We start from the raw sequence: 72,089 nt of genomic DNA on the forward strand, positions 1-72,089 counted from the left end.
CCACTTTGTCCTTTGCTTCACAAATTTGTTGTTGCCCTTTCTGTCCCTAATTTAGATAAATGTATACACAATACCCAAGGTAACAAAATCAAATACAGTAACAACAGGGAATATGCCATTGGTGGAAGAACATACTAAGGAAAGAAAAAAATCACATAGTACATTAAAAAGAACAACAACTGAAAACCTCTTGTGTCCATGTCTTGGAGTTCATTTTGCTTGGCATCATGTTATATGGTCATATGTCCATAGCTATTGAGCTATTCTTCCCATCTGCTAAGATTATCCTAGACATATCCTAGACATTATCCTAGACATATCCTAGACATATTATCCTAGACATATCCTAGACATATTATCCTAGACTTATTGTAAATAAAGGAAACCATGTGACCCATGATCCTTTGGGCCTGGCTTACTTCACTTAATATAATTTTTCCAAGTCTTTCCATTTCCTAACAAATGGGACAATGTCATTCTTTCTGGTGGAGGCATAGAATTCCATTGGATATATGTATACCACGTTTTCTTAATCCATTCATCTACTGAGGGGCATCTGGGTTGGTTCCTTATCTTAGATATGGTGAATATTGCTGCAACAAACCTCGTTGTGCTGGTAGCTTTAGTATGGCCTTGGGTAAATGCCCAAAAGTGGGACTGCTGGGCCATAGGGGAACTCTATATGTAGTCTTTTGAGGAACCTCCATACTTCTTTCCAGAGTTGTTGAACACGTTTACACTTCCACCAACAATGCAGTAGCGTTCCCTTTTGGCTACATCCCCTTCAGCATCTGTTATTATTAGACTTCTTGATTATAGCCATTCTAACTGGTGTGATGTGGAATTTCAATATTGTTTTCATTTGCATTACTTTTCTGGCTAGAGAATTTGAGCAGTTCTTCATGTGTCTATTAGCCATTCTTATTTCATCTTTGGAGAAGTCTCTCTTTAAGCCTTTAGCCCATTTGTTAATCAGGCAGTTGTTTATTTGAGGATTTGTTGTTGGGTGATTTGTTTTTTGATATCTAAGTATATTTTATTTATTTTTTTTTTTGGGTCCGGTCGTGGGGCCTGAACTCTGGGCCTGGGTGCTGTCCCTCAGCTCTTCAGCTCAAGGCTAGCACTCTACCACTTGAGCCACAGCGCCACTTCCGGCTTTTTTCTTATGTGGTGCTGAGGAATCGAACCCAGGGCCTCGAGCATGCAAGGCAAGTGCTCTACCACTGAGCCACCTTCCCAGCCCCCTAAGTATATTTTAGATATGAGACCCTTGTCCATTGTATAGCTATTGAAAATCTAGCAGTCTGTTGGCTTTCTATTGATCTTGCTGGCTAGATCATTTCTCATGCAGAAGCCCTGCAATTTCATGTAGTCCCTTTTACCCAACCTTTCTCTGGTTTGTTTGTTTCTGGATCTTTATTAAGAAAATTTCAGCCCATTACAAGGAGCCCTAGGGTTTCTCCTATTCCTTCCTGTAATGTTTTCAGGGTTTTTCTTTTACTTTGAGGTCTTTGATCCATTTGGAGTTGATTCTGGTGCAGGGTGATATATAAGGATCTAGCTTTAGTTTTCTACAGGTGTTTAACCAATTTTGCCAGCACCATTTACTGAAGAAGCTGTCTTTTTTCCATTCTATTCTTTTAGCTCCCTTATAGAAGATTAGGCGCCTATAGATCTGTGGGTTTATTTCTGGGTCTTCAGTTCTATTCCATTGGTCCTGAGGTCTGTTCTTGTGCCAGTACCAAGCTGTTTTAATTAGTATGGCTTTGTAGTAGAGTTTGAAGTTTGGTATCGACATTCCTTCAGCAATGTTCTCTTTGCTAAGAATTGTTTTTGTTCTTTGGGGTCTTTTATTGTTCAATATGAAATTTTGGTCTGCTTATTCTATTTTATTGAAGAATGAGGTCAGGGTATTGATGGGTATCACATTGAATTAGTAGATGGCCTTTGGCAGTATTGCCATTTTCACAATGTTAATCCTCCATTTTCACAATGTTAATCCTCCCAATCCAGGATTATGAGAAGTTTTTCCACTTTCTAAGTTGTGCTTTAATTTCTTTCTTCAGGATTTAAAGTTTTCATCATAGAGTATTTTACTTCTTTAGTTAACTTAACTCCTAGCTATTTTATTTTTTGTGGGCTATACAAAAGCAGTTGCTTTCCTGATTTAAGCAGCCTACTTGCTATTGGCATACAGAAAAGCCATTGATTTTTTACGGGTTGATTTTTTTTGGTGGGGGGGTCCGGTCGTGGGGCCTGAACTCTGGGCCCTCAGCTCTTCAGCTCAAGGCTAGTGCTCTACTACTTGAGCCACAGCACCACTTCCGGCTTTTTTCTTTTTTCTTATGTGGTGCTGCGGAATCGAACCCAGGGCCTCAGGCATGTAAGGCAAGCACTCTACCACTTAGCCACCTTCCCAGCCCCACGGGTTGATCTTATACCCCGCTACTTTGCCAAAATTTCTGATCAGCTCGAGTTACTTGGGAGTGGAGTCCATGCGATAGTTTAAATACAAGATTATGTCATTTGGAAAGAGGGAGAGTTTTACTTCATCTTTCCCTATTTGGATCCCCTTTATGTTTGCATCTTTTCTTATTGCTCTAGCTAGGCATTCTAATACTAAATTGAAGAGAAGTTGAGAGAATGGACGTCCTTGTCTCATTCCTCAGTTAAGAGTAAATGGCTTTAGTTTTTCACCATTAAGCATAATGCTGGCTGTAGGTTTGTCATATACAGCCTTCATTATATTGAGTATTGTTCTATGGATTCCTAGTTTTTCCAGAACTTTCATCATAAAGAGGTGTTGGATCTTGTTAAATGCTTTTTATGAATCTATTGACATAATCATGTGGTTCTTATCCTTGCTCTGGGTGATGTGATGAATTATATTGATTTGCATATATGGAACCAGATTTGCATCCCTGAAATGAATCCTGTTTGACCATGGTGTATGATTTTTTGGATGAATTGTTGAAGACGATTGGCCAAAATTTTGTTGAGAAGTTTTGCATCAATGTTCATCAAAGAAATGGGTACTCTTTCTTTGGTGATTCCTTCCCTGGTTTTGAGATGAGGGTTATGATGGCTTCATAGAAAGAGTTTGGTAGTGAACTTCCACATTTAATTTCATTGAAGTGTTGGAGGAGTATTGATGTGAGTTCAGCTTTGAAGGCCTTGTAGAATTCAGCTGAAAATCCATCCAGAACTGGGCTTTTTTTTAGTTGGGAGGTTTCTTATTGCTGTTTCTATTTCGATGGTTGATATGGGTCTATTAATTTGGTTTAAATCATCTTGATTTTGTTTTACATGTTGATATTTGCTCGAAATTCATCCATTTCTTCCAGATACTCAAACTTATTAGCATAAAGGTTTGAGAAGTATTTCCTTATAACGTTCTTAATCTTGAATTTTTTCTGTGGAGATATTTCCATTCTCATCTCTGAGTTTGTTTGGATTTGTTCTCTTTTTTAAAAAAGTAAGCTTTTCGAAGGGTCTGCCAATTTTGTTAGTTGTTTTTTTTTAAAAGAAACAACTCTTTGTTCCTTTGATTCTTTCTATGTCTTTTTGGATTCTAATTCATTTAATTCTGATTTAATTTTAATTATTGGTTTCCCTCTACTGGATTGAGGTTTAGCTTGCTGCTCTTTTTGATGTTTCTTCAGGTATCTCCTTGAGTTGCTAGTTTCAGATCTCTCCAATTTGTTGATATAGGAACTCAGAGGTATAAACTTGCCTCTGAGTACTGCATTTGCTGTGTCCCAGAGGAGCTGATAAGTTGTGTGTTCATTTTTGTTGAATATCATGAACATTTGAATTTCCTTTCTAATCTCTTCCATGACCCACTGCTGGTTGAATAATGTGTTGTTTAGCCTCCATGTGTTATGGGATTTCCTTTGTTGGCTTTTGGTTTTGAATTCTAATTTTATTCCCTTATGGTTTGAGAGACTGCACGTATAATTTCAATGTTTCTGAATTTGGACAAAGTTGCTTTGTGACCTAAAATGTGTTCTATTTGGAGAATATTTCATGTGCTACTGAGAAGAATGTGTGTTCTGATGCTGCGGGGTGAAATATTCAGTAGATGTCTGATAAGTCTAGTTGATCTATTCAGTTGTTTAGATCCAGGGTTTCTCTGTTGAGATTTTGCCTGGTTGATTTATCCAGCAAGGATAGTGGTGTGTTAAAGTCTCCAACAATTCATGTCTTTGAATCTATGTGAGATTTCAGGGAAAGTAGTTTTTCCTGGATAATTTGGGTGCTTCATTATTTGGTGAATAGATAATTAGGATTGTAATATCTTCCTAAAAGAGAGATCTTTAATCAGTATGTAATTACCTTCTTTATCTCTTCTTGCTAATTTTAATTTGATGTCTTTTTTATCTGATATTAGGATTGCAACTCCCACCTGTTTTTTTTTTTTCTTTTGTCTCCCAACTGTTTATGGGGGACATTTGCTTGGTAGATTTTATTCCAGCCTTTCACTTTCAGAATATGCTTGTTTTTGTGGGCAAGGTACATCTCTTGAAGGCAGTAGATAGAAGGATCTTGCTTTTTGATACGAGAAGATAGTCCATGTCACTTAATTGTAGAGTTAAAGTCCATTAATATTGAGAGTTAGGACTTAGAGATGCTTGTTAGTTCATGCCCTGTTGTCCACCTTCTTGATAGCTGTGCCAACTGGGTTCTTTCTATGATTCTTGGACTCTTTGTTTGGGGGCTGTTTCTTGGCCTTTATCATGCTCTTGCTGGTTTTCTATGTGTGGGACATCTTTGAGTATCTTTTGTAGGGCTGGTTTGGTGGAGATATGTTGTTTCAATTTTTCTTTGCTGTGGAAGGTTTTTATTTGACTTTCTGTTATGAAGGAGAGCTTAGCTGGGTACAGTATTCTTGGTTGATTGTTGTTTGTCTTTAGGGCGTGGCATACATCATTCCAGGCTATTCTTACTTTAATTGTCTCTGCTGAGAAATCTGAAGTTATTCTGATTGGTTTCCTTTTAGACGTGATCTTTTCTCCCTGATAGCTTTAAGTATTCTTTCGTTGGTCTGAATTGATCCTGTGCAGATTAAAATATGATGGTGGGATATCCTGTTCTGATCTGGTCTATTTGCGGTTCTAAAGGCTGCTTGTGTCTGAATGGGCCTATCTTTCGCATGTTTGGGAAGTTCTTTGCTAGGATCCTGTTAAATAAATTCCCTAGACCTTTAACTTCTATCTGTAGGCCCTCCTCTACACCCATTAGCCTTAAATTAGGTCTTCTGATGGTGTCTTCTAAATGTTGAATAGCTCTATCATATTTCTTAGATTTGTCTTTAATACTTGTCTTTTCTTTCTCTATAATGTCTAGGCTGTCTTCAGTCCCAGAGATTCGATCTTCTGCATGGTCTAACCTACTGTCAAGACTTTCTACTTGGTTTTTAATTTCCTTTTCTTTAATTGGTCAGATTTGATGGCTTCAAATTCTTTTTTTTTTTTTAATTTTATTTTATTTTATTTGAGAACATACTGTACAGAGGGGTTACAATTACATGGGCAGGATAATGCATACATTTCTTACCAAGCATTGCAGCCTCCTCCTTTGTTTACCCTTCACCTCCCTTCCCAGCCTCCCCCCTCCCTCCCACCCAATCATACCGCCCCCCACCGACATTGTAAAGCTGGTTTTGACATGACTTTTTGTACTTCTCATTGTTGCAACAGGTCCACCTGAATCCTTAAACGACTTGTTTGTCCCCATCTCCTCCACATGTTATACTGACATCAAATATAGTGAAAGCGGGGGTTACACTGTGGGGGAGGGACATACAAAGCAACAAAGAAATAATCTTATAAATGCGTTAGAAACACATGCATGAAAGAAACAAAAACATTAAAATACATATTTGAGGTTTCGTTTTCCTAACATCACATTATCTGACTTTTTCCGCTTGATTCATACCTATACTAGATATTCCAAATAAGGGAAACCATGGGACCTATGTTTCTTTGGGCCTGGCTTACTTCACTTAATATAATTTTTTCCAAGCCTTTCCATTTCCTAACAAATGGGGAAATGTCATTCTTTCTGATGGAGGCATAGAATTCCATTGTGTATATATACCACATCTTCTTGATCCATTCATCTACTGAGGGGCATCTGGGTTGGTTCCATGTCTTAGCTATGGTAAATAATGCTGCAATAAACATAGTTGTGCTGGTAGCTTTAGTGTGGCCTTGTTTGTGATCATTTGGGTAAATGCCCAAAAGTGGGATTGCTGGGTCATTGGGGAGCTCTAGGTGGAGTCTTTTGAGGAACCTCCATACTGCTTTCCAAAGTGGTTGAACAAGTTTACATTCCCACCAATAATGAAGTAAGGTTCCTTTCTGTCCACATCCCCTCCAGCATCTGTTGTTGTTAGAGTTCTTGATTTTTGCTGTTCTAACTGGAGTGAGGTGATATCTCAATGTTGTTTTGATTTGCATTTCTTTTATGGCTAGGGATGTTGAACATTTCTTCATGTGTCTATTGGCCATCCTTCTTTCTTCTTCAGAGAAGCTTCTCTTTAAGTCTTTCGCCCACTTACTTATTGGGCAGTTGTTTCTTTGAGGATTTGTTGTTGGGTGGTTTAATTTTTTGAGTTCCAAGTATATTTTAGATATGAGACCCTTGTCCGTTGTATGGCTAGTAAAGATCTTCTCCCAGTCCGTGGGCTTTCTATTGATCTTGCTAGCTATGTCATTTGCCCTGCAGAAGCTCTGCAACCTTATACAATCCCATTTGTCCAGCTTTTCTTTGATTTGTTGTGTTTCCGGGTCTCTATTCAGAAAATTTTGGCCTGAGCCAAGGAGACCCAGGGTTTCTCCTATTCCCTCCTGTAATGTTTTCAGAGTGTCTGCTTTGAGTTCAAGGTCTTTGATCCATTTGGAGTTGATTCTGGTGCAGGGTCATATATAAGGATCTAGCTTTAGTTTCCTACATGTAGTTAACCAGTTTTGCCAGCACCATTTACTGAAGAGGCTGTCTGTCTTCCATTCTATTGTTTTAGCTCCCTTATCGAAGATTAGATGGCTATAGGTCTGTAGGTTCATTTCTGGGTTTTCAATTCTATTCCATTGGTCCTGAGGTCTGTTCTTATGCCAATACCAAGCTGTTTTGATTACTATGGCTTTATAGTAGCGTTTGAAATTTGGTATTGATATTCCTCCAGCAGTGTTCTTTCCGTTGAGGAGCGTTTTTGTTATTCGGGGTCTTTTATTGTTCCATAGGAATTTTTGGATTGCCTCTTCTATTTCCTTGAAGAATGAGGGTGGAATTTTGATAGGTATTGCGTTGAATTTGTAGATAGCCTTGGGAAGTATTGCCATTTTCACGATGTTAATCTTTCCAATCCAGGAGCATGGGAGGTTTTGCCATTTTTTAAGTTCTGTGTTGATTTCCTTTTTCAAGATTTTAAAGTTTTCATCATAGAGGTCCTTCACTTCTTTAGTTAAGTTAATTCCTAGGTATTTTATTTTTTGTGGGGCTATTACAAATGGAGTTGCTTTCCTAATTTCAGCCACACTTTTCTCATTGTTGGCATACAGAAAAGCCATTGATTTTTGGGGGTTAATTTTATAACCTGCTACTTTGCCAAAGTTTTGAATCAGCTTGAGTAATTTGGGAGTGGAGTCTATGGGATTCTTTAAATACAAGATCATGTCATCTGCAAAGAGGGAGAGTTTTATTTCTTCTTTCCCTATTTGGATCCCCTTTATGTCTGCATCTTGTCTTATTGCTGTGGCGAGGCATTCTAATACTAGATTGAAGAGAAGTGGAGAGAGTGGGCATCCTTGTCTTGTTCCTGAGTTAAGAGGAAATGGCTTTAGTTTTTCACCATTGAGTATAATGCTGGCTGTAGGTTTGTCATATACAGCCTTTATTGTATTGAGGAATGTTCCATGGATTCCTAATTTTTCCAAAACCTTCATCATAAAGGGGTGTTGGATCTTGTCGAATGCTTTTTCTGCATCTATTGAGATAACCATGTGGTTCTTATTCTTGCTCCTGTTGATGTGATGAATAATATTAATTGATTTGCGTATATTGAACCAGCTTTGCATCCCTGAAATGAATCCTGTTTGATCGTGGTGTATGATTTTTTGGATGAATTGTTGAAGTCGGTTGGCCAAAATTTTGTTGAGAAGTTTTGCATCAATGTTCATCAAAGAAATGGGTCTATAGTTCTCTGTCTTTGATGAGTCCCTGCCTGGTTTTGGGATGAGGGTTATGATGGCTTCATAGAATGTGTTCGGTAGTGAGCTTTCTCTTTCAATTTCATTGAAGAGTTGGAGGAGAATTGGTGTGAGCTCTGCTTTGAAGGCCTTGTAAAATTCCGCTGTAAAACCATCTGGTCCTGGACTTTTCTTAGCTGGGAGGTCTCTTATTGCTGTTTCTATTTCAATGCTTGATATGGGCCTGTTAAGATAGTTTACCTCATCTTGGTTTAGTTTTGGCATGTCAATATTTGCTAGGAAGAGGTCCATTTCTGTCAAGTTCTCAAACTTATTAGCATAGAGTTTTGAGAAGTATTCCCTTATAATGTTCTGAATCTTGCTTGTTTCCGTGGTGATGTTTCCATTCTCATCTCTGAGTTTATTAATTTGGGTGTGTTCTCTTCTTTTTCTGATAAGATTTGCTAAGGGTCTGTCAATTTTGTTAAGTTTTTCGAAGAACCAACTCTTTGTTTTGTTGATTCTTTCTATAGTTTTTTTGGATTCTAATTCATTTAATTCTGATTTAATTTTGATTATTTCTTTCCGTTTACTGGATTGGGGTTTATCTTGCTGCTCTTTTTCAAGGAGGTTTAGATGTGTCGTTAAATTGTTAGTTTCAGATCTCTCCAATTTGTTGATGTAGGAGCTCAGAGCTATAAACTTGCCTCTGAGTACTGCCTTTGCTGTGTCCCAGAGGAGCTGGTATTTTGTGTGTTCATTTTTGTTGAATAGCATGAACATTTGAATTTCCTTTCTAATCTCTTCCATGACCCACTCATGATTCAGCAGTGTGTTGTTCAGCCTCCATGTGATACCGGACTTTCTTTGGTGGCTTTTGGTGTTGAGTTCTAACTTTATTCCCTTGTGGTCAGAGAGAATACAAGGTATAACTTCAATGTTTCTGAATTTAGACAAGTTTGCTTTGTGGCCTAAAATGTGGTCTATTTTAGAAAACGTTCCATGTGCTGCTGAGAAAAACGTGTATTCTGATGCTGCTGGGTGAAATGTTCGGTAAATGTCTGTTAAGTCTAGTTGATCTATGCAGCTGTTTAGATCTGTGGTTTCTCTGTTGAGTTTTTGCCGAGTTGATCTATCTAGTGGGGAGAGTGGTGTGTTAAAATCCCCAACGATTAATGTCTTTGGATCTATATGGGATTTGAGGGAAAGTAGTGTTTCTTTGATAAATTTGGGTGCTCCATTGTTTGGCGAATAGATATTTAGAATTGTAATATCCTCCTGAAGGAGAGATCCTTTAATTAGTATGTAGCGACCTTCTTTATCTCTTTTCACGAATTTTAATTTGAAATCTATTTTATCTGATATTAGGATTGCAACTCCCGCCTGTTTATGCGGTCCGTTTGCTTGGTAGATTTTGTTCCAGCCTTTAACATTGAAAATGTGTTTGTTTTTACGGGCAAGATGTGACTCCTGCAGACAGCAGATAGAAGGGTCTTGTTTTTTAATCCAACTAGACAGTCTATGTCGCTTAATTGGAGAGTTCAGTCTGTCAACATTAAGAGATAGGACTGAGAGGTAATTGGGAGTTTCTGCCATGTTATCTACCTTCTTGGGGGATGCAAAAACTGGGTTCTTCCTATGGTTCTTGGATTCTCAGTTTGGGTGCAGTTTCTTGGCCTTTATTGCGGTCTTGTTGGTTTTCTATGTGTAGGACATCTTTAAGAATCTTTTGTAGGGCTGGTTTGGTGGAGATGTATTGTTTCAATTTTTCTTTGCTATGGAAGGTTTTTATTTGGCCTTCAGTTATGAAGGAGAGTTTAGCTGGGTACAGTATTCTTGGTTGATAGTTGTTTGTTTATAGGGCATGACATACATCATTCCAGGCTCTTCTTGCTTTGATTGTCTCTGCTGAGAAATCTGAGGTGATTCTAATTGGTTTCCCTTTATAAGTGATTACCCTTTTCTCTCTGACAGCTTTAAGGATCTTTTCCTTGTTCTGAGTTGATCCTGTGTGGATTATAATGTGACGGTGGGATGTCCTATTCTGGTCTGGTCTATTTGGGGTTCTAAAGGCTTCTTGTATCTGGACAGGCCTATCTTTTTGCATGTTTGGGAAGTTCTCTGCTAGGATCCTGTTAAACAGATTTCCTAGACCATTAACTTCTGTATCTAGGTGTTCCTCTACACCCATTATCCTTAGATTAGGCCTTCTGATGGTGTCTTCCAGGTGTTGGATAGATCTATCATATTTCTTGGACTTGTCTTGGATGGTTGTATGTTCTTTCTCTATAATATCTAGGCTGTCTTCAATCCCTGAGATTCGATCTTCTGCATGGTCTAACCTGCTGTCAAGACTCTCTACTTTGCTTTTTATCTCTTTTCCTTCTAGTTGGTCAGCTTTGATGGCTTCAAGTTCTTTGTTGAAGCTCTGTTTTAGGTCTTGTATGAATTTCTTTACTTCCTTAATTTGGTGTTCAGTGTTTGTCCTCAAATCACTTAGTTGATTGGTTATGGTTTCTTTGGGCTCCCATTCCTTCTGTTGGGTTCCATTCAGCATTCCCTTTGTGGTCTCCCTGACTTCCTTCAGCTCTTTGTTAATGGATTCCATGAAAGCCTTTAGTGATCTTTGTGTGTTCTCTACCTGGTCTCTCAATTCCTGTATTACTCTTTGATTAGCTTCCTCCCGTTCGTGGGATTCCTGCAGATCTCTTTTAGTGTTCTCAGCCTGCTCACGCCATTCCTCCCTTTCTCTTTGAGTATTCTCAAGTTGTTCACGCAAATCCTGTATCAGTTTTTGAGTAGCTTCCTCACGCTTATGATATTCCTATATAAACTTCTGGGATGCCTCCTCTCTCTCCCTATCACGCTCATACAGAGTCCTTTGTACGTTGTCAAACTTTTCATTTATCATGTTTGCCAGCAGTGTTTGTAGAGCTGTTTGGGAACTCTCCTCTGGATTATTCATTATCTGTTCTAACCCCTGATTATCAGGATTGGGAATTGAGATACCCGAATTTGCCATTTTTCTTGTGTTTTTCCGGCTTACTCTGCCCATTTGAGATGAAGATAGCACCAGTTTTGTGCTAGAACACTATCTTAAGGCAACCATCAACCAAAGTTTGCATTTGTACAGTCAATAGTCTACAGATACAATCTAGTTCAACAGATACATCTATTCGACATCAAACAACTATATGTTAAAGGACTTCGAACCGCAGAGAAGAATTTGGAAAACCAGAAATTATTAGGGTTAGGGAGAGATGTGTGTAAAAAATAGGAATAGATTGGTGTGGGGAGGCACAGGGAGGGTTAACTCTGTCCTAATCACAATGCAGGAAATAGGTTGGGTAGGATGTAAGTAGAGAGAGAGAGAAAAAGAAGTAAGGGAAAGGGGAATGAAAAGAGACCAGAAAAAAAAATAGAAACGTAAAAATTAATGTTATTTTAGAGATTAAAAGACCATCTATTTATAGAGGAATATGAATATGTTGAAAGAAAGGGAGGGACATAGAGGAGATGAGAAAAACTTTAAAAAAATGCTTAAAATATTACATAGGTATAAAGAGGTAGTACTGCTATTAATGAATTTAAGTCTCAGAGGTTTTGAATTGAGTAATAAGTTTGTGGATTAAGTGTGTACACAATGGGGGATAGGGTCTACTGGTTAACTACGGGTTTATCTGAGGATGTGCAGGACAAGAGTTAAGTCACATAAAGATGAACAAAGAGGAAAAGGTGGAAAGGATAGGAAAGTGAGAAGAAAAGATCAGAAGTTCAGTAGAGCTAGAAAAAAAAACAAAAAGTTAATTAAGAATGAAAGAAAAAGAGAAAGAAGACAAGAAAAGTAAAGAAAACACACATTCACGTATTCCTAAAATAAAAATTATAAGAGGAGAAAAAAAAAAAGTTAATGGAAAACAATTATTTTTTCAGAAGAGGCAAAAATTAAAGATTAATAAAAGTTTTAGAAAAGCAAAAAAAATTTTTTATATATATATATAAGGTAACAAAAAACAAAAAAAACAAAACAAGAAAAAGAAGAAAAGAAGAAGAAAAAAAAAAGTTCTTTGATTTTTTTTTTTTTTTGGGAGGGGTGGGAAGAGTCCTGTATCTCCCTTTTGTCTGTAACCAGAGTCTGGTTGGAGTCTCTGGTCAGCTTGAGGTCCTGTGGCTTGATTGGTTTCTTAAGTCAGTTTGTTGGAACAGGCAGAAAAATGCTCTGCTTTACCCAAGATTTTGAGATCCCCCTCCCAGGTTAGTTTACTGGGAGGGTGATCTGCTTTGAGAATCACAAAAGAGGGGGATGCAGTGATGAGGCTAGGTTCTGGGTAGAGTTGAGGCCTTTCAATGAACAGTAGCTTTTCCCTGGGGCTATTTTGTGAAAAAAAAACTCACAGCACCCAGCCTGGAGCCATTCTCAGGGTTTCTGGTTTTCAATTGATTGTGGTGGCTGCTAGAGGGAGGGGCAGCCTCTGGCTCTGGTTACCCAGTGAGGAGAGCCACTCCAATGGCTGGCGCCTGAGCTGGGTGACTTTTCCCTGGATGGAACTGAGTCTGTGAGGTCACTTCGCCGTTAAGTTCTTGTGACCTGCTAAATGACTAGTTTTATTCCAAGGCCTGAGCTGGAGCTAGCCGCTCCTCCGAGCTTTGTCGGTATCCAAGATGGAGATCACCGGTGCTGGGGGGGGAGGGGTGGCCTTCCCTCCTCTGCTCCCAGAGAAGGAGTGAGGAAGTGGGGCTTCTACTCACGCGGAGTCTTGGATCCCGGGTCGTCTCTGGTCTGCAAAGTGCAGGATGAAGTTGTCCGCTCCTTGTCGGTTCTTGCTGGTGTTGAGTAGAATCCGCTCGTCCTCTGCGTCTGGCTCCTTCGTCCCGGACTGTGTCTCAGGTATGCCTCCGCGGCAGTGGTCGCCACTGCGACCCTGCCGCCGCAGCGGCAGCTGCTCAGATGTGTCTGCTTGGCTTCCCCTCTCTTGACTAACTCTCTGTCTTGTGATGGCACACTTGGTGTGATTCTCTGGCTTGGGACTGTTCACTGGAACTCTGAAACTGTTTTCTATGCAAGAGCTTGTTCAGATTCCAGCTTCTCCTCCGCCATCTTCCCGGAACTCCTCTCGATGGCTTCAAATTCTTTGTTGGAGCTTTGTTTTAGGTCTTGTATGGACTTCTTTACCACATTAATTTGGTTTTCTGTGTTCATTTTCAAATCCCTTCATTGATTGGTTACAGTTTCATTGGACTCCTTTTCCTTCTTTTGGGCTTCATTCAGCATTTCCTTTGTGGTGTCCATGGATTCCTCCAGGGTGCTGTTTGTGGATTCCATGAATGCCTTATTAATCTTTGATTATCTTCCTCATGCTCACTCAACTCCTGTATTAATCTTTAATTAGTCTCATCACGCTCATGCATTTCCCAATCACGCTCACACAGAGTCATTTGCAGGCTTTCAATCTTGTCATTCATCATGTTTACAAGCAGTGTTTGTAGAACATTTTGGGAACTCTCCTCTGGATTATTCATGAACTTTTCTGTTGCCTGATTATCATGAGCAGGAGTTTTTAATATGGTTATCTGGGTTCTTAATATGATAATCTGATTCTCTGGGGGCTGTTTCTCTACCTTTGTCATGTTCTTATTGGTTTTCTATGTGTAAGACATGGTTAAGTATCTTTTGTAGTGCTGGTTTGGTGGAGATATTGTTTCAATTTTTCTTTGCTGTTGAAGGTTTATATTTCTGCCTCTGTTATGAAGACTAGCATAGCTGGGTACACTATTCTTATTTGATAGTTGTCTTAGGGCTGGGAATCCACCCTTCCAGACTCTTCTTGCTTTCACGATCTTTGCTGAGAAACATATAGCTATTCAGTTTTCCTTTATAGATGATTGATATTTTCTCCCTAACAGATTTAACAATCCTTTCCTTGGTGTCTATTGATCCTGTGAGGATTACAATGTGATGGTGGGATGTCCTGTTCTATTCTGGTCTATTTGTGTCTCTAAAGGCTTCTTATCTGAATGGGCCTATCTTTTTGGATGTTTGGAAAGTTCTCTGATTGGATTATGTTTAATAAATTTCCTAGACCTTTAGCTTCTGTCTGTTGGACCTTGTCTACACCCATTAGCCTTAAATTAGGCCTTCTGATAGTGTCTTCCATCTTTTGAATGGATATACCCTTTTTCTTGTATTTGTTTTAATTAATTGTCTCTTCTTTCTTTTTAAAGTCCTGGCTATCTTCAGTTCCAGAGATTCAATCTTTTGCATCGTCTAGTTTACTTTCCAGACTTTATACTTTGTTTTTTATTTCTCTTCCTCCTAATTCCAGACTTTATACTTTGTTTTTTATTTCTCTTCCTCCTAATCAGTCAGTTTTATGGCTTCAAGTTTTTTGTTGAAACTTTATCTTAGATCTTGCATGGACTTCTTTCCTTCTTGGATGCTTTTTCAGTGTTTCCTCACAAATCCTCTAGTTGAGTGAGTACGTTCATTGGACTCCCTTTCCTTCCGATGCAATCCATTCACCATTCTGTTTGTAGATTCCATAAATTCGTCGATTAATCCTTGGTTAGCCTCATCATGCTCACACATAGCTCTATGTGGACTTTCAATCTTTTCATTCAGCAAGTTTACCAGTAGTGTTTATAGAGCATTTTGAGAACTATCCTCTGGATTATTCAATAACTGCTCTGGTGTCTGTTTATCCTGAATGGGAGTTGTGGTTCCTTTACTTGCCATTTTTCTTGTGTTTCTACAGCTTGTTCTGTTGAATTGATTATGAAAGCAAAAAACAAGTCCATGCCAGAACACTATTTTAAGGCAATCATCAATGCAGAGCCCCAAGGTTGCACATATTTTAAGCATTTACAATGAACAATGGGTATTTTCTATCTCTCCTTTTTTTAGGGGGACAAGATTATATGCGTTTCCACACCAGAACACAATTTTAAGGCAGGCACCAACCCAGAGATCTGTAACAGACTTTGGAGGTACACAATCAAAGATAGATGATTTCACTATATCTATCCTTCTTTGGAAATGAAAGTATATCCATTTTCACATCAGAGCACAATTTTAAGACAAGCAACAACCCAAACACCTGTAGTTATACAGTCTTAGGGGTATCACAATCAAAGGTAAATACTTTCACTTTATCTCTTTTTTTGGAGATTGAAAGTACCCCCAATTACACATCAGAATACAAATTTTCAAAATTTCAGTGCTCTTTGGAAGAACATTCTTCCTAATTTTTACATAATGAATTTGTATTCATTAAAAAACATGGAATAGTAACCTGTATATAGTAGCAGCAGCAGCAACAAACATAAAAAAGGAAGTGGTACATTTGTCATTTTTTTCAGAGCCAGAATGATGGGCTTATTAGTGTTCCCCAAAACACTTGTAGGAGCTCACTGCCAAGTGGGCTTCAATGTGACTTTGATAGCCAGCTTGTCCACATGTGTGACATTTGCATTGCTCTCAGCATTCTAAAATATTTTTAGAAAATTATTTGGATTATCATCAGAAAGAATGACATTGCCCCATTTGTTAGGAAATGGAAAGACTTGGAAAAATTATATTAAGTGAAGAAAGCCAGGTCCCTTGGTTTCCCTTGTTTGCAATGACTAGTACATGTCTACAACAAGCAGAGAAAGTCAAAGGCTATGTACATACAACCATATAAGATGATGTTAAGCAAAATGTACCCCAAGACAGGGGCACAAGTTGTTTTTTTCTTTCTTGCTATTGTTTTTAAAGTACTTATGATGCACTATGTGATTCTTTTAATTCCTTTGCTATTTCCCCATGGTATAACCCCTTTTTTCACTCTATTTGATCTTGGTGTTCTGCATCTTGTATATACATTTTTGTAATTTGGTTAGGGGAAAGGGTATAGCAGGATGCTTACATATTTTTACAATAAAATATTTTTTATTGTGAAAATACTGTACAGAGGGGTTACAATTACATGGGCAAGATAATGAGTACATTTCTTATCCAGCATTGTAGCCTCCTCCTTTGTTTCCCCTTCCCATCCCTTCCCCCGTCCCCCTATCCAACCCTCCCCCACCCCTCACCAAAGTTGTAAAGTTCATTTTGACATGACAACTTGTACTTCTCATTGTTGCAATGGGTCCACCTGTATTCTTATTTAAACGACTTGTTTTTCCCCTTCCTCTCCACAAATTATACCGACATCAAATACAGTGAAAGCACAGGTTATACTGTGGGGGAGGGATATACAAGCAACAAAGAAATAATCTTATAAATGTGTTAGAAACAAATGCATGAAAAAAAAAACATTTAAATACATATCTTAGGGTTCATTTTCCTAATATCACCTTATCTGACCTTTTCTGCTTAAAGAAATTACTTAGCTTATATAGAAACAAGGTGTGAGAACTCTTGTTACCTAAATCAAAATAATCAGCCACGTTCTCTCTTTTTCAAATGCCCGTGGCCACACAGTGGTCTCACAGACTTTTTTCCCCCTGCTCCTTATGTCAGCTGACATCACTAACATCCATGACAGGGTCTCTGTTCACCAGAGTACAGAGCTCTGTCCTTGGGAAGCAGCATAATTAAAGGAAACCAAAGTCTCTCTGGAGGAGAAATTCCTTTGTTTAGGGTTTGTCGATCGTCCCTCTAGGTGCATCCAGAGGCATAAGGTGGCTTTTTTGAAGAAGTTCACAGAACTGGAGTACAGAGGACAGGAAGAATTTAAGGAAGTAAAATGAAGACAGAGAAAATGTATTTATATCTAGCAAGGATCCAAAGTCTGGAGCAAACATTTCCTGGACTGAGGTTGCTGAACAGCTTTGAAAACAGAGCTGGAAAATATTTAAGGCTGTCTACCACTTGATACTCAACTCTGTATTTCTATCCTTCTGTAAGGACCTCTAAACATATAAAGACCCACTGGGAAGCATCGCAGCATTGGAGAAAAGATTCTGGTGCCAGACAGGTTTGCTGAGTGCCCGATAGAGCAGGAAGTAGAAGAAGACACTGAGGAGCAGATTCATTGAGGCAAACAACATGTATCTTCTGAAAGAGTCACTGATAGGAACAAATGATAGTCTCCTAGTGTGTAGAATGAGGACTGAGCAAAATTTTACTTTAATTTGAAAGGATAAGGTGATCTAAATGATATTTGAGTTGCAGTAACAGGCATGTTTCTCATAAAAAAATAACATTCTATGGAAATTCTAAAACTTCCTTATTATATTTAAACGAGTTTGCTCTATTTCTACATCTTGACATTCATAAAACAAAGCAGTAAATTTAATCAGCTTTAGTTTCATTGTATGCTTTGGAAAACTGTTTTTCTAAAAATATTTATCACATATGTAAACCTTAAGTTCAAACTTACAATCATCCACAATCATTGTGCTGAAGTCCACAATCTTCATAGAACTTAATTGAAGATACGCAATGCATAAATGGTAACTTTTGCTGACATCTACTTGAGTGTCATGTGCTAGTCTGTGGGGAAAAGATGTTGATAAGGGCAGGTTTGAAAGAAAATGGGGACCCTGGTAGCCTACAGAGAGCATGAGTGAGATTAGACGGAAGTTTAGCTTGAAGAAGAGCTTCGGCATTGACTAATGGCAAAAGGAGCTCTGAAGACCAGAGCTTCTCAAGCACAAGGTTTATGGTGGGCCTGACCTAAGTATTATAGGGTGTTTTGTAACATACATGTTCCTACTGTCCAGTCCCTTCCCCAGTTATGACAACCAAAAATGTCTCTGGACAGTGCCAGGTATCTGCTGGCACAATCAGCCACTGCTGAGGGCAATTTGTTGATTGGAGGCAACAACTCATGCATGGAAATAAAAAAAAAAAGTTGCTCTACAAACTTTCTGTGGGAGTTTCCTCACAGGTCCGTAGTCAGCTCCCAGACAACTGACTGGCTGACTAGCTAATCAGTAAAGAGCTCTAAACCTCAAGTTAAAAAATTTGGATTCTTGTCAATAGTACAATTCTTATGGGCATTCCAGAAAGGGTAATTTGACAGTGATATGTTCAATTACACACAAGAAACAAGTAGTAAGAGCTTTCTGACCACTTAAGGCCTGTGACCTTGAAAGTATACTCCTCATTTTTTGTGGGTTTATTTCATCTTTCTGACGAGGAATACCATAACTTATACTAGAACCTCCAAAAGTTGAGAATTCTTCCGTTCATTTTGGATACAATCACAATGCAGGCATCAATTAGTATTTTATTAGAAATATCCTTTTGCTTTTGCATCTATCTAATTCCTGCTTCCACTCTTAGAGTCAGTATTCATTTTTGATGAATACTGTTATAGTTACTTATTGAGTAACTTCCATGTGCTGAGCACCATGCCCAGTACTTGGCACTTCAAGGAGTGATGGTGCACGATGCATGGCTTCTTAGGATCCCACAGGCAGAGAGATCCTCGATATTTAGTGCACTGAAATCCGAAGATTGCAGAACTATGAAAACCTGTAAGTGGAACTGGGGTTTGTAGTCTTCCAGGAGCTGTGGCCATTAGAAATGAACCTGAGTTCCTGGACTTAAAGGTGAAGTAAGTTAGAAAGGAAAGCTAAGAAATTCTGAGAAGAAAGCCTCTCATCAATACTGTGTTTTAGTAATGAATCACACAAAAGGAAAGGAAACTTGAGAGCCAAGCCACAAAGACTGGGGTCACCTCTGACTGAATTTGGCAGGTGAAGCAGGACAGGCCATTCTAAGTAGAAAGTGTAAGGTCTGCACAGGGACACCTCCCTACCTCTTGGCTAAGTTTCTGCCCAGTATCTGTTACCTAGGTAACTGGTAGACCTGGAAGCAGTTACCTTCCCCTCCTGCTAGGTCACATCCTGGTCCACCTCTGGTCACATGCCTCCCATCTGACCTTAGGAGGGTCCCAGACCCTGAAGTCATGTCTGGATCCTGTGTGGCCACACATTTCCCCCACCTGTCCACACCTCTTCCTGTCCCTAGCCTAGATAAGTCCTGGCCCGGGGGTGGGTCACCCCTTTCCTTTTCAGCCATACCTCTCCACCATGCATGGAGGGGGCAGCAGTTCGGTAAATAAACTTCTTCCCCTGCCCAAATAGCATGTGGTGTTCTCTTCATCAGCCACCTAGTGAAACCTACCTACTTAATATACCTTACAGAAAGGTGATGAGTTTTGTTCTTTGGTGTGTTGAGTTGGAAGCAATAGGAATATATCAGAAAAGTATTCAGTAAGTAACCTGAGAGCAACTGAAGATAGAGGATTGATGCTGGGGAGGAACAGAGGGAAAGCTGGGTAGACAAGAATGGGTTCTGCTTTCTCAGGTGACAGTAAGGAGCATATTGGACAATCTGGCACTTTGTTTCATGGGCATGTCTCTACCTCATAGAGATGTTATAAGAGGAGAAAAGCCAATTATATCAACACCAATCAAAATTTCTTCTCCTTTTTCTCTCTTCTTTTGGAGGTAGTGGGATTTAATTTTGGCCTTATACTTGCTACCCTTGCTAAACAGTCATTATATCACTTGAGCCGGGCTTCTAGCCAATGGAAGACAATGTCTGATTCCAGATTGTATAGAGAATGGAATGTTAAATAGTTTTTATTTTCTAGAGTACTGAGAGAAAAGATGTTAAGGGCTAGTGGGAAAATAGGGTGGAGTAGACTTTCTAGTTCATCTGAAACAAGTTCATGGATGTAGCCAAAATTAAAGTATGGTATGATGGGGCAGGTGGGATTCTGAGAGATAATAGAGCCATAAGAGCTTTAAGATGGGTTCCAAGTTTTACTCTTCCAATTTTCTGGCAAGGGATGTGTTCTGGGTTAAATAAGTAATATAGCACTTGCCTAGTATGCATGAAACCTGAGTTCAATCCATTGAACTGGTGGCTACTTAGGAGACTAAGATCTGAGAATCACAGTTCAAACACCACTCTAGACAGGAAAATCTGTGAGAGACTTTTATCTTTAATTAACCACTAAAATAGTGGAAGTAGAGCTATGGCTCAAATGGTAGATCATCAGCCTTTAGGAAAAGAGAACAACTCAAGAACAGTGCCCAGGCTCTAATTTCAAGCTTCAGGATTAACACACACACACACACACACACACACACACACACACACACACACACACACATACACAAGATACAGAAAGCAAAATACAGCCCCCCACACACTAGTGTATCCTAGTAATATCATCAATCACAGCTTGATCAAGAACATGAGCTCATAGTCCACACACTTTACATGGCTCTTCTCTCCCAATACATCATTTTTCCTCAGACACACTAGAGTCCACCCTCATGTATGCATTCATTTCCTGATTGATTTGTAAGCCCATTCTTTGTAAACTCCATTTTTTCAATATAATTATTTTATTGAATTATTGAAGTATCAAAAATTGGTATCAGGATTCTGGGTGTTGCTTCTTAGATCTTATTAATCACCCTGTTGAACTGTCCCTTTTTCAGAAACATAGATAACATCCAAAATGTTTTTGATATCCTTGTTTTTAACTGTGGTTGCTTGCTGAATCAAAGGAGCTGGATTTTAGAAAAGTTCAATATCATTTCCTTCAAGAATTAATTCATCTTTTTCTTTGCTAACTGTATTTAATCTTATTTTTAATTGTAATTGTAAAGACAATGTACAGAGATGTTACAATTACATAAGTCAGGTAATAAGTATATTTCTTTTTGAACAGTGTCACCACTTACTTCCCTTTTCTCCCAGCTTATCCCTCTCAACACCCTCCACCAAAAGTAGTATAGTTCATTTTCAATATAGTGTCTAGTGTTGCATTTATTCATCTTTTGTCCCACCATTTCTGTGCTTCCCTTTTTCCTCCCTAAAGATTAGCTTATATATAAGATAAAAGGTACAGAACGCAAAAACAGTGAAAAAAGATCAAAAGACAAACAAAAAACTCAAGAAACAAAATAATGTAAAAACTTTGTTTCCATTTCTTAGAGTTCATTTCAATAAATATTTTATATGAGCATATGCCCATAGATATTGAACTTTTGTGATTCTCCCCTAAAAATATCCTCCTTGGGTCTTGCCATGTGAATGTCTAGAGTCCTGTATAATTTTTCATGTTCAAGTATATGCTTTTTCCATCCAGTGTGTTTACTTGTGGACTTAGAGACACTTTCTAGTTACAACAAATGAATGAAGCCATATGGATGAAGCCTGTATTTCTTTGGGTCTGGCTTACTTTGCTTAATATAGTTTTTCCAAGTTTTTTCATTTCCTTAAAAATAGTATAACATCATTCTTTGCGATGGAAGCATAAAATTCTATTGTGTATATATAACACATTCTCTTGATCCATTCATCTGCTGAGGGGCATCTGGATTAATTTCATATGTTGGCTATGGAAATGAATTAATTCCTCTTTCTGGGTTTGAGTCACCGAACAAGCAATACCTGTCCTCATCCAAACTCTTCAGATATATTTCTCAGTGAAGGAGTTTTGGATTTCAACTTAGAGACTTCTTTTCTGAATAAGTACCTCATCTTGTAATGAAAGTCCAGAGTAACACCTTTGATCATGTTCTGTACATGACAACAGATAATGTGGATGGTGGCCAGTTCTTTTCTGTTTACCCACCATTTGTCGACCCAGAGCATCTTCTTTTTCTTTCTAAGGAGAGTGAGTTCTACATTAATGTGGCTGAAATCCCTCTGCAGGGACCCTTCATGATCACAGTGCAGCCCTTCAGAGTGATGTTGACATTTTCTTGAATGTCAACAGTCTGATTGCTGAGATATGGTCTTCATTCTCACTGTAGACGGGGCAAAGAGAGTATAAATTCCAACTTTTTAAACTTTAAATTTTTTATTGCAGTTGTTATTGAAATTTTTCTTTATATATTTCAGTCCCAATATAGTATTTCTCTGTGTAATATTTGTCTGTTCATCCAATGAAGGATATTTATATGAACAGGGATTAATTTTAAAAACTAAGCTTTAAGATGGTGGAGTAAGATGGCGGAGGAGAAGCTGGAGACTAAACAAGCTCTCACATAGAAAGCAGTTTTAGTGTTACAGTGAACAGTCCTAGGCCAGAGAATTACACCAAGTGTGCCATCAAAGTACAGAGAGTTCGGCCAGAGAGGGAAAATCCAGGCAAGGAGACATATCTGAGCACTCAACACAAAAAGCCACCAAAGAAATTCCTGTAACACATGGAGGCTGAATAACACACTGTTGAATCACCAGTGGGTCATGGAAGAGATTAAAAATGAAATTCAAATGTTCATGATATTCAACAAAAATGAAGTAAGCCAAATTACCAGCTCCTCTGGGACACAGCAAAGGCAGTATTCAGAAGCAAGTTTATAGCTCTGAGTTCCTACATCAACAAATTGGAGAAATCTGAAATCAACAATTTAATGAGACATCTGAACCTCCTTGAAAACGAGCAGCAAGACAAACCCCAATCCAGAAGATGGAAAGAAATAATTAAAATTAAATCAGAATTAAACTAATTAGAATTCTAAAAAAAAGTATAGAAAGATTCAACAAAACAAAGAGTTGGTTCTTCAAAAAATTAACAAAACAGTATGTCAGTACCCTTAGAAAATCTTATCAGAAAAAGAAGAGAACACACCCAAATAAATAAGCATGGAGATGAGAATGGAAACATCACCACAGAAACAACCAAGATTCAGAACATTACAAAGGAATATTCTCTAACCTTTATGCTAATAAGTTTGAGAACTTGGCAGAAATGGGCCTTTTCCTAGCAAATCTCGACATGCTGAAACTAAACCAAGATGGGTAAAACCATCTGAACAGGCCCATATCAAGCATTGAAATAGAAACAGCAATAAGAGACCCTCCCCCCACCCCATCTAAGAAAAGCCCAGGACCAGATGGTTTTACAACGGAATTCTACAAGGCCTTCAAAGCAGAGCTCACACCAATACTCCTCCAACTCTTCAATGAAATTGAAAGAGAAAGCTCACTACCGAACACATTCTATGAAGCCATCATAACTCTCATCCCAAAACCAGGCAGGGACTCATCAAAGAAAGAGAACTATAGACCCATTTCTTTGATGAACATTCTTTGATGAACATTGATGAAACACTTCTCAACAAAATTTTCAATAATTCATCCAAAAAATCATACACCACGATCAAACTGGATTCATTTCAGGGATGCAAAGCTGGTTCAATATACACAAATCAATTAATATAATTCATCACATCAACAAAGAGCAAGGATAAGAACCACATGGTTATGTCAATAGATGCAGAAATAGAATTTGACAAGATCCAACACCCCTATATGATGAAGGTTCTGGAAAAACTAGGAATCCAGGGAACATTCCTCAATACAATAAAGGCTGTATATGACAAGCCTACAGCCAACATTATACTTAATGGTGAAAAACTAAAGCCATTTCCTCTTAACTCAGAAATGAAACAAAGATGTCCACTCTCTCCACTTTTCTTCAATCTACTATTAGAATGCCTAGCTACAGAAATAAGACAAGATGCAAACATAAAGGAGATCTAAATGGGGAAAGATGAAGTAAAACTCTCCCTCTTGCAGATGACATGATTTTGTATTGAAAGAATCCTACGGATTCCACTCGCAAATTACTCAAGCTGATTCAAAACTTTGGCAAAGTAGCAGGGTATAAAATTAACCCTCAAAAATCAATGGCTTTTCTTTATGCCAACTATGAGAAAAGCATGGATGAAATGAGGAAAGCAACTCCATTTGTAATAGCCCCACAAAAAATAAAATAACTAGGAATTAACCAAAGAAGTGAAGGACCTCTATGGTGAAGGACCTCTATGATGAAAACTTTAAAAACCTGAAAAAGGAAATCAAAACAGTACTTAGAAAGTGGCAAAATCTCCCATGTTCCTGGATTAGAAGGATCAACATCTTGAAAATGGGAATACTTCCCAAGGTTATCTACAAACTCAATGTGATACCTATTAATATTCCAACCTCATTCTTCAAGGAAATAGCAGAGGCAATCCAAAAATTCATAGGGAACAATAAAAGACCCTAAATAGCAAAAACGATCCTTAACAGAAAGAACAGTGCTGGAGGAATATCAATACCAAATCTCAAACTCTACTACAAAGCCATAATAATCAAAACAGCTTGGTACTGGCACAAGAACAGACCTCAGGACCAATAGAATAGAATGGAAAACCCAGAAATGAACACACAGACATACAGCAATCTAATCTTTGATAAGGGAGCTAAAAAAATAGAATGGAAGAAAGACAGCCTCTTTATTAAATGGTTCTGACAAAATTGGTTAACTACTTGTAGAAAACTAAAGCTAGATCCTTATATATCACCCTGCACCAGAATCAACTCCAAATGGATCAAAGACCTCGGAGTCAAAGCAGACACTCTGAAAACATTACAAGATGGAAAAAGAAATACCCTTGGTCTCCTTTGCACAGGCTGAAAATTTCTTAATAGAGACCCAGAAGCACAACAAATCAAAGAAAGGTTGTACAAATGGGATTGCATGAAATTTCAGAGCTTCTGCATGGCAAAGGACATAGCTAGCAAGATCAATAGAAAGCACACAGAATGGGAGAAGTTCTTCACTAGCCATACAACGGACAAGGGTCTCATATCTAAAATATACCTTGAACTCAAAAAATTAAATCCCCCAACAACAAATCCTCAAAGAAATAACTGCCCAATATAATAAGTGGGCTAAAGACTTAAAGAGAAACTTCTCTGAAGAGGAAATAAAAATGGCCAACAGACACATGAAGAAATGCTCAACGTCTCTAGCCATAAAAAAAATGCAAATCAAAACAATATTGAGATACCACCTCACCCCAGTTAGAATGGCTAGAATCAAGAACCCTAATAACAACAGATGCTGGAGAGGATGTGGACAGAAGGGAACATTACTGCATTGTTTGTGTGAGTGTAAACTTGTTCAACCACTTTGGAATGTAGTATGGAGGATCCTCAATAGACTCCACATAGAGCTCCCCTATGACCCAGCAATCCAACTTTTGGGCATTTACTCAAATGGTCACAAACAAGACCATACTAAAGCTACCAGTACAAGTATGTTTATTGCAGCATTATTTACCATAGCTAAGATCTGGAACCAACCCAGATGCCCCTCAGTAGATGAATGGATCAAGAAAATGTGGTATATATACACAATGGAATTCTATGCCTCCACCAGACAGAATGACATTGTCCCATTTGTTAGTAAATGGAAGGACTTGGAAAAAATTATATTAAGTGAAGTAAGCCAGGCCCAAAGAAACATAGGTCTTATGGTTTCCCTTATTTTCAATAACTAGTATATGTCTGAGACAAGCAGAAAAGGTCAGATAAGTTGGTGTTAGGTGAAATGGACCCCAAGATAAGTATTCAAATGTTTTTTTTCTTTCTTGTGATTGCTTCTAACATATTTATAAGATGATTTCTTTGTTGCTTTGTATGTCCCTCCCCCATGGTATAATTGTATTTGTATTTCATTGTATTTGATGTTGGTTTAATTTGTGGATGAGAAGGGCAAAAACAAATCATTTAAATAGGGATACAGGTGGACCCATTGGAACAATGAGATGTACAAGTCCTTATGTGGAAAAACTAACTTTACAAGTTTGGCTGCAGGGGAGGGAGGTGGCGGCTCAGGGTGGGGTGGTGGGTAGGAAGGGATGGGAAGGGGAAACAACAATGCTTATCAAGCATTGTTGCCCATGTAATTGTAACCCCTCTCTATGGTATTTTCACAATAATAATAATAATACTCACTAGAAAAAAAATACGCTTTAGCCAGATGCGGGTAACTCATACCTGTAATCCTAGCTACTCAGGAATCTGAGATCTGAGCATCACGGTTCACAGCCAGCCTGGGCAGGAAAGTCCGTGAGATTCTTATCTCCAAAAAATCACTAGAACACTGGAAGTGACACTGTGTCTCAAGTGGTAGAGCACTAGTCTTGAGCTGAAGGGTGCAGGGACAGTGCCCAAGCCAAGTTCAAGCCCCAGGACTGACAAAAGAAGCTTATCAAATTATTCTGATACTTATGGTCTGAAGGCATACTTAATGAATTACATTCTCCACAAAAATGCATAATATCCCTTTGTTTTACTTTCACTGATCTAATAAGTGGAAATATGTTTTATTATATTTGAATATTACTAACCATGTGGGAGTATTTGAGAATCTTTAAAAATTCTTATCCATTTATAATTATTCTTAGTTTACCTAATCATACCCTTTGTCTTCTATTTTTTCTTTTCTTTTTTTTTAAATTTAATTTTATTTTATTTGTGAACATATTGTACAGAGGGGTTACAATTACATGGGCAGGATAATGCGTACATTTCTTACCAAGCATTGCAGCCTCCTCCTTTGGTTTACCCTTCACATCCCTTCCCAGCCTCCCCCCTCCTCCACAATCCCAATCCTTCTCCTTCCTCCCCCTTCCCCCCCCACCGACGTTGTAAAGCTCGTTTTGGACATGACAACTTGTACTTCTCATTGTTGCAACAGGTCCACCTGTATCCTTAAACAACTGGTTTTTCCCCATCCTTTGTCTTCTATTTTTTAAGTAAATTATTTTTATTTTTCTTATTTGCTTTTATAACAATTTTAACCCTTTGTTATACGTAGTTTTGAGTCTGTGGCTTTTTATGCCATAATTTTTATTTGATTAGGAATCATCAACATGGCCTACACTGGCCCAAATTCCTTCACATTCTAGAATTTCATAGTTCACCCAAAGGAATGAACATAGCATTGTATATATGGATGTCCAAACAGGCCATTTGGAAACAAGTTTTGTCCTGTCATTAATTTGCTTACTTTCTCCTTCTTGTCCAAAAGTTACTTAAAAATGACCTTACTTTGAAAAGTTCAAGTTAATTTTAGCTTCATTCATTTAGGTTTTGTGTATTATACAGCCTTTTGCATTTGTCTAAAGATTGTTTTCAATGTTTATGAACATAAAATTCGAGAGGCATTGTAAATCTACAAGTAAATCCAATGCACAGTACAAGACAAATAATTATTCTTGGACATGATTAGTTAAACAGCACCCTAAACATTGACACAAAGAACAAAGGAAGGCATTCTTAGGGGAGCATAACAAGGGCTCAAAAGATGTGAGCATATGATCATATAAAATGATGCTTATTGAAATAAACTCCAAGAAATGGAAACAAGAGGGGTTTTGATTGTACTGTTTACAGTTATTTTTCCTTCTGTTTATTTCTTTTTGTCACTGTTTTTGATTTCAGTACCCTTTGTCTTGTATATAAATTTATCTGGTTTGGGGAGTGAAAGGGGAAGCACAGAAATGGTGGGACAGCAGTGATAGTCACTAGACACTATGTTATAAATGAACTATACAACTTGGGAGGAGAGGGGAAAACTGGGAAAAAATGAGGGAGGAGGTGACATTGTTAAAATGGGTTATGCAACTGTAACATCTCTGTATATTATCTTTACAATTAAATTTAAATTAAAAAATTGAGAGACATTACAAAAACTAAATTAGGCATCTGGCAACTGAAGATTAGATTTATCCTCATGCTCAGTGTTATTTTGTTCTAGTTGGCTATTAAAACCACCTTTATCCTGGATGATGTAATAGTAGTAGAAATAATAATAATAATAATAATAATACATCATTATTTCTTAGCATGTCAGGCAACCTTTTCTGTTCTGCAATGTTGGGGATAAAACCTAGGTCTTCCTGCCTGCTAGGCAAGTACTCTACTACTAGTCCTTTGGGGCATTTTGGTTTGGATTTTATCTTTTATTTATTTATATTTTTTTTAGTCATGGGGCTTGAAATCTGGGCCTGAGCTCTGTCCCTTAGCTTTTCAGCTTAAGACTAGCACTCTACCACTTGAGCTGCAGTGCCACTTCTGGTTTTCTGGTGGTTTATTGGAGGTAAGAATCTCACAGACTTTCCTGCCCGAGTTGGCTCTGAACCATGATCCTCAGATCTCAGCCTCCTGAGTAGCCACCAGCACCCAGCTGTTTTGAATTATATTAGGATACATTAATTGTAAAAACTAATGAGTTTCATTGTAATGTTTTTGTGAATATAATGTACATAGATCATATCTTTCCTCCCCTATTTTCTTTTGTAATGCTCAGTCTCTTTCATAATATTTCCACTTCTACAATCATGTCATGTTTTCTATACTCCACATATAAAACAAACATACCATGCTTTTCTTTCTGAGTCTGTCTTATTTTGCTTAACATTATCACTGTTTCTATTTTCTTGCAAATGACAAAACTTCATTTTTCTTTATGGCTTAGTAATTTATATCTATCATGTACATATATCTCCTATTCCTTATCTATTTATCCATTAATGGGCACCCAACCTGATGTCATAACTTGTTTATTGCAAATAGTACCACAATACATACAGTTATGAAGCATTTCTATTGTATGCTGACTTTGAATTCTTCATACATATATGTATACATACATCCATCCTCCATATACATATATACACACACACATATATATGTTTACACACATATATTTATTCCTCCTGCCTTTCCTACCTTCCCATTTTTTGTTGTTTGCTTTCTTGATGAAAGTCATTCTGACTATGGTAATGTGGAAATTAAATGACAGCAAGGCATTAATCTAAGTCTAGACCTTTCTAGGAGTAGACTCTTGTATGACTGCTCAGAACTCATATGCATGAAGCCAGCCCCAGTGACAATACATCATTTTTATAATCTTCAAAATGACAGATTGTTAGTTATGGTGGAATTATGCAGTGATATCACCATTATCCTTAGCAACACTATCAGCAATTCCTTATTGTCTTCTACTTCTTAACTCACTCCATATTTCTCAGAGTAATAATCTTAGAATTTCTTTATTCTTTTGTCACATTAAAATCTGTATCAATACTATACAAGAAAATAATATGAAAACAAAGTGATCATTACCCAAGATGTCTGTTTTTATACTTTGATATCACAGAGGCTCAACCCTGAATCCTAGGAGAAGTATATGGGTTTTACTCCCACCATAACTAAAAATCTGCACATTTGGGACTTGCTAATATTTCATTAATTTCGTAAAATTCAATGTATTCAAATTTTGAATAGCAAATATCACTTTCATCTTTGAATCACTCGGTGGTCATGAGTACATTCTCTTCAGCACCCAAATGACTTTTTTGTCATGTTTTCTCTGAGTCTTGATTCTCAGATAATAAGCAGAAAAATCTCCAAATTGAATGGTCTCTTAATGTGATTGTGGCTCCAGGAAAGAAAGAGGAGGAACAGGAAGATGAGGAGGACAAGGAGGAAAAAGAGGAAGAGGATGAAGGAACAAAGAGAAAGAGCACTATGATTAATCATGAGTGTATTTCCACTGTCACATTAAGTCACATAGGACAAAACCATATAACTAAGCCACTAAAATTGTCAAGAAAACCCACATATCATGAATAGAATGACTTAAAGTATGTTGAATCATGTTTCAAACAAAAAAACTGAGGAAACCTTTTTTCATCCTTATTAATATGCTTACAAGGCTAGATGAGTAAAAGGAAATACAGAGGAGAGAGAGGAAGGGAAACCCAGTAGATTAGAGCATTAGAAAAGTTACTTTCAGAAATGTGTAAGGTGTCTCTCTAAATGTTCAAGGATGTCAAAGTCTAATTACAATGTTCTAGGGAATAGAGATTGTGTAGGAGTTCTTCTTCAAAGGGAATGCCCCAGGTAGTACACTTCTTAAAATTCACAATGTGGAAATTACCAAAACAGTTGTGTTGTTGTTGTACCTCCAAAGCTATCTCAGATAACAATTAGATTTAGGAATCATGTCCTGAACTAATTATGATTTAATGCAAATAGAAGAGTGACATTTGTGAAGTGCTTACTATGCATGTGTGATCTTGGCATAATACATGCATTAATTCATTTAATTCTCACATAAAGAACCTCCCAAATGTGGACAGATCAAAATTTCAATTTTGAAGATAAAAAATGATGTACTAGCACTGGGCCTGGCTTCATGCATATGAGTTCTGTGCAGTCATACATGAGTCTACTCCTAGAAAGGTCTAGACTTAGATTAATGCCTTGCTGTCATTGTCTTGATTTTTCTTAATAATTTTTGGACCAATGGTCCCTCATTTCTATCTTACACTGTAGATAAGTCTTGCTCAGACCTGCCCTTGGGTTGAGCGTAGACTGTTTGGAAGGTGACTCCCCTCTCCTACAGATCTTTGGGTAAACTATTCTATTGGCATGAACCTGTGAACTTTGCCTAGTCCATTCCTAACACATACATGTCTTTTTAGAGAAATAGCACTATATTTCTTTACTGTCCTCTGCCCAGGCTTCAGAAGCAATAGGCTCCAAGAACTTCTCCCACACCCTCGCATAGTCTGTGGCTTACAGCTTGAAGTGAAAGAGGCTTAGAATTTTTCTCTATTTGGGACTGTAGATACTTTCTACCTTTGCTTAGGTTTTCATTAGAAGGCAACATCTGTCTCTTGTCTGATGAAGACTGAAGGTGTTCAAGTATAAATGACTGAAATTTCATAGTTGCTGAGAGGGTATGTTGGGTAGCCACTTTATTCAATGGTCTTCCTTGTTGCTTATGATAATAAAGAATTCCCCATTGTTGGGGGAGGAGGATTGGGTGGGGGGCGGGGGAGGGTGAGAAGGGATGGGAAGGGGAAACAAAGGAGGAAGCTACAATGTTTGATAAGAAATGTACTCATGATCTTGCCCATGTGATTGTAACCCCTCTGTACAGTATTTTCACAATAAAAAAAGACATGCAGAATTCCCCATTGTTTAGGGTGTCCTTGAGCCATATTTTCACAGTACCGGGCAGAGTTAGATCCTGGCCCTTAAAGCACTGCATTGAGAAACACTGGATCATTTCTTTGCTCAGGAGAGTCACTCTCCAGGAATAATGACCAAATCTCAATCTCTCTTTGTGTGTAGGTAGAGGTAAAAAATGTAGTGAGTGGAGTGTGGATTGGTATGTATATACCCATAGGACACTAGTCTTTTCTTCTGTTTCTCAGTGAGCCAGAAATACTCCTTTTGTAATTACAGCCCTCCAAGTAAGGGACAGAGTAGTAACCAGAGCAAAAAGTTAGTGGTAGCTGGGCACCGATGGCTCACGCCTACAATCCGAGCTATTCGGGAGGCTGAGATCTGAGCATCATGGTTCAAAGCCAGCCTGGGCAGGAAAGTCTGTGAGACTCTTATCTCCAATAAACCACCAGAAAACCAGAAGTGGTGCTGTGGCTCAAGTGGTAGAGTGCTAGTCTTGAGCTGAAGAGCTGAGGGACAGTACCCAGGATCAGAGTTCAAGCCCCATGATTGACAAAAAAAAAGTTAGTGATGCTTCCAGCTCAGAGCCTTGCCCTTGGCATCATCAGTTAGTCACACACTATAGAGTCCAGTAACCAGATACATCATGGACTCATTCCATAAACAGGTATGTATTTTTTGTTCATCTCAGGCACATCCTCATTCAAGAGGACAGAGACCTGCCAGGTACAGTTTTCACATCAGGCAGCCCATACTGTGATTTGGAGGGACTGGCACAAACGTGGAAATTCCACCAAGAATAGGACTGTGAGGCATGACCTGCAGCCTTGTCAAATTCTAAGAAAGGATAAATAGGGAATAGAGACTGTGTAAGATAAATGTTAGAGGAGATGTCATCAAAGAAGTGAAACAGGCTGGCTTTTAAAATATAATCCAGTTCATAACAAGCAGAGAAATGCATTCTAGGCAGGAGAGATGGCAGCATCTGGGCCTGGGAATAACTAGATCTTTAGAACTGAGAACAAGCTGGTCTCTCCATGTGCAGCCATCTACCAGGGATACAGGAAAGGATTTAGGGACAGGCAGAAGCTTCTGACTTAAAACTAGAGGGCCACTGTCTACCCTTGAGTAATCACAGCAGTATTAAAGTTATGGTTTTAGGGTTAGGGTAGTTTGCAGAGCACTGGCTAGAGGAGATGAGCCATGGTCTGGCATTCACTTGAAGATGGAAGTGCAGGTGAGGGTGTAAATGTGGGGAAGACATAGAAAACTTGGCTAAAGTCTAATTCTTGAATATCTAGCTTGTGTATTATGAGTTGAATCTCCTTTTGGGAAAAAGTGAACTTATTTGGAAAGGGAACCTTTTCAGAGGTGATTTAATTGAACTGAGGCAATTAGAGTCTTGGTACAATATTATCAATGTCTTTACTGCAAGGATACATGAATCCACACAGGGAAAAGCCATGTGGTGTTGAAGACAGATATTGTCACCAAACCACAAGCAGCAGTCTGAAGGAACCAACTCTAACAACACCTTGACCTCAGCACCATAACAGAAGAAAATTTCTGTTTTCTGAAGCCATCTAGTTTGTGGAAGTTTGTTGAAACAATTCTGGCAAACTAATATCTATGCCTATAAAAGGATAGTTATTTCAAAGAGCTAAACGACTGAAAGCCAGGCTAACTTGAAGAGGATAGGGTCTGTGGAGTGTGGAAACTTGAATTGGTGCAAGGATCTATAGTCTTCTCCTTCAGATATGGGACAGTAATTTATCAGAAAGTTTTCAAAGAAGTATAACTGGGACCAGCAAGAGAAAGAATCAACAAAATTGGCAGAGCACAGTCAAGGCATGGAAGAGTTGAGGAAGTCACATACTCAGAAAACAGGTGTCAGAAGAGAAAGTATGGTCCATAGTGACCAGTGTCTTGACAGAAAAGTAGGGAGAAATGGCCATATAGGGATCTTCAGCTAAACACAAACCTTCAGAAAGGTCAAAGGATTTATTTACAAGCTCTGATTTCAGCCATTGTCACAGAACCAGGGTTGTTTCTGAAGCCTTATGGGAAGACCAAATTTAAACCTAACCCTGACCTTGAAAGAACAAGAGAACAAGATGTACTTTTTCATTTCTCACTTTTAGAAACTCTCATAGAGCATAGAAACCCTGTGACAATCAACCACGGCTCACATTTGGGTTTTTAAACCTATGGACCATGAAGGATTTTCTGCGACACATTCACATTCTTAGTCATTTGTAGAGTTATACTTCTATCATCCTGAGAACTAGTACCAAATGGAAGACAAGGGCTACACTGTGGCTCTATTTATAATGTTGTTTTAGCATACACATACGGCTTCTGCATTTTAAAACACCTTTTCCTGAAGCTAACTAAGGAAGAAAAATTTAAGTAGATTCTAAAGAAACAAATTTAGAGGCTGGCCAGAAATATCTTCAGAGATACAGCCAAGCATATGTCTGAGACAAGCAGAAATGGTCAGATAAGTTGATGTTAGGCAAAATGAACCCCAAGATAAGGATTCAAATGTTTTTTTCTTTCTTGCAATTGTTTCTAACATATTTATAAGATGATTTCTTTGTTGCTTTGTATGTCCCTCCCCCATGGTATAACCCCTGTTTAACTGTATTTGATGTTGGCATAATTTGTGGAGGGGAAGGGAAAGAACAAATTGCTTAAATAGGGATACAGGTGGACCCATTGTAACAATGAGAAGTACAAGAGGTTATGTAGAAAACAAAATTTACAACTTTGGCGTACGGTGTAGGGGGTGAGAAAGGGGGGAGCAGGGGTAGGGGAAGGAGTGGGAATGGGGAGATGGGAAGGAATGGGAAGAGGAAATAAAGGAGGAGGCAACAATGCTCGATAAGAAATGTACTCATTACCTTGCCCATGTAATTGTAACCCCTCTGTATGGTATTTTCACAATTAAAAAAAAAAGAAATGAGGAAAGGTCTTTACCCATTGAAAGTCCTGGTGATAAAATGTAGAAGGTTCTGGTTTATTTCTGTTTCAAGTAAGGGAAATCAATGTTACTTGGGAAGAAAAAATATTGGTATGTGTCAGATTGTTGACAACATGTATGCAATGATGTAAAAGTCAGGGAACACTTTGATTCAAGCAAAAACATTTTGTAAATGTGGCTCTTTCAATCCTCTGGCTCCCTCTTGAGGGCTACTTAGCTTTTGAAAGTGAGGGAGAAGCTACAGTTTAATCTACTATTTGTGTCAACTTCCCAGAGCTCTAGAAAGGAGTGATGAAATGTTATCTATTGGATGAAATTCAGACTAAGTTCTCAGCTTAAATTCTATTTCCCTTAGATAGCTGGTTTGGATCTCACTAAGTGTTTTATCACTCACTCATATGTGTTGACTTTATAGCACGAATCTCATAATTCATATACATTCCTGCCTTCTCTCTGAATAATGAATTACTTTTCAATTTTGTCTTCTTATCTTGCTACAGTGTTTGACACATATTAAGTGCTTAAAAGATAAATATTTGAGCTGGTTTCTGATGGCTCAAAACTGTAATCCTAGCTACTCAGGAAGCTGATATCTGAGGATTGCAGTTCAGTGCTAGCCTATACAGGAAAATCCATGAGACTTTTATTTCCAGTTAACCATCAAAAAGCCCAAAGTGGAGCTGTGGCTTAAATGGTTGAGCAGTAGCCTTGAGCACAAAAGTGCAGGCCCAGGATGGGCAAAATAAATAAACAAAATAATTACTTGTTTAACAAGTGAAATGTTAATTCATGCTCAGTGAACCGTGTACAGGGAAACAATAGGCACTTTCAAGATCAGTTTCTTATCTCTAACAGTTAAGATATTGGGATACTGGGTCTTCACAATAGTTATATTTTAAGAAAATTGACAGATGTGGTTTCTTGCAAGAAGTGAAATATTAGCTGGTAAGTAATGGGTTTATTTATATAATAAAAATATAAGCATTCTTTTTCACAGATAGGCATAGGACCCTATGAAAATAAGACATAGGGCAGGAAAGTCTTGATATATTATGCATTGAGAACGTGCAGGAAGGGATGTAGGTAGACAAAGGCAAAAGGGAAAGGGCCCAAGAAAGGGATCTGACATACATTGAAAAGCCCATATTCTCTTAAGAAAGTCACAAATGTGTGACATTAGGAAAATCCATGAGCAGAGAGGGAGGACTTTAGAGATTATATAGTCCAAACAAAGGATCTGCACTTGTAGTCTCAGATCTCACTCTGGGATTTAGTTTGAATGATTGTAAATTCCCTATAATGAGTGAAAGAACAGTTACTCTCTTTTGAGACCCACTCTGCCTATTCATCTTATGTTGTGTCTGTCCTGGCAACAGCAAGGACAATATGAATACAGGAAGTCTTTAACACTATCATTTGAGGGAGAAGCCACATTCTGCCATTTTATTTCCAGTATGACCCAGGCTGTGAGGTACCACTCAGTTAGCTACCAATTCTCAGGCATCTGTGTGTGGCCCTTTGCCTCCATTAAAATTCCCTTTGATCTCTCCCATTTTGACTCATTTGGGAAGGTAGGCCTGAATCCTGATTGTTTGCTGAATTACAACAATATTCAGAGCAGTATTCACCATGTTGACCCATTTAGTACAGACTGGCTTTCTGGGTTGGGGTTGTGTTATAGGAAAATTGGCTAACCCTTTTCCCTATTTCCATGAAAGAGTTCACTGCTGTTATTATGCAAATCACTCACCTAGTGTGGAGAGATCAGTGCTGACCACTTACCTGGTTTTCTCTCATGTAATTGCTGTTTCATTGTGTTGCACAAGTGTGACACCCTCAGACAATGGCTTTTGTAGATTGTTGCACTGAACTATAAATCTCTGCTGCATTTTCCCTAACCAGATTTAACAGTTTTCTGTACAGTGGAACTGGTCCACTAGTGTGTTGGATGCATAGATCAAATGCTAGGAGATAAAAAATTAGTAAAAGAATAAAACTCCACTGAAGATCCTGGTCATTTGTCATCGCCACAGCTGTGGTTCTTACCAAGGAATGTGTTACTTACTCTGAGTTTCCATTGAGCAATGGCCTTGGTCCATGGACAATTAAATTATGTCTATCATTAACATGCCATTTCTTTAATATTGCTATTTCTAATATTCAGTATTCCACTGACAACGGTACTTACAAATGATCAACTAAACATTGAATGTTCACCTAACCAATAATTTGGATAGAACTCTTAGAGAAAGAGTACCAAAAGAGGTTATCTTGACTTTCACAAATACAAAATCATTAGAAAATGTCCTTCCAGTATGTCAAAAAATGGATAATAAGCAATATTTGAAAATATATCAGCAGCTATCAGAGAAAAAGTGCAGATATAGCCTTAGTTGTCCTTGGAGGGTTTTCTGTACATTTGTCTTCAGTATATAACAAAGTGCGTTTTGAAACAGTAGCTACTATTCATATGAGAAAGAATTATCTTCCTTGAGGGGCTAACTTTTGAGAGAAGGACCATAAGAGAAGGACCATTGCTTATATATTCTAAGTTTTACTTTTAAAGCAATTATGAAGTATACAGCATGACTCTTGACATAGTTAATTTAATAGATAAATTCATTTACTTACAAGAAAATTAAGAAGGGTACCTGTGATTTATGCATATATTCCTAACTACTCAGGAGACTGTGATGTGAGGATCATAGTTTAAAGCCAGCCCAGGCAGCAAAGTTCGTAAGACTGTTACCTCCAACTAACCAAAAAAGTCAGAAATGGAGCTGTGGCTCAAAGTGGTTGAGTACTAGCCTTCAGAACAAAAGTTCAGGTACAGCACCCAGGCCCTGAATTCTAGCTCTAGGACAGGCACAAGAGAGAAAAAGAGAGAGAAAGTCAGACAGAGAGGCAGAGAGGCAGAGAGGCAGAGAGAGAGAGAGAGAGAGAGAGAGAGAGAGAGAGAGAGAGAGAGAGAGAGAGAGAGAGAGAGAGAGATTACCAAGAGGGTAAAAGCAGATGATCAAATAATACAGTTGTCTGTATAGCAGATGCAAAGCCTTGAGTTCCAATGTTAATACCACCGAAAAAAGTTAAGACTAAAAGGTCAGGATACTACAAATTCATTTTGCTACCTGCTTTCGTATGGTCCATCAGATGAAATTATTCTTTTCCATTTGTATTTGTTTTATTATTTATTTGTTTTTATTTATTTTAACAAACAATATTTGTTTAATCATTACATGTTATTTATATTTATTATTTATTTTCTTTATTAACATATTATATCATTTTATAAAGGGCAGTGGGAGCTTGATTAGATGATGTGTGTATCAGCTTGCATAGAGCTCCTCCTGACAAGGCAGTCTAGCCTCTGACACCAGATTTTCAAGTGTAGGTCTGAGTATGACATAGTGCAGAGGAAAGATGCTTATATTCTATGGTATCAATGTCTGAATATGTGTATACATGTGTGCACATGAATGGGTGCCTTCAAAAGATGCCTCTATCAACCTCTATCTGATCCTGAATATTTCCTGTGCATGGTGTGTAGCAGAAGGGACATGAGAGATGCAGCAAGAGTTTCCCAACCAAACATCAATGAGGAACTGGAGTGTCTGTTAACTTGGGTTGCTATACACCAAGGATTCCTGTCCTGCCTTCTGCCCACAGCTACCAGAAGGTCTAATTTTCTCCTCAGAGCTGGAGATTTTATGGGCTTTTATTCTTTGTATGGAAGTATAATTAATTTATCTACAATGAGCTTCATGTGATTTATGTGTGATTTTTTTCAATGTTAGATTTTTGAAGTCAAGGTTAGCCTAGATCTCTTTTGGAGGACAAGTATTGAAAGGTCAAAATATCTGAGAAAACTCTGTGTACTTATATAATGGTGTACATACAATATACATAAATTTACTGAAAGAAATTAATAACTAAATATTGTGGAACATTTAAACTTGTTCTTTTAGGTTCTTCCTGGAATGATTCATCAAAAAAGAAAAGCCTCTAGGATTTTACTCTGATCACAAGCATCACCACTGAAAATATGCCATGAGTTTTGTGCTTTGTACACATAATTATTCAATAGTGTAGATTTAGAGCTAGGTTTCTCAAGCCCTGGTTAAATTGGCACAGCTCATGTCAAGCAAGCATATGGCTCTGACCTCAAGTCTCAGTGCTTTAAAAAGTAAACAGAGAACATAATTTTGTAATATTGAACTGTCTATGCATTTTCAGCCTGGTTATTCTCACATACATAGACTGGTATCGTGGACAGAACCACAACAAGTTCTGAAAATGTTATCTGCTTTCTTTGATAGATCTTGGGGGATATTTTCTTCTTTAAAACATTTTTATTATCTTTAAATAGTTGTACAAAGGAGTTACTATTTAACAAAGTAGGTTATGAATACAATGCATCTTGATCAATGTTACTCCTTCTCATCATTCTCACTATCCCTCCCCAAGTGAATGATTTATATAAACTCAAACTAAAAATGTTAAACTTTTGTTATAGTGTAATTTATGCATAAGATTTGATATTTTTTGAGAATTACTGAAATGTCTTAATGAAATGAAAAAGGTAAATGAAAATACTCCAAGTGGTAGTTAACCTCATTTAAGAATATTTACCAAGTATATATGAATGTGTGTGTTCCATTTTTTCAAGCTTTGGGACTTGAACTTAGTACCTGGAACCCTCAGATTTCTTTGTTCAACTGGTGCTCTACCACTTGAGCCATGCCTCCAGCCATTTTTTGCTGGTTTAATTTGAAGTAAAAGCTTAAAAACTTTTTTTTAACCATTCTCACTTCTAACCTGTTTCATCCATATCTCAGCTTTCTAAGTAGCTAGATTATAGTCTATAAATCAATGGTGCCCAGATTGATAAGTATATTCATATTTGAACATATGCTTGCATATTCAAATATTCTACATATATGCATTGATTATGGCAAGTTATATTTTGTTATTACTGTCATTTGAGTGGAACTGCCATAAAATACCACAGTTTACATTATTAAAAATACTGAAAATTATATTCTAAAATTTGTACAGGCTAAAGTCCAAATTAACTGATGGCTAGTTATCTCTCTTCTGGTCTATGTACTTAGCTTCAGGTAGACATTTTGTCACTATCTTCATTTGGTTATTCTTGCCCTAATTTCACACATGAATACCAGTCATATTGAATTAGGGTCCACTTGTATGACCTAATTTAATCTTGATTCTGGAGCTTAAACTAGGGCCTAGATACTGTCCCTTAGCTTTGCCATGAAGGCTACACTCTGCCACTTGATCCATAGATCCATGTCCAGCTTTTGGTCCATAATTGGAGTTAATTGTCTCACAGAATTTCTTCCCCTGGTTGGTTCATACTATGATACTCAGATCGCATCTTCATGAGTAGGTAGAAGTAAAGGTGTGAATCATTGTGACTGACTCTTCACTTACTCTTTTATGTTTCTTGATAAATTTTAAAAATTATCTTTAAGTAGTTATACAAAGGAATTATTATTTAACAAAGCAGTTTATGAATGCCATATTATCTTGATCAATGTCACCCCTTTCAACATTCTCACCCATCTTTCCCCTACCCACCACTACCCTTACTCATGGGATTCTTGTCTACATTTTCTCCTCTTCATTTTGAGTTCCTGCCTCTTGGTGTTTTATTTTACTGAACTTTGACTTTGATTTTCTAAGGAATCACATTATTTAAGTTCTCCCTTGAACCTACTATAGTTTGGTTAATACATTAAAGACCTCAATGTAAGAACTGAAACTATAAAACTATTAAAGCAAAGAGTAGTGAAAATATTAGGGCTCCTTGTTTATTATTAATTGCCTTTTAAGGCCTTACATTCTGAAGTACCTGGTTAAGAGATCAAACAGGAGTTTTGAAGAAACATAATACAGCTCTTAACATCCTCTACTCAAACAAGATTAATAGACATTTCTTTGATTTCAAAACTGAGACTATGTTCTTACTGTTTTTCAAGCTTGGAGAATTGTGAAACATATATTTTGCTAACAACTACTGAGCTTATGCAAAGTCACGACCTATTTTTGTTTTTTGTTCATTTTTCTTTGCTAAATGATTTACTATTTTTCCAACTTATATTATATTATTGTAATTTCATGACATTTTTACATGGTGGCTTAGTTTATACTACTATAGATTATACTATAGACTGGGTAGCTTGAAAACAATACATTTCTAAAGCTTTGGAGGCTAAATATTGAATATCAAAGTGACACCACAGCCAGGTTCTGGTGAGGTTTCCTTCGAGAGTTTCAGATGTCTGAACTCTTGTGTCCTTGCATGACAGAAGGAAGGTTAAAGAGATCTCTTGGATTGTTTGATTTTATTTTAGGTTTCATGACCTATATTAAGGTGTATTCACAGATAATGTTCTACCTCTACAGCAGTTGAGCTATTTGGGTCCTTTCTATAAAAGATCTAAGAGAAATTATGAGGGCTCCAATTTTAATGCCTACTGTCAGTGAAATGGGATGTGGAATATCCATCTGAATTTTGTGCAGACACAGTCATTCATTCCTTAATTCATGGTGAATGTATTCCTTCTTTTATCTGCTGTGTAAGAGTAAAACATTTTAGTTTCTTGTGTTTTCCCTTGTTTATTTTTATGTTTTACATTATTTTAAATAGTTGTACAAAGGAAGTACCATATAACAAAGCAGTTTATGAATACAGTGCATCTTGATCAGTATCACCCCTTCCCTTACTTTTCTTTTATTTTTAATTGTGAAAATACTGTACAAAGGGGTTACAATTACATGGGAAAGATAATGAGTACATTTCTTATCAAGCATTGTAGCCTCCTTCTTTGTTTCCCCTTCCCATCCCTTCCCATCCTCCCCCCACCCCCAATCCTCCCCCCCTACCCCCCCACCAAAGTTGTAAAGTTTGTTTTCGATATAATGACTTGTACATCTCATTGTTGTAATGGGTCCACCTGTATCCCTATTTAAACGATTTGTTTTCCCCCCTTCCTCCATTACTTTTCTTAATTTTGAGATACATGCAATGAATTCTTGACTGTATTTTTCCCTCTTACCCTGTAAATTCATTTTACCTTCTCCCCTTGGCACCAAACCCCCTCTTGGATGTACCTAATACCTGCTGTCGATTTTGTTGGGCTTTGACCTAAAAGATTATATCATTTGAACCCTCCATAGAATCTATTGTACTTCATTTCATTTATAACCACTTGTATACCATTTATAATTTTTCCTTATAGATTTATAGAAGCATTCTAACTAGCACAAATGTGGAAATGATGCAACCTGTTTCTCTGGGTTTGGCTTACTTAATATAGTTTTTCTAAGTATTTTCATTTCATTACAAACAATACAATATACTTTGAAATAGATAAGTAAAATTCCATTGTGTGTGTATATCTATATCTATATCTATATCTATCTATCACATTTTCTTGATACATTCATCCATTGAGGACCATCAGGGCTGTTACCATATCTGGATATGATGAACATGCTGTAATGAACATGGTTTTGTTGATGGCCTTACTGTAATCTTACTTATATTCTATTGGATAAATGCTCAGGAGTAGGCTTGTTGGCATATAGGGTAGTTCTATATTTAGTGTTTTTGAGGATTCCCAATTCTGTCCGAAGGTTGAACAAGCTTATGCTCTCCACCAATAGTGTATTAGAGTTCCATTTTGGCATATCCTTGCCAACATTTGTTGTTTTTTTTCTTGATGATGGTCATTCTAACTGGGGTAATGTGAAATCTCAGTGTTGTTTTGATTTGCATTTCCTTTATGGCCAGAGGTGGTGAGCATTTCTTCACAGGTCTATTGGCCATATTTACTTCTTCTGAGATGTCACTCTTTAGGACATTAGCTCATTTATTAATAAGTTTGAGGGTTTAATTATTGATTATTTAATTTATTTGAAATTTTTTATTATTTAATTTGTTTGGATCTCTATGTTATTTCAGGTCATTTAATATTCGTTTGATGAAGTTAGGAGCACCTACATTCAATGCATAGAGCATGATGTCTTCTTGGACAAGGGTTCCCTTTATTAGTATGGGAAGTCCTCTGTCTCTTCTAACTGACTTTAATTAGAAGTTTATTTTATCTGATATTAGTATTGCTAATCCAACTTGTTTATGAAGGACATTTGCTTGAATTTATTCTAGCCTTTCACTTTGAGTAGATATTTGTTTTTGCCAGTGAGATGTATCTCTTGAAGGCCAACAGATAGATATGTCTTTTTGATCTAATCAGCCACTCTATGTCTTTTAATTGGGGAATTAAGTCCATTGATGTTGAGAATCAGGACTGTGAGGTATGTGCTAGCTTCTGTCATGTTACCCACAACTTAGGGCTTGTGACCCTCTATTTTTACTATGTTTATCTGCACATATGATTGGGAACATTTTGTCTGCCTATTTCGTGTTATTGATTTTCTGTATGTAGGAAGTCTTTGAGTACCTTCTACTGTGCTGGTTTGGTAGATATAAATTGTTGCAGTTTCTGTTGTTTTTTTTTTTGTTGGTTGTGGGACTTGAACTCTGAGCTTGGGTGCTGTCCCTCAGCTCTTCAGCTCAAGGCAAGCACTCTACCGCTTGAGCCACAGCACCACTAGAAAGTGGTTTATTGGAGATAAGAGTCTCACCGACTTTCCTGTCTGGGCTGGCTTTGAGCCGAGATCCTCAGATCTTAGCCTCCTGAGTAGCTAGGATTACAGGCATAAGCCACCGGAGGCTGGCCTGCAATTTCTGTTTATGATGAAGTATTTCCTTCATTTATGAAGGAAATTTGGCTGGATACAGCATTCTTGGTTGATAGGTATTTACTTCCAGTGCTTGACATACCTTGTGCTAGACTGTCCTTGCTTTTAGAGTTTCAGCTGAGAAATCTGTGGTATTATGACTGGTTTTCCTTTATGAATAATTAATAATCTGACAGCTTTAAAAATCCTTTCTTTTAAAAGAACTTCCATACTGCTTCCAGAGTGGGTGAACAAGTTTACATTCCCACCAACAGTGTAATAGAGTTCCCTTTTGGCTGCTTCCCTACCAGCATTTATTATTGTTAGTTTTCTTGATATTGGCCATTCTAACTGGAATGAGGTGGAATTTCAATATTGTTTTGATTTGCATTTCTTTTATGACCAGATATTCTGAAGTATTGTTATGTGTCTATTGGCCATTCTTACTTCTTCCTCTGAGAAGTCTCTAAGTCTTCAGCCCATTTATCGATTGGGTTGTTGAGTTTTTCAGGTTTTTTTTGAGCTGTAAGTCTATTTTAGATATGAAGCCTTTGTCTGATGCATAGCTAGTAAAGATTTTCTTCCATTCTATGGGCTTTCTATTTATCTTGGTAGCTAGAAGCTAGCTGTCTATTTATCTTGCCATGCAGAAGCTCTTCAGTTTGATGCAATCCCTAGTTATGTGCAAATGATCATATAAAATAATACATTATGAAATGAACTCCAAGAAAACAGTTAGCAACCATCCCAAAAGACCATGTGGACATGGTTATGTATAGGAAAAGAAGTTTATTGCCATCTGAGGCTGACAAGGCCACCTCTCCAATGGGAGAAGGAGAAATGGTGGCCGTCTTTTGTTTAGGGTCAAGTTTATATTCAGTGAGGAGAGGGGAAGGAAGATGGGAAGTCCTCTGTGTGCATGCACAGCTGAATCTAAAAGTGGCACATAGTATGGAATGTTTTTCTGATTATAACAGTTACAGTTGGGTAGCATTCCCCTGGTGCAGTGTGGGCTAGGGATAAAACACAGTTCTAGGAAGTGGTGGGAGGAACATCCAGGACTGAAGACCAGCTGCAGTTAGGCCTAGTAAGATCAACTGGTTTTGAGGGAGGGGCTCAGGACCTGAGATGGAGGGAATGCTAACATTCCCCACTTTATTGTTTAATAAGTACCAGACCGTGATTAGGGGCGGAGGTTGTTTCTTCTGGATCTGCCTCCTGCTTTAAAGGAACAAAGTAGTCAGGGGTCCCGATTTGACATTAGATTAGGTACCCTTTTAGGAGCATTTGGTTGACATCTTCTCTGTGAGAATATTTTGTAGGCATCTGAAATGCAAGGCACAATTAGTAAAGGGCAAAAAATTGTTAGTGGACCCAATGAGAGGCATAAATCAGGGAGTGATTGATCCCCAGAAGGGGCTATCAAAGACCTGAGATACCTAATTGTTTTTTCAGGCTAGCAACCACTTTTTATCATTTTAGGTTTTGTTTTCTTCTGCCAGTCATGTTAGTACAATAACAACACTCCTATCCCAACAAAAGGCAGGGTTTTACTTTTTTAGCCATTAATAAATTTAGTGCTCTTTGGTTTTGAAGGCACATGTCTGCCAGTTTAGCTGAGTCTGCAGAAGGTTAAGGGCCACTGTGGTCTCCTTGACATTAGCCTGTAATGCTTTACATAGCTGGTTGTTGGAAGTTATTGAGTGATACAGATCTCCTGAAGCTATTCCTACAGAGGCTACCATACTTACAAGGCTTTTTCCTACTGAAAGAGGAAAGAGGAGTGCTCACTTCTCTTGGCTTGGGTTCAGGAAGAGGTCTTTATCGGCCCACATCTGAAATTTAATGAAAGTGTACAGCATGTATGGGGAACTCGGGTAACCACAATGCAAGAGGGAGGTGTCTAGGTTCCATACAGAATGATAAGGATTTACATCACAACAGCATTTCATTGGGGGCCATGACACTGATTTAACCAAAATCTTGGTTGAGCACAGGTAAGAAATGGAGAATGCCTTTTCCATCTTGGAGATATATCATGGTACCTAAGACTTTTCCAGCTTTACCTTAGTATCACAGGAGCCTGAGAAAGAAAGCACGTTGCGGCCTTTTTTTTAAAGCTATTTTCTGTTGATATGGGGGCATTGAGGAGTCACTGGGGCTGGGATCTTTAGTGTCCAGATCTGTGTGGGGCAGGGTAGTTTAGTGTTAAGTGAATCTTCCAGTTGTCTGTCATAATAAGATGGACTTGACTTGTTTCCAGTTAGTGTTCTGAGTGAGGGCTCCTGTTAAAGAGAATTTGAAAAAGGTGAGATTAGGCAAAAGGCTGACAGGGTGGTGGAACTAGTTGGTATGAACAGCATAGGAAAGCATACCCTGGTCGTAAGCCACCCAATGGTCAGAAGCCACTGGAAAAGAGGAGTTCCTCTGTAACTGGATTAGGGGCCCGAAGAGAGTGTCCATGGTTTTTGGCAACTGGGTAGGGGAGAGTATCGTGAACTGGCAGAGAATGGCCAGTCAGAGACTAGGGCTGGACTGGAGTGGTTAAGGGCCCAACAAGAGTCTTTATTAAAAGGCCAGCAAGTGCATGATGAACTCCTGTCTTAAAGACCACCAGACCTGAACAGAGCTTGCAGCAAGCTTTGAAACATAACACCACATGCTTGGGATGGAGACTAAGCCTTAAGAAAAGCAAACCTTATATGGACATACTTGGGTATAAGCTCAGAAACTAGAACTTTTTTATCCAGAGAAGATATTCCTCAACTTTTTATATAGGGGAAAATTTAAGTCTACTCAGAGGTGGGTGATTTAAGCCATTTAGGGAGGTTAATCAAGACAGAATCAGAGCTTGTTTATGTAAAGTATTTCTAAGGCTATGACACCTGCATTTCCCTGAAGCAGTTTTTCTAGTTCACTTTGAGCTAAGTATCTGTACTTAATGAATGGCCTTTCTCACTTCTAGGCCTTTTGGCACTGGATGGAGAACTACTTCCACCCAGCAAGAGGCACTTGGAAGTTACTTATACTCAGCTCCCTTACTTTTTTTTTTTTTTTTTTTACTGGTTTTATACACATGAAATTAAATTATTGATTTTTTTTAATTTAATTTAATTTTATTTGTGAACATACTGTACAGAGGAGTTACAGTTACATGGGCAGGATAATGCGTACATTTCTTACCAAGCATTACAGAATCCTCCTTTGTTTACCCTTCACATCCCTTCCCAGCTTCCCCCCTCCCCCCTAATCCCAATCCTTCTCTTTCTCCCCCTTCCCCCCCTACCCCCCCCCCCCCCGCACCAACGTTGTAAAGCTCGTTTTGGACATGACAACTTGTACTTCTCATTGTTGCAACAGGTCCACCTGTATCCTTAAACAACTGGTTTTTCCCCATCTCCTCCACAAGTTATACTGATATCAAATATAGTGAAAGCAGGGGTTATACTGTGGGGGAGGGACATACAAAGCAACAAAGAGATAATCTTATAAATGTGTTAGAAACACATGCATGAAAGAAAAAAACATTAAAATACACATCTAAGGGTTCATTTTCCTGACATCACATTATCTGACCTTTTCCACTTGACTCATACATATACTAGATATTACAAACAAGGGAAACCATGGGACCTACGTTTCTATGGGCCTGGCTTACTTCACTTAATATAATTTTTTCCAAGTTTTTCCATTTCCTAACAAATGGGGCAATGTCATTCTTTCTGATGGAGGCATAGAATTCCATTGTGTATATATACCACATTTTCTTGATCCATTCATCTACTGAGGGGCATCTGGGTTGGTTCCATATCTTAGCTATGGTAAATAATGCTGCAATAAACATAGTTGTGCTGGTAGCTTTAGTGTAGTCTTGTTTGTAAACATTTGGGTAAATGCCCAAAAGTGGGATTGCTGGGTCATAGGGGAGCTCTATGTGAAGTCTTTTGAGGAACCTCCATACTGCTTTCCAAAGTGGTTGAACAAGTTTACATTCCCACCAACAATGAAGTAAGGTTCCTTTCTGTCCATATCCCCTCCAGCATCTGTTGTTGTTAGAGTTCTTGATTTTTGCTGTTCTAACTGGAGTGAGGTGATATCTCAATGTTGTTTTGATTTGCATTTCTTTTATGGCTAGGGATGTTGAACATTTCTTCATGTGTCTATTGGCCATCCTTCTTTCTTCTTCAGAGAAGTTTCTCTTTAAGTCTTTTGCCCACTTATTTATTGGGCAGTTGTTTCTTTGAGGATATGTTGTTGGGGGATTTAATTTTTTGAGTTCCAAGTATATTTTAGATATGAGACCCTTGTCCGTTGTATGGCTAGTAAAGATCTTCTCCCAATCCGTGCGCTTTCTATTGATCTTGCTAGCTATCTCCTTTGCCATGCAGAAGCTCTGCAACTTTATGCAATCCCATTTGTCCAACCTTTCTTTGATTTGTTGTGTTTCCGGGTCTCTATTCAGAAAATTTCGGCCTGAGCCAAGGAGACCTAGGGTTTCTCCTATTCCATCCTGTAATGTTTTCAGAGTGTCTGCTTTGAGTTCAAGGTCTTTGATCCATTTGGAGTTGATTCTGGTGCAGGGTGATATATAAGGATCTAGCTTAAGTTTTCTACATGTAGTTAACCAATTTTGCCAGCACCATTTACTGAAGAGGTTGTCTTTCTTCCATTCTATTGTTTTAGCTCCCTTATCGAAGATTAGATGGCTATAGGTCTGTAGGTTCATTTCTGGGTTTTCAATTCTATTCCATTGGTCCTGCGGTCTGTTCTTATGCCAATACCAAGCTGTTTTGATTCCTATGGCTTTATAGTAGCGTTTGAAATTTGGTATTGATATTCCTCCAGCAGTGTTCTTTCCGTTGAGGAGCGTTTTTGCTCTTCGGGGTCTTTTATTGTTCCATATGAATTTTTGGATTGCCTCTTCTATTTCCTTGAAGAATGAGGGTGGAATTTTGATAGGTATTGCGTTGAATTTGTAGATAGCCTTGGGAAGTATTGCCATTTTCACGATGTTAATCTTTCCAATCCAGGAGCATGGGAGGTTTTGCCATTTTTTAAGTTCTGTGTTGATTTCCTTTTTCAAGATTTTAAAGTTTTCATCATAGAGGTCCTTCACTTCTTTAGTTAAGTTAATTCCTAGGTATTTTATTTTTTTGGGGGCTATTACAAATGGAGTTGCTTTCGTAATTTCAGCCACACTTTTCTCATTGTTGGCATACAGAAAAGCCATTGATTTTTGGGGGTTAATTTTATAACCTGCTACTTTGCCAAAGTTTTGAATCAGCTTGAGTAATTTGGGAGTGGAGTCTATGGGATTCTTTAAATACAAGATCATGTCATCTGCAAAGAGGGAGAGTTTTATTTCTTCTTTCCCTATTTGGATCCCCTTTATGTCTGCATCTTGTCTTATTGCTGTAGCTAGGCATTCTAATACTAGATTGAAGAGAAGTGGAGAGAGTGGGCATCCTTGTCTTGTTCCTGAGTTAAGAGGAAATGGCTTTAGTTTTTCACCATTGAGTATAATGCTGGCTGTAGGTTTGTCATATACAGCCTTTATTGTATTGAGGAATGTTCCATGGATTCCTAATTTTTCCAAAACCTTCATCATGAAGGGGTGTTGGATCTTGTTGAATGCTTTTTCTGCATCTATTGAGATAACCATGTGGTTCTTATTCTTGCTCCTGTTGATGTGATGAATAATATTAATTGATTTGCATATATTGAACCAGCTTTGCATCCCTGAAATGAATCCTGTTTGATCGTGGTGTATGATTTTTTGGATGCATTGTTGAAGTCGATTGGCCAAAATTTTGTTGAGAAGTTTTGCATCAATATTCATCAAAGAAATGGGTCTATAGTTCTCTTTCTTTGATGAGTCCCTGCCTGGTTTTGGGATGAGGGTTATGATGGTTTCATAGAATGTGTTCGGTAGTGAGCTTTCTCTTTCAATTTCATTGAAGAGTTGGAGGAGTATTGGTGTGAGCTCTGCTTTGAAGGCCTTGTAAAATTCCGCTGTAAAACCATCTGGTCCTGGACTTTTCTTAGCTGGGAGGTCTCTTATTGCTATTTCTATTTCAATGCTTGATATGGGCCTGTTAAGCTGGTTTAACTCATCTTGGTTTCGTTTTGGCATGTCAATATTTGCTAGGAAAAGGTCCATTTCTTTCAAGTTCTCAAACTTATTAGCATAAAGTTTTGAGAAGTATTCCCTTATAATGTTCTGAATCTTGGTTGTTTCCGTGGTGATGTTTCCATTCTCATCTCTGAGTTTATTAATTTGGGAATGTTCTCTTCTTTTTCTGATAAGATTTGCTAAGAGTTGTCAATTTTGTTAAGTTTTTCGAAGAACCAACTCTTTGTTTTGTTGATTCTTTCTATAGTTTTTTTGGATTCTAATTCATTTAATTCTGATTTAATTTTGATTATTTCTTTCCGTCTACTGGATTGGGGTTTATCTTGCTGTTCTTTTTCAAGGAGGTTTAGATGCGTCATTAAATTGCTAGTTTCAGATCTCTCCAATTTGTTGATGTAGGAGCTCAGAGCTATAAACTTGCCTCTGAGTACTGCCTTTGCTGTGTCCCAGAGGAGCTGGTAATTTGTGTGTTCATTTTTGTTGAATAGCATGAACATTTGAATTTCCTTTCTAATCTCTTCCATGACCCACTCATGATTCAGCAGTGTGTTGTTCAGCCTCCATGTGATACCGGACTTTCTTTGGTGGCTTTTGGTGTTGAGTTCTAATTTTATTCCCTTGTGGTCAGAGAGAATGCAATGTATTACTTCAATGTTTCTGAATTTAGACAAGTTTGCTTTGTGGCCTAAAATGTGGTCTACTTTAGAAAACGTTCCATGTGCTGCTGAGAAAAACGTGTATTCTGATGCTGCTGGGTGAAATGTTCGGTAGATGTCTGTTAAGTCTAGTTGATCTATGCAGCTGTTTAGATCTGCCGTTTCTCTGTTGAGTTTTTGCTGGGTTGATCTATCTAGTGGGGAGAGTGGTGTGTTAAAATCCCCAACAATTAATGTCTTTGGATCTATATGGGATTTGAGGGAAAGTAGTGTTTCTTTGATAAATTTGGGTGCTCCATTGTTTGGCGAATAGATATTTAGAATTGTAATATCCTCCTGAAGGAGAGATCCTTTAATTAGTATGTAGCGACCTTCTTTATCTCTTCTCACGAATTTTAATTTGAAGTCTATTTTATCTGATATTAAGATTGCAACTCCCACCTGTTTATGGGGGCCGTTTGCTTGGTAGATTTTGTTCCAGCCTTTAACATTGAAAATGTGTTTGTTTTTACAGGCAAGATGTGACTCCTGCAGGCAGCAGATAGAAGGGTCTTGTTTTTTAATCCAACTAGACAGTCTATGTCGCTTAATTGGAGAGTTCAGTCTGTTAACGTTAAGAGATAGGACTGAGAGGTATTTGGGAGTTCCTGCCATGTTATCCACCTTCTTGGGGGCTGCGAAAACTGGGTCCTTCCTATGGTTCTTGGATTCTCAGTTTGGGTGCAGTTTCTTGGCCTTTGTTGCGGTCTTTTTGGTTTTCTATATGTAGGACATCTTTAAGAATCTTTTGTAGGGCTGGTTTGGTGGAGATGTATTGTTTCAATTTTTCTTTGCTATGGAAGGTTTTTATTTGGCCTTCAGTTATGAAGGAGAGTTTAGCTGGGTACAGTATTCTTGGTTGATAGTTGTTTGTTTTTAGGGCATGGCATACATCATTCCAGGCTCTTCTTGCTTTGATTGTCTCTGCTGAGAAATCTGAGGTGATTCTAATTGGTTTCCCTTTATAGGTGATTACCCTTTTCTCCTTTACAGCTTTAAGGATCTTTTCCTTGGTCTGAGTTGATCCTGTGTGGATTATAATGTGACAGTGGGATGTCCTATTCTGGTCTGGTCTATTTGTGGTTCTAAAAGCTTCTTGTATCTGAATAGGCCTATCTTTTTGTATATTTGGGAAGTTCTCTGCTATGATCCTGTTAAACAAATTTCCTAGACCATTAACTTCTGTTTCTAGGTGCTCCTCTACACCCATTATCCTTAGATTAGGCCTTCTGATGGTGTCTTCCAGGTGTTGGATAGATCTATCATACTTCTTGGACTTGTCTTGGATGGTTGTATGTTCTTTCTCTATAATATCTAGCCTGTCTTCAATCCCTGAGGTTTGATCTTCTGCATGGTCTAACATGCTGTCAAGACTCTCTACTTTGTTTTTTATCTCTTTTCCTTCTAATTGGTCAGCTTTGATGGCTTCAAGTTCTTTGTTGAAGCTCTGTTTTAGGTCTTGTATGAATTTCTTTACTTCCTTAATTTGGTGTTCAGTGTTTGTTCTCAAATCACTTAGTTGATTGGTTATGGTTTCTTTGGACTCCCATTCCTTCTGTTGGGTTCCATTCAGCATTCCCTTTGTGGTCTCCCTGACTTCCTTCAGCTCTTTGTTAATGGATTTCATGAATGCCTTTAGTGATCTTTGTGTGTTCTCTATCTGGTCTCTCAATTCCTGAATTACTCTTTGATTAGCTTCCTCCTGTTTGTGGGATTCCTGCAGTTCTCTTTCCTCCCGTTCGTGGGATTCCTGCAGTTCTCTTTGAGTGTTCTCAGCCTGCTCACGCCATTCCTCCCTTTCTCTTTGAGTATTCTCAAGTTGTTCACGCAAATCCTGTATCAGTTTTTGAGTAGCTTCCTCACGCTTATGATATTCCTGTATAAACTTTTGGGATGCCTCCTCTCTCTCCCTATCACGCTCATACAGAGTCCTTTGTAAGTTGTCAAACTTCTCATTTATCATGTTTGCCACCAGTGTTTGTAGAGCTATTTGGGAACTCTCCTCTGGATTGTTCATTATCTGATCTGACCCCTGATTATCAAGATTGGGAATTGAGATACCCGGATTTGCCATTTTTCTTGTGTTTTTCCAGCTTACTCTGCCCATTTGAGATGAAAATAGCACCAGTTTTGTGCTAGAACACTATCTTAAGGCAACCATCAACCAACGTTTGCATTTATACAGTCAATAGTCTACAGATACAATCTAGTTCAACAGATACATCTATTCAACATCAAAAAACTATATGTTAATGGGCTTCGAACCGCAGAGAAGAATTTGGAAAACCAGAAATTTTTAGGGTTAGGGAGAGATGTAGGTAAAAATTAGGAATAGATTGGTGTGGGGAGGCACAGGGAGAGTTAACTATGTCCTAATCTCAATGCAGGAAATAGGTTGGGGAGGATGCAAGTAGAGAGGGAGAGAAAAAGAAGAAAGGGAAGGGGAAATGAAAAGAGACCAGAAAAAAAATTAGAAACGTAAAAATTAATATAGTTATGGAGATTGAAAGACCATCTATTTAGTGAGGAATGTGAATATAATGAGAAAACAGGAGGGAGATAGAGGAGATGTGAAAAACTTAAAAAATGCTTAAAATATTATATAGGTATAAAGAGGTAGTACTGCTATTAAGGAATTTAAGTCTCAGAGGTTTTGGATTGAGTAATAAATTTGTGGATTAAGTGTGTACACAATGCGGGATATGGTCTACTAGTTAACTATGGGTTTATCTGAGGATGTGCAGGACAAGAGTTAAGTCACATACAGAAGAACAAAAGAAAGGAAAAGGTGAAAAGGATAAGAAAGGGAGAAAAAAAAAGATCAGAAGTTCAGTAGAGCTAGACAAAAAACAAAAAGATACTTAAGAAAGAAAGAAAAAGAGAGAGAAGACAAGAAAAGAAAGGAAAACGTACATTCACGTATTCCTAAAATAAAAATTATAAGAGGGAAAAAAAAGTTACTGGAAAACAATTATTTTTTCAAAAAAAACAAAAATTAAAGATTAATAAAAGTTTTAGAAAAGGAAAAAAAATTTTTATATATATAAGGTACCAAAAAAAGAAAAAAGAAAAAAAAAGAAAGAAAAAAGAAAAGAAGAAAAAAAGTTCTTTGATTTTTTTTTTTTGATTTTTTTGGGAGGGGTGGGAAAAATCCTGTATCTCCCTTTTGTCTGTAACCAGCCTCTTGTTGGAGTCTCTGGTCAGCTTGAGGTCCTGTGGCTTGATTGGTTTCTTAAGTCAGTTTGTTCGAACAGGCAGAAAAATGCTCTGCTTTACCCAAGATTTTGAGACCCCCCTCCCAGGTTAGTTTAATGGGAGGGTGATCTGCTTTGAGAATCACAAAAGAGGGGTGATGAGGCTAGGTTCTGGTAGAGTTGAGGCCTTTCAACAAACAGTAGCTTTTCCCTGGGGCTATTTTGTGAAAAATTCACAGAGCCCACCCTGGAGCCATTCTCAGGGTTTCTGTTTTTCAATTGATTGTGGAGGCTGCTAGAGGGAGGGGCAGCCTCTGGCTCTGGTTACCCAGTGAGGAGAGCCACTCCAATGGCTGGCGCCTGAGCTGGGTGACTTTTCCCTGGATGGAGCTGAGTTTGGCAGGTCACTTCGCCGTTAAGTTCTTGTGACCTGTTAAATGACTCGTTTTATTCCAAGGCCTGAGTTGGAGCTAGCAGCTCCTCCGAGCTTTGTCGGTATCCAAGATGGAGATCACCCGGGAGGGGTGGCCTTCTCTCCTCTGCTCCCTGAGAAGGAGTGAGGACGTCGGGCTTCTACTCACGCTGAGTCTTGGATCCTGGTTCGTCTCTGGTCTGAAAAGTGCAGGATGAAGATGTCTGCTCCTTGTCGGTTCTTGCTGGTGTTGAGTAGAATCCTCTCGCCCGCTGTGTCTGGCTCCTTCGTCCTGGACTCTCTGTGTGAGCTCTCAGGTATGGCCGTGGCTGCGGTTGCCGCTGCGACCCTGCCGCCGCCGCCGCGGCTGCTGGCAGGCGCTCAGATGTGTCTCCTTGTCTTGGCTTCTCCTCTCTTGTCTAACTCTCTGTCCTGTGATGGCACACTTGGTGTGATTCTCTGGCTTAGGACTGTTCACTGGAACTCTAAAACTGCTTTCTATGCGAGAGCTTGTTCAGATTCCAGCTTCTCCTCCGCCATCTTCCCGGAACTCCAAATTATTGATTTTTTTTAAGTTAGCTGAATTTTTGTCCTTCAGAACCAAGAGCCTAAGTAAGTTACTTTAACCAACGTTTTATAAAGGAGGTCCTCCTGGCCTATACCTGTTTTGTAAGCATAATAACATCGCCAGCAGTCCTTTTTTTAGGTCAAGTTGGGTAAGATTTACAGAAAGAATGTTCCACAAGAATCTTAGTTTTTTGTAGATACAAAGCAGGAATTAGCTGAGAGAGATAGAGCCAGGCAGGGGTCCTGTCTACTTTTACCAAGGTGGACCCGGTGGTCAGGATGATGATGTAGAATCCGTTCAAGGCAGGAGTGAGGCATCTTGAACTTTTTCTCCAGGTTAGAAGGATCTAGGCTGGGGAGCAGACTCTCCCAGTGGTTCAGACATATTGCATATCTCATGCTGAGTTGTCTGTAAATTTCTACACAAACTAGTTAAAGAAATTTAATGTAACTGAAACCTCAATCTATTTTACCAAGAGTTTGCCAGGATCAGATGCCATTAGGAGCAATATTTACTCCAGAGAGGAAGGAATATATAACATTTACTTTTAACTAATGCACAGACCTTTTGGGCTACAGTGTAGCTAGTTCAGCATTTTGATTTGCAAAAGCATTTTTCCTGTCTGCCTGGAGAACCTGATCTCTGGTGAACCTAACAATACTTAAGCTACCTGTGCAGGCCCTAGACAGCTCTCTATAGGAACATGACCTCAGGTCCACAAACTTTTTTTCTGAATGTATGTGGCTGATGCCAGCCCCAAATCATGGCCAGTTAGGGCTTTGAGCAGATACAGGGGGTTGGGATTTTAAAAAAATTATCCCCCATTTACAACCTTAGCTTTTACCACCCACTATTACAGATGACTGGCAAGGGTATAACTTCCTGCCCAGTTAAGAAGTAGACAGGTATGGGCATTAGATGAGCAAGCTAATAAACTATCTCTCTTGATCTCCCAGCTCTGGTTAATTTTGAAAGGGTGGGCAAAGAGTGGCTCCATTTAGGATGTGACACCATCCATCTTACTCCTCTCCATGGTTCCTCAGTGTTAGTATTGGCCTGGAAGGCCAGCTGCTCATTGCTGGGATGTCCCTGTAGGCATCTCTATAGTCACAGGGTTTGAACTCAAGGCCTGGGCACTTTTGCTCAAGTCTAGGGCTTTACTCCTTTGAGCCACAGTGCCAGTTCTCACATTTGGCTGGTTAATTAGAGATAAGAGTTTCTTAAGCTATGCTTCCAGCCTGGTTCTTTGGTGGTTAATTTGGAAATGGAGACTCACAGGGATTTTTCTGCCTGGGCTGGCTTTGAACTGCAATCCTCAGATCAAACAAATCTTTGCCACAAACCCCTTTTTATTTCCAATTAAACAACAAGAAGATCAATAGAAATAGTAAACAGAGCCTACCTTAACTTGCTAAGAATTAAAGTTACATCTGACAAACTTGTAAGAGTCATCTGTCCTTTTGTGTCTGACTACAAATGTATAACAACAAAAGACATAACAATAGCTATTAAAGTTTAAAATAGTGATTGATTAAACAATCTAGTTATTTGTAATTATATATAACATATTATAATATTAATTGTGATTAAGAAATTGTAGATGTTACTAAACCTTTTCAATTACAATGAGGAATGTAGGAGTTGTTGTCCTCTTAGTTCTGCATCCAAAAAGGCTTTGGAAACATACATTAAAGCACAAACAATTACTTTTATAGATGAATATAAATAATGACATGCTGGTTTTATGTTAGGGTATTAATATTTACCTTATTTAAATCATAGCCAATTTAATTACATACCTACTTCACTTATAAACTCTATCTTTAAGACATTAAGACTATTGCTACTTAATCACACCATCTATACTCATTCAAATATTCTGTAGTTTGTATTAATTTTTTCCTTTTTAGCAAATATTTTAGACAATTTTTACTTCTCAAATACATTTTAATCTAAAAGAAATCATTTTTTCTTTTGATTCCTAAATTTTTTCCAGCCCTTTTCTAAAATATATTTTTTATTATAAAGATACTGTACAGAGGGGTTTCAGTTACATGAGCAAGGTAATGAGTACATTCCCCATGAACCATTGTTACCCTCACCTTTTTCCCCCAGCATCCCTTCCCTCCCCACCTCCCCCAAGCCTTTTATAAAACCATTTCTGTTTATATTTGTCTTTGCTTTTTTGTTTTTGTTTTTGTTTTGTTGTTTTTACACCACAGCTGGTTAGGAGCAGAGCTAGGTCTCATTACTTTTCCTACTTTCCTTGATAAATATATATATATATGCATATATATATATATTTTAACAAGAAGTACATTTGATTTAACATAAAATTTACAATTGCAGTTAATGAACAAATAATTTTAGGAAATATCAGTACCACAAAATAGAAAAAAATTGCTTTTTTACACTATGATGACAGTTTTTAATATATACAATGAGATTATTTTGAACAAGTTTATACACAGACATACACATATACATACATACATTTGTGTGTATGTTTTTAGGCACACAGGTTTTTTGAAAAAATGAAAATTGGTCATGTAAGTTTTCTGGGATTCCAGCGGCAAAGTGATATTATTTTGCCCAATATGATAGAACCATGTTCTATCAGTCAGGACAACAAAAACATTTTAAATCTTTGCCAATGAATAAAATGTCTTTTACATAACTAGTATATGTCTGAGACAAGCAGAAAAGGTCAGATATGTTGATGTTAGGTGAAATGAACCCCAAGATAAGTATTCAAATGTTTTTTACTTTCTTGCGATTGTTTCTAACATATTTATAAGATGATTTCTTTGTTGCTTTGTATGTCCCTCCCTCATGATATAACCCCTGCTTTCACTGTATTTGATGTTGGTATAATTTGTGGAGGGGAAGGGAAAAAACAAATAGTTTAAATAGGGATACAGGTGGACCCATTGCAACAATGAGATGTACAAGTCATTATGTCTAAAAACAAACTTTACAACTTTGGCAGGGGAGGCAGATATTGGTGGGGGGGTGGGATATGGGAAGGGATAGGAAGAGGAAACAAAGGAGGAAGCAACAATGCTGGATATGAAATGTACTCATTATCTTGCCCATGTAATTGTAACTCCTCTTTACGGTATTTTCATAATAAAAAAATGTCTTTTACATATTACCAACACCTACATATCTAAGAACAGAATATGTTTGAACATCTTTGTTAGTAGGACATATTGATCTTTGAATAATTGACTTTATTTTTTTAAATACCAACAAACCACATTAACTTTAATGGAAAGCTGAAGAGGGATGTCATGGTGACCAAAGGAGTCAACAAGCAGAATTTAACAGAACCCCCATGTATAAACAAACATTAATCACAAGAAGAGAAAACCTCTAAAACAATTATGGTGACATATATTAGTATATGAGGTAACCTTTGAATACATAGAGGAGTAAACTTGGTGGAAGTGGGCATTGTAGAAAAACCCCATGTGGCCATTGTCTATTTTAGGCAGGTATTAATCTCTAGGACCTGGAGAAAGAATGAGAGGGTTTAATCTAGAGTGACTAAGGAGCACAGAGGCTTGTGATGGTGACATGTTGGGAAGTGAAGTGTAGCTGCCTTCCAAGGCCTTTCCAGGACTGGGGGCAGTGATGGAGGTATGGTGTGGTAGAACTGAAAACCTAACTTTGTTGAACATGAAAAGAAGTAAAAGGCAATGCTCCATGGAAATATCTACTTCTAAATACTACATTTTTTCTACACACTTTAACTTTGAGTTCTTGAACAATTTGAATGTAAGATCTCCACAGTGACTGTAAGAGTTCAGAAAAGGCATCCAGTTTTGCTTTACCCCGTATGCCTATGGATGCTGATTGGGAACATCTGCTTTTAAATCCTGAAAGGTGGATGATGTTAAGTGGAACTTTGAGAGTCACTCAGTTTGTCCTACGGAGTAAGATAAACCTGAAGCCATCACTTTGTGTTAAGATTTTAGAATGAAGATGCCGGTGTAAACCACAAGATACTTTTATAGAAGATGACTGGAAATAGCCTCTAATTACTTCACAATTATTAGCTGAATGAACTCTTGCATGCACAAAGGGTTTGAGTTTCTGAGCCATGGGAACCTAACAGCATTTCCCTGACTTCAAGACTTCCCAGGAACAACTCCAGATTTCTTGTCACAGTATGCTATGGAAGCTCCAGAAAGTATTGGCTTCTAAATACAATATGGTTGCTTCTTCACACTTGAATTTTGGCTAAGCAACTCAGGTTGAATCGCTGAACAATTGGACACTAAAAGCTCTGCAGTGGCTGCAAGCATTCAGAAGAGGCATTCAGGTTTGCTTTATCCCATATACTATACATGCTGATTGGGAATATCTGTTTCTAATTTCTAAAAGGTGGGTGTTGTCGAGTGGAGCTTTGAGACACTCAGTTTATCATTTGGAGTAAGATAAACCTAAAGTCATCTCAATGTGTTTGAGATTTAAGAATGAGTATTCAGGTTTCTTTCACCAGGCATGTTAATGGAAGCTGACTGGAAATATCAGCCTCTAAATACTGAACAGTTGTTACTGGAAAGAACTTTTTCACACACACACTGGGTTTGAGGTTCTGAGCCATGGGAACTAACTGCATTTCCCTGACTTCAAGGCTTCCTAGAAACAATTCCAGATTTCTTGACACATGGAAGCTCCTGGGAAGTATCTGCTTCTCAATACTACATGGGTGCTTCTATGCACTTGAATTTTGGCAAAGCAACTCAGGTTGAATTGCTGAACAATTGGACTCTAGGATCCCTGCAGTGGCTGTTACCATTCAGATGAGGCATTCAGGTGTGATTTACCCCATAGGACCATGGACACTGGGAAGATCTTCTTCTCATTCCTAAAAGATGGGTGTTGGTGAGGAGAGTTTTTACACATTCACTCAGTATGATCTGTTCAGTAAGTATCACATTGTTTTCAAGACATGAGAACAAGGAGTCAGGTTATTTTGAACAGACATATTTATAATAGCTCACTGGATGTATCAGCCTTTAAAAGCAATGGTTGTTAGGCAAATGATCTCTTCCAGGTACAATGGTATTGAGGTTATGAGCACCAGGAACATAACAGCATTTCTCTAGTTTCAGTACTTCTTAGGAAGAAATCCAGACTCTTGGACCCTATGTGCATTGGTGCTCCCTGGAAATATCTACTCCTGAATACTACATGGTTTTTCTACCCACTTTAATTTTGGCGAAGCAACTCTGAGTTCCTGAACAATTTGGACTTAATTGACCTACACTGGCTGTAAGAGTTCAGAAGAGTCATTGAATTTTGCTTTAACCCATGTGCCTATGGATGCTGATTAGGAACAAAAGCTTCATATTCCCCAAAAGTTGGTGTTAGTGAGGAGAGTTTTTATACATCACTCACTTTGATGTGCTGAGTAAGTTGAACCTAAGCTAATCACAGTGGGTTCACTATTTGAGAAAAAGGTTTCAGGTTTCTTTGACCAGACATAGTATTGAATGGTGGTGGTTAGCCAAACCTTCCACACACACTGGAAATGAGTTTCTGAGCTATGGGAACATAACAGCATTTCACTGGTTTCAATGCTTTCTAGGAAGAATTCCAGATTATTGGACCCACTATGCTCATTGATGCTCCCTGAAAATTTCAGGTCAGAATACTATATGGTTGCTTCTACCCACTATAATTTTGGCAAAGTAACTCAGTTTGAGGTGTAGTTGAATATATGAGCTCTGGACTGGCTGCAAGGCTTCCTACCAAGATTTCAGGTTACATTTACCCAATAGCACTACTGATACTGATTGGAATATCTGCTTCTAAATGCTGAAGGTTTCCCTTTAAGATTTCCTTTGCTTTTCTCCCTGGAAAGAACTGCTTCTATGTACCACAGGGTTATACATACTAGCTTGAATTTTGGCAAAGCAAGTCAGTTTGAATTGCTGAACAATTTGATCATAAGAACTCTGCAGTGGCTGTAAGTGGTCAGAAGAGGCATTCAGGTTGGAAACATCAGCTTCTAAATCCTAAAAGGTGGGTGTTGATGAGTAGAGCTTTGACATAGTCATTCAGTTTGTCTTACAAAGTAGGATAAACCTGAAGTCCTAGCAAGGTGTTTAAGATTTCAGAACAAGCATTCAAGCTCCATTAACCAGACATGTTTATGGAAACTGAATGGAAATATGAGCCTGTGAATATCCAATGGTGGTGGTTGGCCAAATGAACTCTTACATGCACACAGGGATTAAGGTTCTGATCCATGGGAACCTAACAGCAATTCCTTTACTTCCTGTTTGCTCTAGGAAGAATTCTGGATTCTTTGACACAGTATGCCCATGGAAGCACCTTGGAAATATCTGCTTCCAAATTCTATACATTTCCTTCTACTCGCTTGGATTCTGGGAAAGCAAATGAGATTGAAGTGCTGAACAATTTGACTCTAAAACCTCTGCAGTGGCTGCAAGGGTTCAGACTCTTGCATTACCCCATAGGTCTAAGGACGCTTCTCATTCCTAAAAATGGGTGTTGGTGAGGAGAGCTTTTACACATTCATTCAGTTTGACATGCTGAGTAAGGTGCACCTAGGCTTATGGCAGTATGTTCACTATTTGAGAACAAGACTTCAGATCTCTTTAATCACACATATTTATGGAAGATGACGGAAATATGAGCCTCTAAATATTGAACAGTGTTAGTTAACCAAATGACCTTTTCCACGCACACAGGGAATGAGTTTCTGAGCTATGGGAACATTAGTGCATTTCACTGGAACAATTCTAGATTCTTGGACTCAGTATGCCCACTGATGTTCCCTGTAAATAGCTACTTCTTAATACTAAATCGTTGCTTCTATGTGCTTGAATTCTGCCAAAGCAAATGAAATTGAAGTGCTGAAAAAATTGCCTCTAAGACATCTGCAGTGGCTGCAAGTGTTCAGACCAGCCTTTAGGCTATATTTACCTGATAGCACTACTGATGCTGACTGGAACACCTGCTTCTAAATGCTGAAGGTTTCCCTTTAAGAGATTTTCTTTGCTTTCCTCCTGAAAAGAACTGCGTCTGATTACCACAGTATTACACATACCAGCTTGAATTTTGGAGAAGCAAGTCAGTTTGAGTTGCTGAACAATTTGAATGTAAAAACTCTGCAGTTGCAGTAAGTGTTCAGAAGAGACTTTCAGGTTTGCTTTACCTCCTATGCATAAGGACACTGATTGGGAACATCAGCTTTTGAATCCTACAATGTGGATGTTGAGTAGTAGAGCTATGACATAGTCATTCAGTTTGTTGTGCAGAGTAAGATAAACCTAGAGACCTTGCAGTATGTTTAAGATTTCTGAACAAACATTCAAATTTCATTAACCAGACATATTTATTGAAGCTGGATGGAAATATGAGCCTGTAAATACTCAACGGTTCTTTTTAGCAGAATAATTTGACATTAAGGCCTCTGCAGTGGCTGCAAGCATTCAGACCAGCCATTCAAGTTTGCTTTACCCCCTAGGTCTATGTACCCTGATTGGGAAAAACAGTTTTTCATTCCTGAAAAGTGGGTGTTAGTGAGGAGAGCTTTCATATATTCACTCAGTTTGACCTGCTAAGTTGAACCTAGGCTTATCGTAGTGTTCACTATTTGAGATTGACCCCAGATTTCTCTCTCTCTCTCTGTGTGTGTGTGTGTGTGTGTGTGTGTGTGTGTGTTTTGAGGGAGTCCTTCCATTCCTGCATTCAGCTTTTTTAGTGCATATTTTTATTGTAAAGATACTATATAGAGGGATTACAGTTAAATGAGTAAGGTAATGAGTATGTTTTCTATCAAGCATTGTTACCTCCTTTGTTTTCCCCTACCATCCCTTCCCTGCCCACTCCCCAACTCCTTCCTTCCCCCTCCAAGGTTTTAAAGTTCGTTTTCAACATAATGTCTTGTACATCTAATTTTTTAATGGGTCAACCTGTATCCTTTTTAAAAAAATTTTTATTGTGAAAATACTGTACAGAGGGGTCACAATTACATGGGCAAGATAATGAGTACATTAGCCTCCTCCTTTGTTTCCCCTTTCCATCCCTTCCCATCCTCCCCCCACCTCAACCTGTATCCTCATTTCAACATTTTTGTTATTTCCCTTCCTCTCCCCAAATTAGAAAAATATACAAACCAGATACAGGGCACCAGAATCAAATATAGTAAAAACAGGGTTAATACATGGGAGAAAACATACAAAAGAAACAAAAAAATCACATGGTACATTATAAATACATGAAAGATAACAACAAGAAAGATAAAAACCCTGTGTCAATATCTTCGAGTTCATTTCACTTAGCATCATCTTATATGGTCATATATACATAGCTTTTGACCTTTTCTGCTTGTCCTAGACATATACTAGTTATTTGAAATAAGGGAAACAATGGGACCTATGTTTCTTTGGGCCTGGCTTACTTCACTTAATATAATTTTTTCAAAGTCTTTCTATTTCCTAACAAATGGGGTAATGTCATTCTTTCTAATGAAGTCATAGAATTCCATTGAATATATATACCACATTTTCTTGATCCATTCATCTACTGAGTGGCATCTGTGTTGGTTCCATATCTTAGCTATGGTAAATAATGCTGGGACAAAAATAGTTGTGCAGGTAGCTTTAGTATGGTCTTGTTTGTGATCATTTGGGTAAATGCCCCAAAGTAGGATTGCTGGGTCATGGAGGAGCTTTATGTGTAGTCTTTTGAGGAACCTTCATACTGCTTTCCAAAGTGGTTGAACAAGTTTACACTCCCACCAAAAATGGAGTAAGGTTCCCTTTTGGCCACATCCCTCCAGCATCTGTTGTTATTAGATTTTTTGATTATAGCCATTCTAACTGGGGTGAGGTGGCATCTAAATATTATTTTGATTTGCATTTCTTTTCTGGCTAGATTAAGTTGAGCATTTCTTCATGTGTCTATTGGCCATTCTTATTTCCTCTTCAGAGAGAATTCTCTGAAGAGGAAGTCTTTAGTCCACTTATTAAGCAGGCAGTGTTTATTTGAGGATTTGTTATTGAGGAATTTAATTTTTTTTTTAAATTTTATTTTATTTGGGAACATTGTACAGAGGGGTTACAATTACATGGGCAGGATAATGCATACATTTCTTAACAAGCATTGCAGCCTCCTCCTTTGTTTACCCTTCTCATCCCTTCCCAGCCTCCCTCCTCCCCCCCCTAATCCCAATCCTTCACCGCAACCCCCCCACCCCCGCACCGACGTTGTAAAGCTCGTTTTGGACATGACAACTTGTACTTCTCATTGTTGCAACAGGTCCACCTGTATCCTTAAACGACTTGTTTTTCCCCATCTCCTCCACAAGTTATACTGACATCAAATATAGTGAAAGCAGGGGTTATACTGTGGGGGAGGGACATACAAAGCAACAAGGAAATAATCTTATAAATGCGTTAGAAACACATGCATGAAAGAAAAAAACATTAAAACACATATCTAAGGGTTCATTTTCCTGACATCACATTATCTGACCTTTTCCACTTGACTCATACATATACTAGATATTGCAAATAAGTGAAACCATGGGGCCTATGTTTCTTTGGGCTTGGCTTACTTCACTTAATATAATTTTTTCCAAGTTTTTCCATTTCCTAACAAATGGGGCAATGTCATTCTTTCTGATGGAGGCATAGAATTCCATTGTGTATATATACCACATTTTCTTGATCCATTCATCTACTGAGGGGCATCTGGGTTGGTTCCATATCTTAGCTATGGTAAATAATGCTGCAATAAACATAGTTGTGCTGGTAGCTTTAGTGTGGTCTTGTTTGTAAACATTTGGGTAAATGCCCAAAAGTGGGATTGCTGGGTCATAGGGGAGCTCTATGTGAAGTCTTTTGAGGAACCTCCATACTGCTTTCCAAAGTGGTTGAACAAGTTTACATTCCCACCAACAATGAAGTAAGGTTCCCTTCTGTCCACATCCCCTCCAGCATCTGTTGTTGTTAGAGTTCTTGATTTTTGCTGTTCTAACTGGAGTGAGGTGGTAGCTCAATGTTGTTTTGATTTGCATTTCTTTTATGGCTAGGGATGTTGAACATTTCTTCATGTGTCTATTGGCCATCCTTCTTTCTTCTTCAGAGAAGTTTCTCTTTAAGTCTTTCGCCCACTTACTTATTGGGCAGTTGTTTCTTTGAGGATTTGTTGTTGGGGGATTTAATTTTTTGAGTTCCAAGTATATTTTAGATATGAGACCCTTGTCCGTTGTATGGCTAGTAAAGATCTTCTCCCAATCCGTGCGCTTTCTATTGATCTTGCTAGCTATCTCCTTTGCCATGCAGAAGCTCTGCAACTTTATGCAATCCCATTTGTCCAACCTTTCTTTGATTTGTTGTGTTCCCGGTTCTCTATTCAGAAAATTTTGGCCTGAGCCAAGGAGACCTAGGGTTTCTCCTATTCCATCCTGTAATGTTTTCAGAGTGTCTGCTTTGACTTCGAGGTCTTTGATCCATTTGGAGTTGATTCTGGTGCAGGATGATATAGAAGGATCTAGCTTTAGTTTTCTACAAGTAGTTAACCAATTTTGCCAGCACCATTTACTGAAGAGGCTGTCTTTGTTCCATTCTATTGTTTTAGCTCCCTTATCAAAGATTAGATGGCTATAGGTCTGTAGGTTCATTTCTGGGTTTTCAATTCTATTCCATTGGTCCTGCGGTCTGTTCTTATGCCAATACCAAGCTGTTTTGATTCCTATGGCTTTATAGTAGCGTTTGAAATTTGGTATTGATATTCCTCCAGCAGTGTTCTTTCCGTTGAGGAGCGTTTTTGCTATTCGGGGTCTTTTATTGTTCCATATGAATTTTTGGGTTGCCTCTTCTATTTCCTTGAAGAATGAGGTTGGAATTTTGATAGGTATTGCGTTGAATTTGTAGATAGCCTTGGGAAGTATTGCCATTTTCACGATGTTAATCTTTCCAATCCAGGAGCATGGGAGGCTTTGCCATTTTTTTAGTTCTGTGTTGATTTCCTTTTTCAAGATTTTAAAGTTTTCATCATAGAGGTCCTTCACTTCTTTAGTTAAGTTAATTCCTAGGTATTTTATTTTTTGTGGGGCTATTACAAATGGAGTTGCTTTCCTAATATCAGCCACACTTTTCTCATTGTTGGCATACAGAAAAGCCATTGATTTTTGGGGGTTAATTTTATACCCTGCTACTTTGCCAAAGTTTTGAATCAGCTTGAGTAATTTGGGAGTGGAGTCTATGGGATTCTTTAAATACAAGATCATGTCATCTGCAAAGAGGGAGAGTTTTATTTCTTCTTTCCCTATTTGGAACCCCTTTATGTCTGCATCTTGTCTTATTTCTGTAGCTAGGCATTCTAATACTAGATTGAAAAGAAGTGGAGAGAGTGGGCATCCTTGTCTTGTTCCTGAGTTAAGAGGAAATGGCTTTAGTTTTTCACCATTGAGTATAATGCTGGCTGTAGGTTTGTCATATACAGCCTTTATTGTATTGAGGAATGTTCCATGGATTCCTAATTTTTCCAAAACCTTCATCATGAAGGGGTGTTGGATCTTGTTGAATGCTTTTTCTGCATCTATTGAGATAACCATGTGGTTCTTATTCTTGCTCCTGTTGATGTGATGAATAATATTAATTGATTTGCATATATTGAACCAGCTTTGCATCCCTGAAATGAATCCTGTTTGATCGTGGTGTATGATTTTTTGGATGAATTGTTGAAGTCGATTGGCCAAAATTTTGTTGAGAAGTTTTGCATCAATATTCATCAAAGAAATGGGTCTATAGTTCTCTTTCTTTGATGAGTCCCTGCCTGGTTTTGGGATGAGAGTTATGATGGCTTCATAGAATGTGTTCGGTAGTGAGCTTTCTCTTTCAATTTCATTGGAGATTTGGAGGAGTATTGGTGTGAGCTCTGCTTTGAAGGCCTTGTAAAATTCTGCTGTAAAACCATCTGGTCCTGGACTTTTCTTAGCTGGGAGGTCTCTTATTGCTGTTTCTATTTCAATGCTTGATATGGGCCTGTTAAGATAGTTTAACTCATCTTGGTTTAGTTTTGGCATGTCAATATTTGCTAGCAAAAGGTCCATTTCTGTCAAGTTCTCAAACTTATTAGCATAGAGTTTTGAGAAGTATTCCCTTATAATGGTCTGAATCTTGGTTGTTTCCGTGGTGATGTTTCCATTCTCATCTCTGAGTTTATTAATTTGGGTGTGTTCTCTTCTTTTTCTGATAAGATTTGCTAAGGGTCTGTCAATTTTGTTAATTTTTTCGAAGAACCAATTCTTTGTTTTGTTGATTCTTTCTATAGTTTTTTTCGATTCTAATTCATTTAATTCTGATTTAGTTTTGATTATTTCTTTCCGTCTACTGGATTGGGGTTTATCTTGCTGCTCTTTTTCAAGGAGGTTCAAATGTGTCATTAAATTGCTAGTTTCAGATCTCTCCAATTTGTTGATGTAGGAGCTCAGAGCTATAAACTTGCCTCTGAGTACTGCCTTTGCTGTGTCCCAGAGGAGCTGGTAATTTGTGTGTTCATTTTTGTTGAATAGAATGAACATTTTAATTTCCTTTCTAATCTCTTCCATGACCCACTCATGATTCAGCAGTGTGTTGTTCAGCCTCCATGTGATGCCGGACTTTCTTTGGTGGCTTTTCGTGTTGAGTTCTAATTTTATTCCCTTGTGGTCAGAGAGGATGCAAGGTATAACTTCAATGTTTCTGAATTTAGACAAGTTTGCTTTGTGGCCTAAAATGTGGTCTATTTTAGAAAACGTTCCATGTGCTGTTGAGAAAAACGTGTATTCTGATGCTGCTGGGTGAAATATTCGGTAGATGTCTGTTAAGTCTAGTTGATCTATGCAGCTGTTTAGATCTGCCGTTTCTCTGTTGAGTTTTTGCCGAGTTGATCTATCTAGTGGGGAGAGTGGTGTGTTAAAATGCCCAACAATTAATGTCTTTGGATCTATATGGGATTTGAGGGAGAGTAGTGTTTCTTTGATAAATTTGGGTGCTCCATTGTTTGGCGAATAGATATTTAGAATTATAATATCCTCCTGAAGTAGAGATCCTTTAATTAGTATGTAGTGACCTTCTTTATCTCTTCTCACGAATTTTAATTTGAAGTCTATTTTATCTGATATTAGGATTGCAACTCCCGCCTGTTTATGGGGTCCGTTTGCTTGGTAGATTTTGTTCCCGCCTTTAACATTGATAATGTGTTTGTTTTTACGGGCAAGATGTGACTCCTGCAGGCAGCAGATAGAAGGGTCTTGTTTTTTAATCCAACTAGACAGTCTATGTCGCTTAATTGGAGAGTTCAGTCCGTTAATGTTAAGAGATAGGACTGAGAGGTATTTGGGAGTTCCTGCCATGTTATCCACCTTCTTGGGGGCTGCAAAAACTGGGTTCTTCCTATGGTTCTTGGATTCTCAGTTTGGGTGCAGTTTCTTGGCCTTTATTGCGGTCTTGTTGGTTTTCTATATGTAGGACATCTTTAAGAATCTTTTGTAGGGCTGGTTTGGTGGAGATGTATTGTTTCAATTTTTCTTTGCTATGGAAGGTTTTTATTTGGCCTTCAGTTATGAAGGAGAGTTTAGCTGGGTACAGTATTCTTGGTTGATAGTTGTTTGTTTATAGGGCATGACATACATCATTCCAGGCTCTTCTTGCTTTGATTGTCTCTGCTGAGAAATCTGAGGTGATTCTAATTGGTTTCCCTTTATAGGTGATTACCCTTTTCTCCTTGACAGCTTTAAGGATCTTTTCCTTGGTCTGAGTTGATACTGTGTGGATTATAATGTGACAGTGGGATGTCCTATTCTGGTCTGGTCTATTTGTGGTTCTAAAAGCTTCTTGTATCTGAATAGGCCTATCTTTTTGTATGTTTGGGAAGTTGTCTGCTAGGATCCTGTTAAACAAATTTCCTAGACCATTAACTTCTGTTTCTAGGTGTTCCTCTACACCCATTATCCTTAGATTAGGCCTTCTGATGGTGTCTTCCAGGTTTTGGGTAGATCTATCATATTTCTTGGACTTGTCTTGGATGGTTGTATGTTCTTTCTCTATAATATCTAGCCTGTCTTCAATTCCTGAGATTCGATCTTCTACATGGTCTAACCTGCTGTCAAGACTCTTTACTTTGTTTTTTATCTCTTTTCCTTCTAATTGGTCAGCTTTGATGGCTTCAAGTTCTTTGTTGATGCTCTGTTTTAGGTCTTGTATGAATTTCTTTACTTCCTTAATTTGGTGTTCAGTGTTTGTCCTCAAATCACTTAGTTGATTGGTTATGGTTTCTTTGAACTCCCATTCCTTCTGTTGGGTTCCATTCAGCATTCCCTTTGTGGTCTCCCTGACTTCCTTCAGCTCTTTGTTAATGGATTCCATGAATGCCTTTAGTGATCTTTGTGTATTCTCTACCTGGTCTCTCAATTCCTGTATTACTCTTTGGTTAGCTTCCTCCCGTTCCTGGGATTCCTGTAGTTCTCTTTCCTCCCGTTCATGGGATTCCTGCAGTTCTCTTTGAGTGTTCTCAGCCTACTCACGCCATTCCTCCCTTTCTCTTTGAGTATTCTCAAGTTGTTCACGCAAATCCTGTATCATTTTTTGAGTAGCTTACTCACACTTTTGATATTCCTGTATAAGCTTTTGGGATGCCTCCTCTCTCTCCAATTCACGCTCATACAGAGTCCTTTGTAAGTTGTCAAACTTCTCATTTATCATGTTTGCCAGCAGTGTTTGTAGAGCTATTTGGGAACTCTCCTCTGGATTATTCATTATCTGTTCTGACCCCTGATTATCAAGATTGGGAATTGAGATAATCCGGATTTGCCATTGTTCTTGTGTTTTTCCAGCTTACTCTGCCCATTTGAGATGAAAATAGCACCAGTTTTGTGCTAGAACACTATCTTAAGGCAACCATCAATCAAAGTTTGCATTTGTACAGTCAATAGTCTACAGATACAATCTAGTTCAACAGATACATCTATTCAACATCAAACCACTATATGTTAATGGTTTGAACCGCAGAGAAGAATTTGGAAAACCAGAAATTATTAGGGTTAGGGAGAGATGTGGGTAAAAAATAGGAATAGATTGGTGTGGGGAGGCACAGGGAGAGTTAACTATGTCCTAATCCCAATGCAGGAAATATGTTGGGTAGGATGCAAGTAGAGAGAGAGAGAAAAAGTAGAAAGGGAAAGAGAAATGAAAAGAGACTAGAAAAAAATAGAAACGTAAAAATTAATATTATTATGGAGTATAAAAGACCATCTATTTAGAGAGGAATGTGAGTATATTAAGAGAAGGGAAGGGACATAGAGGAGAAGTGAAAAACTTTTAAAAAAATGCTTAAAATATTATATAGGTATAAAGAGGTAGTACTGCTATTAAGGAATTTAAGTCTCAGAGGTTTTGAGTTGAGTAATTAATTTGTGGATTAAGTGTGTACACAATGGGGGATAGGGTCTACTAGTTAACTACGGGTTTATCTGAGGATGTGCAGGACAAGAGTTAAGTCACATAAAGAAGATCAAAAGAGAGGAAAAGGTGGAAAGGATAAGAAAGGGAGAAAAAAAGATCAGAAGTTGAGTAGAGCTAGACAAAAAACAAAAAGATAGTTAAGAAAGAAAGAAAAAGAGAAAGAAGATAAGAAAAAAAAGGAAAACGCACATTCACATATTCCTAAAATAAAAATTATAAGAGGAAAAAAAAGTTACTGGAAAACAATTATTTTTTCAAAAAAGGCAAAAATTAAAGATTAATAAAATTTTTAGAAAAGGAAAATTTTTTTATATATATATAAGGTACCAAAAAAAAAGAAAAGAAGAAAAAAAAGTTCTTTGATTTTTTTTTAAATTTTTTTGGGAGGGTTGGGAAGAATCCTGTATCTCCCTTTAGTCTGTAACCAGCCTCTTGTTGGAGTCTCTGGTCAGCTTGAGGTCCTGTGGCTTGATTGGTTTCTTAAGTCAGTTTGTTCAAACAGGCAGAAAAATGCTCTGCTTTACCCAAGATTTTGAGATCCCCCTCCCAGATTAGTTTAATGGGAGGGTGATCTGCTTTGAGAATCACAAAAGAGGGGGATGGAGTGGTGAGGCTGTGTTCTGGGTAGAGTTGAGGCCTTTCAACAAACAGTAGCTTTTCCCTGGGGTTATTTTGTGAAAAAATTCACAGAGCCCAGCCTGAAGCCATTCTCAGGGTTTCTGTTTTTCAATTGATTGTTGAGGCTGCTAGAGGGAGAGGCAGCCTCTGTCTCTGGTTACCCAGTGAGGAGAGCTACTCCAATGGCTGGCGCCTGAGCTGGGTGACTTTTCCCTGGATGGAGCTGAGTCTGGCAGGTCACTTCGCCGTTAAGTTCTTGTGACCTGCTAAATGACTCGTTTTATTCCAAGGCCTGAGTTGGAGCTGGTAGCTCCTCTGAGCTTTGTCGGTATCCAAGATGGAGATCACCGGTGCTGGGGGGGGTAGGGGTGGCCTTCCCTCCTCTGCTCCCTGAGAAGGAGTGAGGACATCGGGCTTCTACTCACGCCGAGTCTTGGATCCTGGGTCGTCTCTGGTTGCAAGGATGAAGATGTCAGATCCTTGTCGTTTCTTGCTGGTGTTGAGTAGAATCCTCTCGCCCGCTGCATCTGGCTCCTTCGTCCCGGACTCTCTGTGTGAGCGCTCAGGTATGGCCCCGGCTGAGGTCTCCTCCGGGACCCTGCTGCCGCTGCTGCGGCAGCTGCTGGCAAGCGCTCAGATGTGTCTTCTTGCCTTGGCTTCTCCTCTCTTGTCTAACTCTCTGTCCTGTGATGGCACACTTGGTGTGATTCTCTGGTTTAGGACTGTTCACTGGAACTCTAAAACTGCTTTCTATGCGAGAGCTTTTCAGATTCCAGCTTCTCCTCCGCCATCTTCCCAGAACCTCTCTCCTATCCAGCAGATTTTCTAAACAAGGCTCAGCCACACCCTGTTCTTCTAAGCTTCCAAAATCTGATTATTTTTCTCCTCCAAACTGCAAAGCTGTACTGCAGATAAGGAAAGTTTCATGAGCTATTTGAAATAATAAAATAAATTAGAATTTTATTTCTTAGGGAAATCATCATGAAAGCTTATGTTCTTGTACTTGAACTGACAATAAAATAGGTTCCACACTGATTTAAGGTGGAAGCAGTGATGAATAAATTTTAACTAAATAAAAAACAAAAGTCAATATGTTTTGTTTTAATTTATTTAAAAATACCTGGCAATTTAATCTTACATATAAAACAGATTTAATTAAAAATTTAGTTACTACTTTTAAAGTAATATTTTGGGGTTTTGTTTTGTATTAATACTGTCCTTCATAAGAGATATACTAGAGCAGGAAGTCTAAGTTTTGGAAATGGTTACTACTGAGATTCATTACAGGGTCCAGGAATGCTATCTGTGGAGAGTCTATTACCATATGTTAGACATACTTAGCTTACATCCAAAGGATAAATTACTACTCTGCAAGATATTTTTCTGTGCTCAAAACTGAGCTGTTTCTTTATCAGCTCACTGAAATATTCTTTTAGACAATCTGCTTAGAGTTTGTGGGAGTGTTTTAAAACTAGAAATTCATTAAATCACATATATTAATTTCATTAGTGTTACCTCTGTGCCAGAGAGATGGTCCCTTAATTCAGTGTATTTTGAAGGTGATAGTTCCAGACAAATTTGAGAAGATGCATGTAGTTCAGATACTACCCTCATGTGTCAGGCAGAATTATTTTTCTCTGCCCAAGATATTCAGGATATAATTGCCCCCCAAATCATTATATTGCCCTATATGACAAACCTAATAGCAAAATATAGTTCCTATTAAGAATCAGAAGAGAAAATATTACCTTAGCTTATTAGATGCCTGAGAAGTGACTAATCCTGAGATAAGACAGAAGCTAGGATTCAATGTTAAGGACTAATTAACCATTCGTTCTTGCTATCCTGAAACACAGAAAGAGGTATTTTAAGAACATGCACACCATCTAAAGATGAAAAATCATCCTTAGTTCATAGCCAGCAAATCTCACCACTAAAAATAAAGTTCTTTCAAGAATTTTATTGAAATCATATGGAAGCGAGTCTTCTTGAGCTTACATAAAGGAATACAGAGCTACTCTTCATTTTCACCATGTGTGGGAAGCACCATACATGTTGTTGTATTGTTTGTTTGATGATTGTTTAAAGCAGTAATAGAAAATTTATACCAGAAAGAAAAGGCAAGTTACATTGAGAACGTATATATAGTCTTAGAAGGACAGGTTAACACTTCCTGGATAGCAAAAGTTGCCAGTTTGCTATTGAAAACTGCCTGTTTTAGTGCTGATTTTCATCAGAGTTCCTTTGGAGTACA

At 38.1% G+C, this 72,089-nt stretch overlaps 1 pseudogene; it reads right to left on the reverse strand.

The window, feature by feature from the left end:
• Positions 1 to 20,607: 20,607 nt before the first annotated feature.
• LOC122108429 lies at positions 20,608 to 35,768 on the reverse strand (annotated as a pseudogene).
• Positions 35,769 to 72,089: the final 36,321 nt, after the last annotated feature.

This window comes from Dipodomys spectabilis, unplaced genomic scaffold (genome assembly GCF_019054845.1).
Source record: "Dipodomys spectabilis isolate Male_0828 unplaced genomic scaffold, ASM1905484v1 ptg000059l, whole genome shotgun sequence".
Lineage (NCBI taxonomy): Eukaryota > Metazoa > Chordata > Mammalia > Rodentia > Heteromyidae > Dipodomys > Dipodomys spectabilis.